The 69,814-nt window shown below is 36.3% G+C and overlaps 8 protein-coding genes, 1 long non-coding RNA gene and 1 pseudogene across 17 annotated transcripts; 2 read left to right on the plus strand and 8 right to left on the minus strand.

The window, feature by feature from the left end:
- Nucleotides 1-3,971: 3,971 nt before the first annotated feature.
- LOC106352287 (U-box domain-containing protein 33-like) lies at nt 3,972-6,035 on the minus strand. Of its 3 annotated transcripts, none has more exons than XM_022701014.2 (7): nt 5,875-6,004; nt 5,617-5,810; nt 5,070-5,191; nt 4,867-4,988; nt 4,683-4,787; nt 4,356-4,575; nt 3,972-4,239 (listed from the first exon to the last, which is right to left on the minus strand). In XM_022701014.2, the coding sequence occupies exons 2-7, from the start codon at nt 5,804-5,806 to the stop codon at nt 4,144-4,146; spliced, it is 855 nt and encodes a 284-aa protein (XP_022556735.2). In that variant the 5' UTR covers nt 5,807-5,810; nt 5,875-6,004; the 3' UTR covers nt 3,972-4,143. The 3 variants fall into 3 exon arrangements, with proteins under 3 accessions (XP_022556735.2, XP_048609857.1, XP_013647403.2); XM_048753900.1 differs by having other exon boundaries at nt 5,617-5,807; nt 5,875-5,990; XM_013791949.3 differs by having other exon boundaries at nt 5,617-6,035.
- A 173-nt stretch (nt 6,036-6,208) lies between these two features.
- LOC106350800 (U-box domain-containing protein 36-like) lies at nt 6,209-8,442 on the minus strand. The gene is made up of 8 exons (XM_048755734.1): nt 8,435-8,442; nt 8,232-8,294; nt 7,590-8,112; nt 7,387-7,508; nt 7,202-7,306; nt 6,955-7,105; nt 6,609-6,866; nt 6,209-6,518 (listed from the first exon to the last, which is right to left on the minus strand). Exons 1-8 carry the CDS (start codon nt 8,440-8,442, stop codon nt 6,330-6,332), a joined length of 1,419 nt encoding a protein of 472 aa, XP_048611691.1. The 3' UTR covers nt 6,209-6,329.
- Nucleotides 8,443-13,092: 4,650 nt separating this feature from the next.
- LOC106349027 lies at nt 13,093-16,606 on the plus strand. 3 transcript variants are annotated; one of them, XM_048753902.1, is made up of 5 exons: nt 13,093-13,602; nt 13,820-13,944; nt 14,045-14,986; nt 15,397-15,539; nt 15,618-16,606. In XM_048753902.1, the coding sequence occupies exons 2-5, from the start codon at nt 13,833-13,835 to the stop codon at nt 16,422-16,424; spliced, it is 2,004 nt and encodes a 667-aa protein (XP_048609859.1). In that variant the 5' UTR covers nt 13,093-13,602; nt 13,820-13,832; the 3' UTR covers nt 16,425-16,606. The 3 variants fall into 3 exon arrangements, with proteins under 3 accessions (XP_048609859.1, XP_013644355.2, XP_048609858.1); XM_013788901.3 differs by having other exon boundaries at nt 13,103-13,602; nt 13,820-13,962; XM_048753901.1 differs by lacking the exon at nt 13,093-13,602 and adding an exon at nt 13,649-13,738 and having other exon boundaries at nt 13,820-13,962.
- LOC106349030 lies at nt 16,551-17,991 on the minus strand. 3 transcript variants are annotated; one of them, XM_048753903.1, is made up of 4 exons: nt 17,659-17,991; nt 17,204-17,323; nt 16,982-17,052; nt 16,551-16,897 (listed from the first exon to the last, which is right to left on the minus strand). In XM_048753903.1, the coding sequence occupies exons 1-4, from the start codon at nt 17,908-17,910 to the stop codon at nt 16,660-16,662; spliced, it is 681 nt and encodes a 226-aa protein (XP_048609860.1). In that variant the 5' UTR covers nt 17,911-17,991; the 3' UTR covers nt 16,551-16,659. The 3 variants fall into 3 exon arrangements, with proteins under 3 accessions (XP_048609860.1, XP_048609861.1, XP_013644359.2); XM_048753904.1 differs by having other exon boundaries at nt 17,204-17,315; nt 17,659-17,885; XM_013788905.3 differs by lacking the exon at nt 17,659-17,991 and adding an exon at nt 17,392-17,639 and having other exon boundaries at nt 17,204-17,315.
- A 990-nt stretch (nt 17,992-18,981) lies between these two features.
- LOC106349028 (UPF0187 protein At3g61320, chloroplastic) lies at nt 18,982-21,087 on the minus strand. 2 transcript variants are annotated; one of them, XM_013788902.3, is made up of 4 exons: nt 20,316-21,087; nt 19,705-19,884; nt 19,417-19,623; nt 18,982-19,349 (listed from the first exon to the last, which is right to left on the minus strand). In XM_013788902.3, exons 1-4 carry the CDS (start codon nt 20,961-20,963, stop codon nt 19,179-19,181), a joined length of 1,206 nt encoding a protein of 401 aa, XP_013644356.2. In that variant the 5' UTR covers nt 20,964-21,087; the 3' UTR covers nt 18,982-19,178. The 2 variants fall into 2 exon arrangements, with proteins under 2 accessions (XP_013644356.2, XP_013644357.2); XM_013788903.3 differs by having other exon boundaries at nt 19,705-19,872; nt 20,316-21,082.
- Nucleotides 21,088-21,895: 808 nt separating this feature from the next.
- On the minus strand, nt 21,896-27,531 carry LOC111207141. Its single transcript, XR_007322163.1, has 2 exons — nt 26,648-27,531; nt 21,896-26,507 (listed from the first exon to the last, which is right to left on the minus strand). It is a non-coding gene; the product is annotated as an uncharacterized LOC111207141 (long non-coding RNA).
- Nucleotides 27,532-33,978: 6,447 nt separating this feature from the next.
- On the plus strand, nt 33,979-36,354 carry LOC106349025 (AT-hook motif nuclear-localized protein 11). 2 transcript variants are annotated; one of them, XM_048753905.1, is made up of 6 exons: nt 34,190-34,333; nt 34,571-34,956; nt 35,314-35,384; nt 35,477-35,608; nt 35,700-35,861; nt 35,941-36,354. In XM_048753905.1, the coding sequence occupies exons 2-6, from the start codon at nt 34,593-34,595 to the stop codon at nt 36,181-36,183; spliced, it is 972 nt and encodes a 323-aa protein (XP_048609862.1). In that variant the 5' UTR covers nt 34,190-34,333; nt 34,571-34,592; the 3' UTR covers nt 36,184-36,354. The 2 variants fall into 2 exon arrangements, with proteins under 2 accessions (XP_013644352.2, XP_048609862.1); XM_013788898.3 differs by having other exon boundaries at nt 33,979-34,956.
- Nucleotides 36,347-39,469, minus strand: LOC106349026 (annotated as a pseudogene).
- Nucleotides 39,470-39,759: 290 nt separating this feature from the next.
- LOC106350799 (O-glucosyltransferase rumi homolog) lies at nt 39,760-42,898 on the minus strand. Its single transcript, XM_013790640.3, has 6 exons — nt 42,233-42,898; nt 41,251-41,798; nt 40,990-41,182; nt 40,625-40,689; nt 40,321-40,531; nt 39,760-40,162 (listed from the first exon to the last, which is right to left on the minus strand). Exons 1-6 carry the CDS (start codon nt 42,335-42,337, stop codon nt 39,776-39,778), a joined length of 1,509 nt encoding a protein of 502 aa, XP_013646094.2. The 5' UTR covers nt 42,338-42,898; the 3' UTR covers nt 39,760-39,775.
- A 305-nt stretch (nt 42,899-43,203) lies between these two features.
- LOC106352286 (transcription factor MYB17-like) lies at nt 43,204-43,704 on the minus strand. The gene has a single exon (XM_048755735.1). It carries the CDS (start codon nt 43,702-43,704, stop codon nt 43,204-43,206), a length of 501 nt encoding a protein of 166 aa, XP_048611692.1.
- Nucleotides 43,705-69,814: the final 26,110 nt, after the last annotated feature.

A 69,814-nucleotide genomic window follows, 5' to 3' on the forward strand; every position in this document is an offset into this window, starting at 1 on the left:
CATATGATGAATTTTTTTTGTATAAAAATATTATATAATTTACGAATTTTAATCCTTTAAAAAGTGAATGATATTTTATTTATTTATTTAAATGAAAGTGATTTTTAAAATATGTTAATTTATAAATTTAATATAATTTTTATTAATAAATTCATATATTATTTCTAACATAATATAATATAGACAACAACTATTTTTTTAATAAAAAATAGTATATATTTTTTTTTAAAGATAAAATTTATTTCATTTATTTATAATAATATTATATTACTAATTAAAAATGAATAAATGCACTTATTAAAAAAAATTAACACTTATTGTAAGTTTTGTTAGATTTTTTCTTAACTGATTTTGCTATAGTTAAAAGTGAAATTTGCTATAGTTAAAAGTGAAATTTAAATTTACATTTAAAATTAAATTATTATTAATATATTTATAATTATGAATAATATTAAATTTTTGTATATAATTATTTTAGATAATATATTGTTTTGATTTTCAAATAAATAAATAAATAGATAATATATAGTTGTAGATGCAACACTTTAACATGTGTTGAGTTTTTTTGAATAAAAATATTATATAATTTATGAATTTTAATCCTTTGAAAAAGTGAATGATATTTTATTTATTTATTTAAATGAAAATGATTTTTAAAATAAGTTAATTTACTAATTTATTATAATATAAATAACCATAATACTACAAACCTCAACATAAATAAATTAACTCCATAGTAACCATTTTGAAAAATTTATCAACATATCCCGCGTGAAGCGCGGGTTTTTCCTAGTAAAAATTAAAATAGATCAATGTCGATTATTTAAAAAATTCCTCATGATTGTCACTAATTTATTTGCCTAATTACTAACTGCTACGAGCCTACGAACAAAACTCCAGTTGAGATGATCTTGCACTTGCCAGGATAAGATGCACATACGTACATTATGCATCATTCCCAACTCAGATGGTAATAATTCTGTAATCTTTATTCATAAAAAGGGTTTATATGTGTGTTATTATCATTTCAATATCGTCTAATAATTGTCATCAAAACTGAAAATTTTTATCGAACAAGTGAATAAAAAACACTTATACCATCACAACAATTAAAAAAAGGGTTGGTTCTCTCCTACGACTGTATTTTATTCTTGGGTTTTTAGTGATTTAAACCCCAACTATTTTTAGATCTGATGAAAACCTCTAATGTTTTTAAACCCTTAACTATTAAACCGTTAATGTCGTTGGTTTACCGTCTGTCAATAAAATCGTCCTTTCAAAACGAAAACCCGTTAAATTTAAACGCATCATTTCATATAAAAACATAAACAACATGAGATTCTTACAATCAACAGATATTTAAGTGATTTAAATCCCCAACTATTTTTAAACCGGATGAAAAATCCTGAACTCAAATTTTATGTTTATAAACCCTCAACTATTAAATCTTTAATGTCTTTAACCCTCTATAAATAAAGTCGTCTTTTCTAAATAATGACCCGTTAAATTGAAACGCATCATTTAATTTAATCACTGAAACGACATGAAATGCTTAAACACCCCCCCCCTCCCCCCTCCCCCCTTTATCAATGGGTAGGGACGATTATAATTCATACACAAATCAAAAAATTAGGGTTCTTCTTCCTTTTCAAGAACCATCGAAGGTGAGATAAATCAAAAGGTTGTGTTGTTTCTAAGGGCATCTACATCTTTACTCCATATTTTACTCTAGAATGGAGTGAAAAATTGAGCAATGAACAAAAAATAAAAGATGATTCCATTAATAGAGTAAGACTTTTATTTTTTGTTCATTACTCCATTTTGGAGCAAAATATGGAGTGGGGATGAAGATGATCTAATCATAATTCTTTCTCTCCTGTTCATTTACTTAACATTCCAAAATTCACCTTTTTATACTCAAGTCTATCTGGCTGTCCACCTCCTATAGAAACACCAAAGCTTTTTGACTTATCTCACTTTCGATGGTTCTTGAAAAGGAAAAACAACCCGATTTTTTTTTTGGGATGAATCGTGATTATCCCTGCCCATTGATAAAGGTGGTTTAAAGCATCTCGTGTCGTTTATGTGATTAAATAAATGTTGCGTTTCAATTTAACGGGTCCCTGTTCAGAAAAGACGCATTTGTTTACGGAGGGTTAAAGGTACTAACAGTTTAATAGTTGAGGGTTAAAAAATATAAATTTTTAGTTGGAGATTTTCTATCCGATTAAAAAATAGATGGAGGTTTAAATCACTAAAATATCCATTAATTGTACGCATCTAGTGTCGTTTAAGTGATTATATGAAACACTGCATTTCAATTTAACGGGTTTCCATTTAGAAAAGACGATTTTATTGAGGGATGGTTAACGACATTAACGGTTTAATAGTTGAAAACTTAAAAACATAAAATTTTAGTTGGAGATTTTCCATCCGATTTAAAAACAGTTGGGAGTTTAAATCATTAAAAATCCTTTATTCTTCTCCAAAACATAATCCTCATTTATAATTCATACTCTACTTCTACCATTCTGCATATATTAATATGTGAGAATATAAAATATTATTTGTTTAAAAAAAAATAGAGTTGTAGTGTTCTGTATTTGCCAAATAGGAAAGACAAGGTTGAAGAAAACAAAAAGCTCAGTGGTTGCTAATTGCTATATTATCTTTAAAGTGGGCCAGACACTCTTGTACCGCATCCTCTGGATCATTCTTGATCACCATATTATTTCTTCAACTTATCACCATGACATGTTTAAAGTGTTAGCAACCATACTTAGAAAGTTCATGAGTTAAAATCATATAAACTTTTTTCCAAACTAGAATGTTTTTATTAGGTGGGGATTACTTACAAAGTGTGTTTTCAAAAAAATAATTGAATTGTATTTTTAAAAAGGCCAGCCTGGAGTTAAAATTCACAATAGTATAGTAGAGCCAACTCTAAACCAAAAATGTTGAAACATTACGTAAAATCTCTGACCACCAAAAGAAGACCGACCATGAAGCCCCATGGTGCATAGAGAAAAAAAAGTATGTGTAAAATAGTTTTGGACTTTCTCTTGGAAAATATAAATTAAGTATTCATAACCGTCCAGTCCATCCTCGACGTGACACATTGCAAAACATATCTAAAGCCTCCATTCACCTAATGCCATTTGTCCCTTCAGTCAGTATATATAATTTAGAGAAATGGTTTTTCTATTGTTCTGGTTGATATTCATGATTGCATTGTAGCCGCCACCCCCTCCTTTGCGCCATCGTCCCATTTTCTTAAAGTGAAAATCACTCATTAACCAATGTTTTTTTCTTCGAGAGAAAACTTACTAGCCAATGTTCAGCTTGTTTTCTATTACTGCAGATTTCATCAAGTGTCTGGACATTCAAATAAAGTTTACATGAGGTGTTTCCATTGGAAACAAATAGTGACAAGGCCGAGCTTATACCAGAAGACTTGCTCTTTCTAATCAATGTATGAAAGTAATATGGACATCATTAAACAAGATGTAAGCTTAACTGGATTGGACTTTGTTGTCTGATCATTTACTACGCACTTGGATGTTTGGTTAACTTGCTAGTTATCTCATGGCTAAACTAGTATTTAGTGAGGGCAGCGAGAATGACCGTTAGAGAGTCTATTATGTATGGATATTTTCTCAAGTCCATATAGTTTGCACTCCAAGCAACGAAGTGCTCAAATTGTTGATGAGACTGCCTCCAACTTGGGAGGAACACCTAACTTACTTAGTATGGAAGATGATATTTTTTTCACCTAAGACTGAGTTTGAAGATATTTATATTTAGATGATGAAATTTAACCAGCTTTGAAGGAAATGCTTGATAGGTAAGTATCACTTGTTATTTTAAACTATTCATTGTTTGGTCAACACTCCTCCAAATATAACTTCTAACATATATATCTAGCTAGAGACCTTCATCAAGTTGCGCAGAAGCCACTTAGTAAAATTAAATAAAATAAAGGTGAACTGCATGTTATAAATATGAAGAAACGTCTTTAGCATCACAAGTCTCCCATAACATGATCATCAGCTTCATCTAACGCGAATGGGCTGTACAAATACTACATACGTCGTATTTACACATATGATCAAGATCTTTGCACCTTTTCAGGTAAGGGTGGGGTCACTCAGGCTGCTTTTGGTTTTGGATGGCAAGCCTGTGCAAGAGTTTGGTGGAGTTGATCAGGAAGGTTATCATGCCTAGTCCCATCCCGCTGCACTGGTGGATTACAGCAGCATAAGCAACTCATGAGTCACGGCGAAATGCAAAGGAAAGAAAGAAAAGTAACAAACAAACTAAAAGGATTATCTCTTGTTCAAAGTCACTGGGCTTACAGGTAAAGAGGGAGGAGGTGAGTGGTTTGATAATGTCTCTTCCGTTATAATTGATGAAACTTCATCTATATCTATACTTGATGAAGCTTCAGATCCTCCGTAGTATGACGATGTACTAGCTGACCGACATGAGCTGGTTCTTGATATTCTCTCCTCTTCTTCTTCTCCTTCCTCCACCTCGCTAGATAAGAGGGCTTGGACTTCATTTATTATAGGTTCCCTACATTGGTTGCACACATGTCTAAGTTATAAAACATCAACTGCTGTCTCTATGTATATATATATATATATATATCTGTATGGAAAAAGAGTGACACTGGCTTGAACCTTGTATGGATGAGATGTCCTTTGCAGACAAACCGAATGTGACAAGTCACGGATGCTTGTTGGCAGACAAAGATGGCTTTCCTCGATCTCAAATTCACCATTTTCCTGCAAATTGATAAACCACCAATGTCAAAACTCAAGAGATGTGTAAAAAGAAAGAGGCTGGAGCCTAAGACAACAATACGTTGAATAGTGTTTGTCTGCAGCTGCTCCCATTACAAACTTCTTGACTCTGTTCCGAGAAATCATCTGCACTATTCCCTTCTCTATCGAGTCCATTTCAACGCACAGCTTCTCTGCGTGGACCTGCAAAACCGATCCCCTTTAGGAATGGCAGAAACTTCATATCTCATATTCGTATTTGCATGCATACATACACATACATACCCTTTTCTGCAGGCAAATTCTAAGGTACTCATCAAGAATCTTGTCTGTGTTGGCCTTTTCTTTTTCTCTGTATGCTCTCACTAACTCTTCATCTACCGTTGCAGCATGAAATTTGGTACCCACTGGAAGAGAAAAAAGAGCAGTTAAAAGTCAAAATCTTTAAGCTCTTTTTAATATCACAGATTGTTTATGTTTTTAGTGAGAAAAATATGCAGTTTTGGCGGAAAATCTCGATTTTGATATTTTGAGACAAAAATTCGATTTTGCGGTTTCGGCGGAAAACTTCTGATGAGAAAATTAATTTTGTGGTTTATATTTAAATTTTGTATAAATGATGTGAAGCAAAATAAATTGGCTAAAACTTAGCCTTGTAAAAAAACAAGGGCTAATTATATGTTTTACCCCTTTTTAGCTCTGTTTCAAAAGTCATATAGTTTATAATTAAAGATTTTGATACATGACTAAAGTAACCTTGACATCCCTAATCACAGCCATTGAATCTCTGGAACTTAGGAGTTGTTGAGCAAGGGGGAGAGAAAGAACTTACAAACAGGAATCATTTGAGCAGGTTGGTGAATAAGAACGATACAGATCTTGCTTCCTTCAGAGTTATCTATAGCCCATGTGAGATTTGACCTGTTCTTGGCAGTTTCGTTCCCTACAGCAACATATATTCTCTCCTCTGCTGCTTCCTCCTCCTCCTCCATGTTGTTCTCTCTTGCTCCCTGAAACTCCATACTTCTGGGGAAAAGTGTTGTAAAATCTTGAGACTGGTTCGTTTAAGACAAGAGACTTATTTTTTTACCTTCTTCCCAAATGTTCAGATATATTTGGGAATCAAGAAAGAAAAGATCCGATGGAAGCATGTGTCTACCCTTTCTTGTGTTGCTCCGTTCTTTCGGATATTCCATCTGGAGTTTGTATATCTATTATTATTTCTTGTGACTTATCAAACTCAAGGAGATTAGTCAATGTCGTTTATACATATAAAATATAAACATATTTGAGTTGAACTTTGAAAAATTGCACCATATGATAATAATATTATATAGAAATCAATCAGATTTTTCATCAATGAATATGCCAGAGGTCATATTTTATCTGGTAGTATATTTTATGTTTAAATAAAATTCATAGTATTAATGAAAAAATAATGATTTACAAAATAATATCATAAATAGATAAAGATTATTACAAAAGACTTGGACTCATACCAGCCAACACCGGCTAGTGTTAGGACAAGGAGTTAATGCTAATGTTTCAGGAGCTTGATGCTTGAAGCCATTCTTGGATTGCAGATCGAGGAGCAAGATTTGGAACCAAGCTGGTGTGAGGAAGGCTCTTGTTAGTCATTGGAGAAGTCTCATGTTCTCTCTCAAACCAACTACTTATGGCTTCCCCTTCATATGTAAAACCATCTGCTGCTACATGTGGATCCTCCATCACATCCTACAAACAAATTTCTGGTTATGACTTATCTTATGATTATAACAGTTTGATTATGCCATTTTCATTGATCTTTGCATTAATGGCTCTTACTTGTGTAATGGGGCATATGAAGTACTGAGGTGGTCCATGGTTCTTGCGGTTACTACTCAGTTTTGATACTTCTTTAAGCTCTATCTTCAACTCTTCTTGTTCTTGTCTAAGTCTTCTCACTGCTTCCATTGATAAGGTGTATTTGTATTGAAGCTTTCTTATCATCTTCTCAAGTTCTTCTTTTGTTGTTCTCAGTGCATTCTCTGTTTCTTTCTTACATTTCAGCTCACTGATATACACATTTTCTGACTGTTTAGCCTACATTTTGTTAAGAGATATAGTTAGAAAAAGTTTGATGCTTCCAGTCCAAGCAAAAAAAACATGTTGGAGGAACTTATATATGTACCCTTTTGATTGCATCAGATACTTGAATCCTATCATCATCTTTGACCATACTTGAGCTTGGAAAACTTTCAGTTCCTTTAGTTATCTTAGATTGGCTCAAAGAATTTGAAGATGCACATTCTAAATACAAGTCATCTCTTCTCCTACCTTCCCTGTATTGATATCAATCAAAAATAACTTGTGAGACAAGTTATTCACAAGAAAAACTCAATGAGACAAAGACCATTCCTGCTCCAATTTGGCCAAACCTTGAACATATTAAGTATCCCTTGCATGTAAACCATATATGACAAGTAGCAGGGGCTTCTCTGCGAATGTAAATAGCTTTCTTGGACTGCAAGTCTCTCATTCTCCTGCAAACAGTCTTTACTTGATCAATACATCCAAACTTAAGATAGTAAAAAGTTGAGTACATGCTAGTTAAACCATTTACATTGAATAGTGTCTATCAGCTGCTGCTCCCATGACAAGTTTCTTAACTCCGCGGTTAGAAATCAATTGGAGGATACCTTCCTCTACTGAATCCATTTCGATGTATATCGTCTCTGCACTGACCTAATTCACAAGTTAACTTGAACTTTAGGAATCAAACATCTCTTGTACAATCAAAAACATATGGATAATTAGTAATAGTACCTGCATTTGCCTGCATATATTAAGGTACTTGTCTACAATCTTATGTGCTCTCTCCTTCTCTTTTCTACAAAGCCGCAGTTTCTGGACATAGACGATGCAAAACCCTCTGCCTCCACTGTTCTGTATCGCCCAAACGAGGCTAGACTTGTTTTCCAGGTCTCTCCCTGTCACCGCTACATAGATCTTATCATCCATCACCATATCTCTCTTGCTAGTCTCCACTGATTCACTGCCACAGAATCTTAAAGAGCCGACCGTTTTCACCGTTTCCTGGAGCGCAATCTTTAATGTTATCTCACTCCAGTCCAAATAAAGAAACAGAGTATTTTGCAGAAACAAGATTTGATCTATCAGTAGTAATTTATTTATAGCCTTATCACATAAAGATATATATATATATAGGAAACTTAAAATAATGGATAAGGTTCTGATTTTCAATGAGCCGACCAAAGAATTTGAAGTGATGGTTCGTGTCTTCGTCAAGATAAATGTCTGAACGTTAAGGAAAGTGAGATCGTAATTTCTGGTATACGTGAAAAATAAAACTTAGACATTCTTCAGGTTTGATGTCGTCAAAACTCAGAAGCTAACGTATGGTTTGCTTACTTCACCGCCAATTTTCACATGTTTTGACTGTTATACCCCTGATAGTCAACCGGTTTTAACGACCTGGTCTCATTAGCCGCGTAGTGATTAAGCTTTGCGCTTTAAATGTTTTAATTCAAGATCATTAAGCAAACAAGCTCCGTCCACAGTTCTTAAATACTCAAAGGAAATAATTGTTCGATTGCATGTGAAAAGGATAGTTTCAATTGTTCAAACAAATACATCATAAGTGAGATCACCAATTCATAGTTGAATGGGTTACACCACCAATGTGCAGAACAGGTTTTTCATATTAGGATAGAATCAATAGAAAGTTTTAAACACCAATAATACACTTCTGACGTATCCATACGGGTTGGGATACATAAAATTATTTTTTGGTACTCGTTACCTGATTCGAACAAAAAAATCTGAATATCCGTAACTAGCAAAACAAATACTAATATATGATATACAAAAAACAATCAAATCAAAAATACTAAAATTTTAAGAACGAATATTTGATCTAATCCGTTATATGCATATATACATACATTAAATAATTATATTATTATATCTTTTTGTCATATATATTATTATATCTTATGTTAAGTTTTATAATAATTTATTTATTAAATTGATTATTTTAGTTTTAGGGCTTTTAAAATTAAATTTTATTTTATTTTTGTAACAAATATTATTATTTTATATTAGTTTTAGTTTTTTACTTTTTATTTAGTTTTTAAAAAAAAATATTTTATTTAAATGAATCAAACCGGATATCTAGTTTTAAATAAAAAATCGGATATCCAAACACCAAATATATATCTTGCTAGTTTTGGAGCGGATCAGATCGAATAAAGATGTGCTATAGAGTTTTAGTAGCATTAACCTTCACGAGTGATGTAATTGCTAAAGAGAAAAACATCAAGATGTGCAGTCATTACCTTATATTTTATATATTTCTTTTGGTTACCCAATAAGAAGGTTTAAGGATAAATGATAAAGTTTAAAGTTATACAGTTGGATCATTTAGTGGTTAACTGGTAATTATTTCGAATTCTATGAATTTTAGGACTAGCTATCAGTTTCATAAGTATGTTTTTATCATAAATAATTTCTAATATGTACAATCAATTTTCCATTGTTCTTTTTGAGAAATTGTTGGAATTCTATGAAAGAGTCTCGAATTTTACCATACCTCAATTGTGATAATTTCGTGCCAAGCAAAAATATAATACAAAAGGGTACACACATATTTTCTTCTTCTTTTTTAATGTTAACCAAGGAAAAGACTAAGGATAAAGTTTAACGTTATACAGTTGGAACATGCTCCCCTCTCTTCTTGAAAGTTTGAAACTAGTATTTTCTAGATTTATTTTTTGTTCCAAAATGATAAATTTTCTAAAATTTTAAGGTAATTTTGGTAGTTAATGTTGAAAAGTTGTATATTTTTAAAAAACATTAATTGAAAATATTTGAATTGATTGAATACTATTGGTTAATATTTATTGGAAAATGTATAGTAAAATAAATAATAAATTCAATTGTAAAAAATTAATTGTTTTCTTAATATGCGTGAATACTCTAGAAAATCCTTATTTTGGGAACAGAGGAAGTAGTCGGTAAAAGTATAATGACCATCTTCGTCCAATCCAATTCTTAATTCTTTTTTTTGTCTTGTTTGTGGTTTTAAAGAACAAAACTTAGGTTCACCCCTCCTCTTATTTCCTATCAAAATGTCACATACATTAATAATAAAATACATTATTTTTTAAAAAAAAATCTAAAATAATTCAAAAAAAATAATGACGCTCATTTTAATGACGCTAACGCCACTAACTAAACCCTAAATCTTAAATTCTTAACCCTAAACCTTAAATCTAAACCCTAAATTCTAAACCTAAACTCTAAACCCTAAACTCAAACCCTATATCTTAAACCCAAATCCTAAACCCTAAACCCAAACCATAAACTCTAAACCCAAACCCTACACCTTAAACTCAAACCCTAAATCCTAAAACCAAACCTAAACTCTAAACCCAAATCTTAAACCCTAAAGAAACAACATCAACATTAACCCAAACCTTTATGATATAGGATTTGGGTTCAGGGTCTACAATTTGAGTTTAGGGTGTAGGGATTAATAGGTTTGGATATATGGTTTGAGTTTAGAATCTATGATTTGGGTTTAGGATATAGGGTTTGAGTTTAGGGTTTAAGGTTTAGGATTTGGGTTTGGGTTTAGGGTTTACGGTTTGGGTTTAGGATTTAGGATTTGGGTTTAGGGTATAGATTTAAATTTTAAGGTTTAATTAGTGGCGTTAGTATCATTAAAATTGGTGTTATTATTTTTTTTCAATTTTTTTTAAATAAAATTAATTTATTTTATTATTAATCTAGGTAGTATTTTGATTGGTAATAAGATGAGAGGTGAATTTGAAGGTTCACCTTAGGGTGAACCTAAGTCTTGTTCGGTTTTAAAATATCATAAATCCTTTAAATTAGTTCCACACATATATGCATATATTATATTATATTGTATTGTTTTTTTTTTTTTTTTTTTTTTTTGATTAACCAGGTGTTGACCTTGCGGTCCACCACCTAGGCCCGGCGCCAGCCTTTGCCTGTACCCACATGAGGCCCTGGGCACGCCTCCCCCTCCCCGCGAGTCGAACAGCCGACCTCCCCTCCCCAAGGAGGTAGTACCACTGGACTACGAGGTCCTGGGTTATTATATTGTATTGTTAATTGAATATGAATCCATCTATCTTAATTTATTCATGCACTATAACTAACAATGTTTTGCGGTACATGTACAGTATAATATACATCGCAATAGACATTTAATATACGTGTTTTAGCAAGAGACATATACATCGCACAAACCTAACTCAATCATTCACAGACTTTTCAAAATCTTTGAAGCTTGTTATGTACAAAAGAGAATATAGTATAAAACTATATTACCAATACAATATTGAAAATAAGCAAATATTATTTATTAGTTTGTAGATGGGTTGAGTTAGTTGTTAAGTGCATATTTCAAACAATACATAACTAGATGGCGTTAACTTATTGGTGTGTATGCTTGGCAAACAGCCAAGGATGTTTATAAACAAAATTATATAATTTGATAGTTGATTACTGCAAATCATATGAAACCATCCACTAGTGATGTTTTAGTTTCAACAGAATAATATTCACGCATTTCATCATTTTCAGGAAATTTACTCAAACACGTCGGTTGGATCAATTGCATGCTGGTGACTAGTTTTTTTTTTGTAATGAGATTACAATTGCTTAACGAAAGTGTTAGTCAAATATGACGATTATCTTCACCCTATTTTATTCTTTTTTTTGGTAAAGATTCAAAATGATATGCTAAGAAGCTAAATTATTTTAAAGTAAATCCACTTAACATTTTATTAAAGTTATAAATCTTCAATAGATATAACGTTATAATGCAACTTTTAGACTTATTTAAAAGATGTCTAAAAGACAAATTTAAAAGGTATTGTAGTTGGGGGGAATCCAATGGAATAAATGATTGGTATGTCCATTTTCACAGCTTTGTTTTCTAATATGTTGGGTACGTACTGTAAACAGATAACGTCGTCGTTTATGAATCGCAACACATTCCCTAATCTTCAGAATCCCTTTTTGGTTAATACAAAATATAAACATTCACATTTGAAACTGTCGGCATATATTAATTTCAAACTTTTAATTGATTACAAATGATACAAGGGTTCTTTCGTTTGATGGGATGGTCATTACATTGCATAATGGACACTATAACTACTATTGTGTATAAGTACGAAATAAAACTATACATAAAATATTTGTATACATTTTAGAATAAATATATAATAACTTAAACTATGTGAGTAGGTGATTATCAACCTCAGCTTCCTAACCCATAATTTTCATCTCCTGCGTGAGAACTATGATCTAGATAAACTAGGTTTGCTGACATAGGAGAACTGGTCATTTGAACTAGCTATCAACTTCAGCTAATTAATTTATTTCACAGCAGTGACAACAAATTTCATATTATGTCACAGACTTATTAGCAAAATGTGTATAATGCAAGTCATTTTAGACTTTTCCTTCATTTAATATCTCCCTCGACTATTTTTTCCTATTTTTATCAACTATTTTGACTTTGTAATTTCCATCTTAATGAAAATTACCACTGTACCCCTCCCGACACATTCGTCATGTACTAGGGCTGGGTTCCGGGTCAAACCCGCCCCGCTGACCCGCCAACCCGCGGGTTACAAAGTTTTTTTTTCTCAAAAAATCCGATCCGCACAACCCGCGAACAAATAAATTTGTACCCGCACCCGCCCCGCTTAATTTTGCGGATAACCCGCGGGACCCGCGGGTTATATTTTTATTTTAAAAAATATTTATTTAATTTAATTTTTTTAAAATATAATATAAATAATATATTTATAATTAAAATTTTAAAAATTTTAAAATATTTTGATTATTATTTTTTAAAATTCCCATATTTTCTTTACAAAATATACATTTTTACAAAAAAAAATATTTTTTAAAAAAAAAATGTAAAAAAAAAAAAATTGCGGGTTGGCGGGTACCCGCGTTTCAAAATCCACCAACCCGCACCCGCCCCGCATAAAATGCTCATAACCCGCACCCGCACCCGCGAATCGATTTTTCTAAATTGTTCGACCCGCACCCGCCCCGCGGCGGGTCAAACGGGCCGAGCCCCGCAAGTAAAAACTCATATTCCCAGGCCTAATGTACACGGTATTGGTTGCAACTCCTAGAGGAGGACCATTACCATACCTGCTTCAGCTTCACCAAACCTTCTCTCTGTATAAGTATACATATACGCATATAAACACATTCATTACAGTCTCGTGAAGGCACTAAACACACAAAACACATAAAATGTCAAAAATATATCAATATTGGTGAGATTTTCAATGGCTACTAGCTGCACATTGAAGTGAACAAAAGCAATACTACTAGCAGTTTCTACACTTTCTGAAAACCTAGTTTTATGTCCTTTTTCTACTATATATATATATATATATATATATATTACTACTCGTGTAACTTTATGCCTAATCCTCCAATTTTTATAATAATAGTTATATATTTTTTCTATGAATTTTTGATGAGTGGTTCCATTTTTTTTCTGGTGAGAGAAAGCAGCAGGGTCTTCTGCTAATTTTGAGAACACTGTGTTCAACATCTCCCCTCGTGTTTCGAGCTTTAGTTACTTAGAATTTTTTTTTTCTATTTGTGGAAAACAGCTACAAAGTTGTAAAATGAATTTTTACTAACCTTCTTGCAAGTATCGGATCAGATTCTAAAAGTTATAATCTTCAATCTTTGTGCCTTCTTTTCTTGCTTTCTTTAAAAAGAAAGTTCACTTGCATCCAAAGGAAAGGTATATAGTTCTTTTCAAGATCACTCAAAACAGTAATAATGACATTGCATTTGTGCGACTGATGATAGAAAATCATGAAAAGTTGAAAACACAGTTTTAACAGATCACTGCATGATCATGAATCAATATAAAACAAGTATTATTATTTATTATTATTATTCAGAAAGGATTTTATTCTTTGCTTGTATTAACAGTTTCTTTACTTTTTGTATTTTAGTGTGAACTGTTTTATGGAGAAGAACTGTGGGAGAAGAGAAAGTATAAATCAAATAGGATGTATGTGGGTGTTCATCAGCATCTTTGGATCTAACCAGAAGCGTTTCTTGATGGATATGAAACATGGTAGCAAAAGACTTGCAGGTTCTTTTATTTTCTCATAGAAACTAGTCTTAAAGATTCTTACCCACTAATAATGTAGGGTTTATTTAACTAACTGATCCAGGTAATGATGAGAAGATGCAGCTTACCTGTTCTTCTGAGAGCTCTGAGGATGTTTCTATTGTTGGTGATGAACATGTAGAGACTAAGGTTTGTGAAGAAAAGTTCAGTGAGATGATCAAGCGGTTGATAGCTCAGAAAGAAGGAGAGATCCAAACCTGCAAGGACTTGTTGGAGGCTTTTCAAGTTTTGAGTTCTGAAGAAGAATCGCTCCTCAAGAAGGTATCACATGAAGATGCTCAAAGCATGGGAGGAGATTCCAAAAGAGTTGTAATAGAAGAAGAAAGACCTGAAGCAGTCTCAAAACAAGAGGCTGTGGTGGTGGTACCAAAGAGGAAATATACATTCTTCAGAAGGAAATGGAGATCAGAAGAGAGGAGAAACAGAACATCTCAAATTGTTGTATTGAAACCTGCTCCAAATAGTTTGGATGTTGATTCTAGAGACAACAAGTCCAAAACAGGAAGAACCTTTTCTCGGTTTCTTATCGGTTTAATCAAAAGAAGACTACACTCTGCCGTCGGTAAGAAGTCATGTGATGTTCTTGTTGATAGGAGCCAAAACCGATGCGTGGAAGAAGAGATACAGAGTAATGAAGAAGAGGTTACTGTCCAGACAAGCGAAGATTCAAAGAAGACTATGTCCGGCTTGTATGTTGCAGCGAGGAAACACTTGTCTGAAATGCTTGCAAATGGAGATATAGATGTGAGTTTACCAGATAAGGAAGTGCCAATAATCCTGGGAAAGATTCTATCTCTCCCTGAGTTTTCATCACCAGTAGATAGCCCTAGGTTGATCCCTGGGCATGATTTGGTTAGCCCTCTAAGCCAAACAACCGAGAAGTCAAAGATTCTGCAATGCGGTTCATGTACAGATGGTCTGACTGGTGAAGATTCAGACAAAGATGATGAAACACTATTTACCATCAATGTCTCTGTTCCCAAAGGTGATTTTCTTGTTTCTTCTTCTCGTTTTAATATGTTTCTTTGTTCTGATTTCTGAACAATGTTCTAAAAATTAGCTTAGACGGCATCTATAAGCAGCAAATCGGTCATTACTCGATCATTTTTCTAAATATCCGATTTATGCAGTTTTAAATCGGTTAAAATCTATCTAAATTAGTCTAGATTTGTTAAATTAAACAATAATATTAGTATAAATCCACAAATTTGTCTAATTTCTTTCTTTTCGTATATATAACTTTTATAATTTATCAAAAAAATTATAACTAAATTCAAAAACTAAAATATATAATATAAATATATAATACATATAAAATAAATCAATAGTTGTTAATGTCTAGATCCACTTAAACTTGAACATTTGTTCTGAAAAAGTGAGATTCAATGCTTGCAGACCAAGCAAAGGAAACTGAGAAGACAGAGACAGAACCGTTATCGGAAACTACCAGCTCTTCCATTTCACGACATGTCGAAGATGTTGATGAAGATGTGTATGAATGCCGTGAAGAAGACGGCGATAAACAATCATCAAATAGGGTTAGACAGCTCCTGTATGTGATAAATGAACACATTCTCCATTTTCTTGAATGAGGTTTTATATTTTTTGTTCTCCAGGAAATGTTCAACCAAATGCACTCTTCTCCTCCAGAGTCCCCACCAAGTTCTTCAGTTAGGATGACTGAATGCAAAGAACCGGCCACTGATGTTCAAGGAAAGTTAAGCCCCGTCTCTGTGCTCGAACCTCTGCTTACAGATGATGAGAGTAGCCCAACAACAACAAGCACAAGGTTCAATTCAGGTGAAGTGAGGATACAACCACTCTGTATAAGATTCGATGAAGCTGATGATTCTCCAAAACCAGACGAATCCAACAATCTCAAAACAAGCGTGGATGACAAGAACTTGATACTTGCATACATTGAAGCCGTTGTGAAATCCTCAGGCTTGAACTGGGAAGAGCTTTTAACGAGGCCCTTTTACTCAGAACAGCTTCTTCTTGAGCCAGAGTTGGCAGATGGCATAGCTTTCTCTCCTACACAGCTCTGCGACGATAAGAGTCTCCTTCAAGACTGTATCAATGAAGTTCTTATAGACTTCTGTGGCAATGAACTGAATCCAGGTCCTTGGGTTTCGTTCCTGAAACCTGAACTCCAGCTAATCTCAGACATGGAGATCGCAGCTAAAGTTGCACAAGAAGGGGTTTACTGGCATCTCCTACCTTTGCCTTCACCTCACACTTTGGACCAGATGGTGAAGAAAGACATGGATAGAACAGGAAGCTGGATGGATCTCAGGTTTGATGTTGGTTGGATTGTTTCCGGCACAAGTGAAATGATCCTTGATGATCTAGTAGAAGAGATCATCAGAGACATGGTTCAAGCTGAACCAATGCAGGAGCAGGACAGCAACAACAACCTATGATGAGTCTCTTTTGTTTAGTTAGACTTTCGTGTACAGTTTCACTTTCAATATTTTGTTTTTGCTTTCTAGTGGCTTATGTAGTTTACTCAGCCAAGAGAGTTTTGTATGAGTATGAACTATAGAGTGTGGTAATAACATGAGGCTTGAACTTTAAATAAGATAAAGATTATGTTTGTTAGCAATCATGTTCGAACAATGAACCAAATAAACAAGCCCATGATTCTAAACTATAGTACTAACAACGCGTACTTCTGTTTTGCCTTTTCTTTCCGAACGCTTGGCTTTTGCTTTCTGATTCGTCATCATCATCCTCAGTGTCATCACCGGCGTTCTTACTGGCACTAGCAGACTGTGCGTCAGTTCTTGCATGTTTTCTTCTCCCTGCATCAAACTTGGCTTGTAGTTTTTGATCAAGAGGGTCGTCTGAAGGTCTACGCTTCATTTGCCGTGACACTTTAGCACCAAGTCCAAGCCTAAGCAGAGGGGTTAAATGATACTTATATTCAGCTTTACATATGCAAATTAACATGTACAAAAAAAAGGAAACATTCCTTTACCCGTGGGTTCGAACTTCTTGTTCAGGCTCATCCTCTGCAGGCGTTGTCATATTGGCAACCCACTTCTCAGCCTGGAAAATGAGCAAACACAAAGCAATGAGATGAAACACAAACCAAAGGATATCAATGCAAGTAAGGAACTTAAGGATGGCTACTCCAAAAAGGCAAACATGGTTATCAAGAAAGATCCAAAGTATGATGCTTCAAGGAGGAGAATCTTACAAGTTTTAGTGCCGTATGGCTCGTATCTGTCTTAAGAATCTGTGGAGTTCTCTTCTTCCTTCCCGTTTCCGTTGTCATTGCAACTAGAGTACCACGACCACCACCAAACTTCCTGCAGTCCTATAAGTGATATGCTTACATTACTCGCACAGCAACAAGAAAGAAGTTCAAAGTGCAGCTAGTTCTACCTCTTTCACTAAACCCTTCAATGCTCCCTAAATCTATCCCTCATGAGAGAATAGTAACAAAGGGAAGATCTTTCTAAGTTAAATCCACTAAGACTCTCCCCACACAAAAAAAAAAAAAAAAAAAAAGACTCTCCCCACACAAACTATATTCAAAAACTTTCAATCAGAGAAGAATCTATAAACTCTCACAGGCATATCGTCAAACACCTTCCGTGCATACGCTAAATAACAGAACTTTAAACAGAGACAGCGACTAAAAATTCATACACGATCAAGACTCGCGGTAATAAGATATTCTGAGCCTCCGTCAAAGGAACTTCCTTTTCCCGCTGATACCGACGGCGACGGACGGCGCAGCTCCTGGTTATCTATGATAGTAGCTGATTCGAGCCGTCGCACAAGGTTACTAATAAGTAATAACCAACCAATAAAAACCGAATTTAGAATAACGTTATTTCCCGATTTGATTTTGTTTCGGTTCGAATTGGTTAAACTGTACCAGACATTATCAATTCCCATTTAAGTTTCGTTCGATTTTTTCTTCCGATTTGATTTTTCTGAAGAAGACTTCCTCCGATTCGTAACGTCTCCTTACTCCAATCTTATCATCATCAAGAAACATAACAGAGATCGAGCGTATCACCACCACTATCATCAATGATCATCCCTTCCCAAAACATCATTATTTTTTGCTAGCCCTCAAGTCCATGAGCATCCTTCTCTGTAAAGTCGCGAGATTTGGATATTCAAGAAGAAGTTCGGTGTCAACGAGACTGATAGATACCTACTGACGTGGACAAAGAAATCGAGTGAAGGAAACACTCTAACTGGTTCAGAAGCTTTGCCTTTTCTGGTGATGTTTACAGCTACAGAGCTTTTCTACCATGAGATGGTGAAGAGAGGATTTAGACCAAACTCTGTTACTTATGGGATTAGAATCGATGGGTTTGATAGATACTCACTACGTTGATCCATGGAGCAGGTGTAGCGAGGAACAAGATCAAAGCACACTAACTGTTCGTTGAAATTCCCAATAGAGGGTTTGTGCCTGATTGATGAGTGCTCTCATGAGATGCGGAGGAAGATGGAAGAGAAAGGGATCGAGGCCTATAGTGTGACTTTCCACTCTATGTTTATCGGAATGATGAAATGCAAGAGTTTGGGTTTGATAGGGTGTGTGAGCTTTACTACAAAACGAAGGGAAGGTGTTTGGTTCCCAAAACACCAACTGTGGTTATGCTGATGAAGCTGTTCTGTCAGAAGTGTGAAGTTAATTTTAGGACTAGACCTGTGGCCACGTGCTGGAACTTCTTACCACTGCACTGTAAGCTGGAAGAAGAGCCAATGATGCGTTTGAGTGCTCAGAGGCAGACAGTGGAGAGAGGAAGGTGTGTGAACGAAACAGTCTTAACCTTCTTATCAAGCAAAGGCGACTTGGAGAAACTAGAGAAACTTAAAAGGAAGACACAGAAACTGCGTAGCTTTTTGCCGCCTCATGGAACAGAGCTTAGTTAGAAGGTAACTTCAATAGTTCAATGTAATTGGTTCTTGTATACAAAATATTCAACAATGTAAATTGCTCCTATCAAGAACCAAACTATTGACTTGTGTAAATGTAGAATCCGCATGCATATATACAAACCTCAAGGCAAATAGTTTCCCTAGCAACTCGTATGAAGTGTTTCTATACAATATGTATATATCGAACCTAACCTAACCCATTACATACTTCAAACCCCTCTTAAGGAAGACAAAATGCATCACTTACAACAGTGGGAAATCAAGATCTAATGCCGACCATTTGGTGAGTGCTTGAACTCATGGAGCTTTATCTTTGCAAGGATCCGGTTACGTATGATAGTCTCAGATTTAACAGCCTCTTGGATGTTACTATGCACAAGATCACAAAGCTCGTCTAATGCCAACATAGGAAATGGCTCTTCTATAAGAACACCCACCTGCACAGTTTTGATTTGGTTAGCTAAAAAAATTTCAAGCAAAAGAGGATGAAATAGAGAAACCTACTTCTTCTATGCAAAAGAGAGAAGCAGCACTGATGAAAGTAGCAGGAACAACAATCCAGTGGCATTCATCCCAGAGAATGATTGGGAGAGTCAGATGCCAAAAGACTAAAAACCTCGAGGTCAACCGTGTGTAAGACAAAGGAATCGGAATGCCCATTAGCTGTTCACAAACTCCAATACCTTCGTGTAAATGCAACATCTTTGATTCCTGCAGTTACCCAAATAAACATTGTTTTTGGTGCCAAAATGGTTTCAAGAATCATAGTAAAATTGGTTTCAAGAAAGCTACCAACAAATCTCTCTTTGTATCGTCTAGTTTCAGCAGCTGAAGGCTCTGAGAAATGAACTCTATTACGCAACGCGGACGATGCTTTGACTCAAGAATCAGAGACAAGTCATCAGCTTCAATCAAGTTCCGGAGATCTCTTGCAATATCTGAACCATAAATCACATGACACTGCAGCAGAAACTTTTATTACACAAGCACACAAACCAAAGCCAATATTAAGACCATGGTTTTAAAAATCAACCTAGGCTATAAATCGGCCGATTTTCTTAAAATCTGATTTATAGGATTCAATTCGGTTTAAGTTTAAAATGTTATTAATTGGTTAAAATCAATCTAGATTAATCTGAATCTATTAAATTAAGTAATAATGTTAGTAAAAATTCATAAATTTGTTCAATATATTTGTTGATCTAATTTTCATAATTCTTCAAAACAATTTTATAATTAAACCTACAAACTATCAATATATAGATGTAATATATATATACACATAATTAACCAATATAATTCGTTAAAGCCCGAATAATCTGCCTATTGGCTAATCTTCTAAAAAACGTATATTTATGGCCTAGCAACTTTTGAATATTGATTAAGACACAACTGATAATCACCTTAAGAGCCACAGGGAAAGCTGCAAAGTAACGAAGAAGCAAGTCTTTAAGGACCAACTCATCACCAGAGCCATCAACAGAACAAATCACTTGCCTAGCTAAATCATCAGTTCCAGCAATGATCCTAACCCAAGCTTTCCTCCCTTCCTCATACCTAGAATACGAAGCTTCCGTGCGGAACACGAGAAGCAGAGCTAACGCAGGAGCCGTGAGCTGATACGGCAGAGAGGAGGATCTGAGAATGGGGAAGATACCAGGGAGCCACTCCAAAGCCACGGCGGAGTTGTAGCTTGCGATGAGGACGGCCACCGATGTGAAGAAGAAGACGGGAGGGATGAGAGAGAGTATAACGCGCGAAGAGAAGGAGGAGACTAAGTGACGCACGTGGCGGAGAGAGCTTCTGTGTTCGACCCATTTCTCGTGTGTGTAGAGAGTGCGTTTCTGCTGCATCCCACGCTCTTTGATCTCGTCTGCCCAGTCCGGGACCGCTCTGAGGAGCGAGATGAGATTCTCGGTTAGGGTTTTGGTGCCTGGCTCAGGGCCTGATGAGACGCGTGGAGGCTTGAGATGGAAGGTTTTGCGGGGACCGGTGGAGAATATAGGGAACCGTGATTCGCAAGAAAGGGATAGATTCATGGCCTGATGCATTAGGGGTTTAGGGTTTGGTGGAGATTGAGGGGATGATTACAGAGGAACAGTGATGAAAAGGAGACGTGAGGTGCGTGAGGAGAGAGAGAGGGTGAACAAGTGATGGATTAAAAAGGTGGTTGAAATGGTTGATCAAGGATTGTTTACGCTCCGTGCTAAAACGACTCCGTTTTGATATTCTATTGGGCCTTAGTGTCATATAACCTAGGTCTGTTTTGGTCCATGAAAGTTTCTACGAGACGGCGTCGTTGAGAGAGAATAAATAGCTGACTATAATTAATCCAAGAGTATATGAAGACTGAATAGTTCTTGATACTACAGGGTCTACACATCAGCAAAATTAGATGCCATATCAGCTGATGTTGCGATCGGTGTATAATTTCGCCAAAAAGATAAACAACGTGTTATTTGAAATTTTCGAAAGTTTATGTATGTTTTTGCACAGTGGTATAAATCGGGTATGAATTGAACATATTGTGATATGTTGGGTATGAAATGACCGTTTTTCCGGTTATGTACCTAGGCAAGTGAAACATTTTCATATGAACTCTAAATTTATATTAACACAAGTCTACAAAGCTAAGTTGTAGTAATTAGAGTAAAAGTAAATGTTAACTTTCAGCAGCTCCAGCTGCTCAAACAATGGAGCTTGACAAATGATAAAGCGTATCTTTGTCACACATGAAACACATAATTTCTCAAAAACCACACTAAATCATTAATTTTTTGTTCCATTAACGTTGGAATCAATGTGGCTCTTCTACCTTAATCTTTATAGGTCTAAGCTTATGGAATCTGTTTGGTTTGATATTCACATGAGCCATCAAGTTCAGATTCTGTATTGTCTGATAGATTCTTGGTTCTTGAAGAATTTTTTAAAATTTACATGGGAATAGAATAGGGACAAGAACAGTAACGACTTGATATATCACACAAAGGCAGTTTTAATTCATTTTATTCACAGTTGTCTTAATGAATGTACAATAGTAACAGTTTCAAGTATTTATGGTCAACTATATAGTTCAAATCTAATGGTTTGATAAATTTGAAAGCTTTGCCAGTTTTGATCATCATCAGTACTCAGTAGATATGAAGTGGACGCCATAGAGGAACAAGAATTGACTACATCACATCACTTACTCTCACTCTCCATCTCTTGAGTGTGAGCTTCAGTCTCTCATGCTTAGAGCATCCACAATGGGAGCTCTTAAGGGAATCCTTAGAGGATGTGGAACCCATTTTTTTAGAGTTTGTGCAAAAAAGAATCCTTAAAATCCTTTGATAAGGATTGATCCTTACACTGTTCACGGGTCTCATTGACTACGTGGCGGCCCGTGAATGGTCATCTTTTTTTTTTTTTTTTTTTTTTTAAGAAAAATCCAAAATATCCAAGATTAATCTGAAATGCCCTTGTGCTAAGGACTTCAATGAGTCTCACCATTGCGGATGGTCTTAGAGCATAGCACTTTATTTTTTAAAGGTTTTTCGTTCCTTCAAATTTTAAAGGGTGAACAGTGCACCCTCAAATTTGAAGGGGCATTGTACCGACTTTTAAAACACTGTTTACTTTTTACTTTACTCCTTCTATTTATCTATATTCTATTAAAACACATGTTTGACCCATTGATAAAAGTTGGATCCAACAACTATTTTTAACGATACATACCTTTTTAATGTGATAACTACTATGCCTTTTTAATTTTCAAAACTAACCACCACATCATTTTCTTTTTCGAAAATAACCACCACTCCTTAATAGTAGGAAACCTCTATTTATATGCAACTTCCGCTTTTACAAGCTGTTTTCTATTTGATCAGGACCATTTAAAATATATTTCTGGACTTTAGCACCATTTAAATTTCCTACTAATATATTTTCTGGACTTTACCACTATATTTACGATAGCTAATAATATTTAACACTTCTTTAAAGCTTAATTGACAATCCAAATCTAATTCAGAAAGTACCTTTAAGCATGGAACTCACGGCTTTGGCTGACATCAAACCATTCAAGTCAGAATGGCGTATTCAAGTTAAGGTGCTCCACACCTGGAAGCATTACACAAAACTTTCAGGAGAAACATTGGAAATCATTATGTCTGATGCACATGTAAGTCTCATAACTTAGTTTACCTTTTGTCTCCAATTCTACTTTCTAAATCGCTGCAATTTGTTATTTTTAAGGGAACAAAAATTCTTGCGTCCTGTAAGAAGACATACTTTGAGAAGTTTGCAAAAAAAGTACTTGTTGGAACGTGGAGAAACATTGAAAATTTCTCCATCAATGGCCCCAGTGTTTCCTACAGGCCTACCAATCATCAATACAAGATCAATTTCATCTATGGAACTGATATCACTCCGTCAACCCTGCAAAACGACAACATGTTTCTCAGTTTGGTTGATTTCCAGACTATTCAACAGGGAGTAGAAGATGAAAACATCTTAATTGGTAACTATTGATATTTTAAGTTTGATAAATACATTTTGTTAATTAATTTTGATCTATTTCAGATGTTATTGGAGAAGTGACGGATTTGGGACCTCTTGACACAGTTCTGTGTTATGGTAAAAAAATAAAGAAAATTGAGTTCAGTTTGACAGACCTTCAGTAAGTCATCCCATTTGTTTTTTCCTTATATCATATTACTAAAACTAATAGTTTGACTTTTTTATTTTGACAGAGGCCGTAGGATTGCTTGCTGTCTATGGGGAAAATTTGCTGAAAGCATTCAAGCTAATTGCAAAGCAGTTGGTGGAGATATTGTTATCTGTCTCTTATGTTTTGTGAAAGTCGGCACCTATAGAGGCAATCCTCTATTATCACTTATCATTTATCATATCATAGTACCTTTAAGATTGGAACTCACAAAATCGTTTGTTTATTTATGTCAGATGAGGTTCAAATTTCAAATTCATATGATGCTTCTCAAATCTTTTTCAACCTGCCAATAATGGAGACTGAGGCCTTTTTGAAAAGGTATTTAAATTGTTTATAAAATGAAAAGCTATACCTATGTTTATTAAAATAAATTTATTGGGGCTGACTTTAATAGGGATGTTGCATCCAATGCTTTGACATTGGTTGAATCCGAACAAGACAAACTTGAAAGAGAGATTAGACGCGATAAATGGATGCAATACCCAATCAGAGACATTGCAGAGCTACTATCTTCAACTCAGGTAATAGTTTTGATGCAAATTATATTCTAACAGTATCAATGCTTAAAGGACTACCTTTACTTTTGTAAATGTAGATTGAGCAATGCAGAATCATTGCCACAATTTATGCAATTGACAAGGATTGGGGATGGTACTATTTTGGATGCAAAGCTTGCAACAAAAAGGTCAACAAGATTTCAACAAAAGTTCAAAACGTCAAGGGGAATGAGATAACAACTCATTTGTGGTGGTGTGAAAAGTGTGATGATAAAGTCACTAAAGTCTTGCCAAAATAATACATTTGTTAAGCGAGTTTTGTAGTCTATATTTCAATTTCATAAGTTGCTAATTTAAAATATGTGATGCAGGTTCAGGATTCATGTATGGGTGAAAGATGGTACTGGAGAAGCTTACCTAATGTTACTTGACTAGATTGCAATCAGAGTTATTCCTGAAAATGCTGCTGCCTTGCTCAACGGTTCATTTGAGGAGGTTATAACCTGTATTTCACAACTCTATTATACACTTTCAGAATATATAACTTCTAACATATACTGAATATTACAGCTACAAGATATTGAATCTTTTCCTGAGGCCATTACTGATTTGGTTGGAAAGACTTTCATGTTTGGTATTTACATTGAGAGTAACAATGTTGCTAGCAAAGGTGGGATGTATAAAGTTGGTAAAGTATGGAAAGATCTAAGTATGCTACTGACTGGTGGTAGCACCACTGAGTCATGGACTCAGTCTGATGTGGGAACTACTAATTTAAGTGGTTCACAGGTATGGTTTTGTATTTTAGATTTTTAGAATTTTAACTGAATGTATACGACTGCACCAGATTCATATGTAAATTGTTTGTACAGGGTTCACTTTTAGTTATCGAAAGTCAGGCAAACGAAGACACTGTGGTAACCCCATCATCTAAACGCAAACAACAATCCAATGAAGGTGAACCTGACATAAGTTCTACAACAAAGAAGCAGTGCGCTAGAGTTTTTGTGAAGAAAGAAAAGACCACTAAAGAGGACTCAAGCTCCAAGAAAAGTGGCTAATGAAGAAACCAAAGTGGTTCTTTGTTTATTTTCTGTTTTTGTTTTCTGTTTATGTTTTCACAATAAGTGCTTATTTGCAGATTTGTTTCAGTTATTTCAAGTTTAATTTGTAATAAAGATTTCCAATATTTGCGTTCCTTTGCTAGATTATTTTTCAATTTGCAGTACTTACAATTGAGACTTACATTCTATTATAAGAAAATACTTGATTACTATTTTTGATATACTGATTCAAAGGAATCTGCTCACATTACATACATCATACTTTGTTTTTATCTACTCTAACTAATGTTTTAAAATAGAGATTTTTAAATTTATAAAAAATTATTTGAATTAAAACAATAGGAATGATATATTGACAATCAGCTACATGTTATTGTACTCTGCCATATCATATATGAATTTAAACAAGTGGTTTCATGTTAAATGTTTATATCTCCTTATATAAAGGAAACTAAAAAGTATTAAAATAATTTAGTTATCCAATAATAAGGGAGTTCATTAGCTAACCCACGTTGTGTCTAAACATAACCCTAACACCCATCATTACAGAACACCATAGATTACGATAAAACACCAATGGAAAACTAACTTCTCGAAATGCAGTTACCATTACAACAAACATGAAGAACAAAGAAGACAATACAAGGAAGAGAAGAACAAATCATCAACCTACATGTCAAAGTCTAGCAGATTCTAAATTGACTGATGGAACCAAATCCGACTCTGCCTTTAGACAAGTGTTGGGAGATGTTTCTAATTTAAAGCCGAATTTACAAAGTTCCGAGGGTTCTCAGCATTTCACTCAACCATCAACCTACTTCGGTTCAGGAAATCCATACTATGGTGCTTTTTCTTTACCAATGACATTGTTATCTGTTACTGTTTTTCTGTTTTCTACTCAGTGAATCAATATATGCAATTCATGCGTCTATCATGTTGTTGATGCACCTACAGACAAAGCTAGAAAATGTTTTTAGATTCACTGAGTTTATCTGTTACTGTTTTTCTGTTTTCTACTCAGCTAGAACATTACCTAATTAGAAAATGTTGATGCACCTACAAACAAAGCTAGAAAATGTAGACTAACATCATCTTACTTCTTTTATAATAATGAGCGCCTGCAAAAGAAAACATTCATTCCCCATAAGAAAACAAAAGAGTTTATATATGGCTTATAAAAACGATTTGTTAAAAAGTAACATAGATTTATTATTTGGTCAATAGATTACCTGGGATCTTCATAGGAGCCATGTATATTTTTACTGCTCTGGTTTCAAACGAATAGAGCCACTCATGTCAGCTTCCACAGTCTTCCACGCGTTTCTGAGAAGAAAGTGACAGTCTTTCACTTTGAACAAATATTTATGAAATACTTAAGGATGCTTCAGATTCAACATCATATAGCTTTTAAGAATCATAGTATATACTGATATACAAAATCAAAGCTTTAAAATATTTCTTACAGGCCATAGTAGAGTAGAGGCTTTTCAGATGTAGGAGTTAAATTGTTTGGTGATGCTATAGACACAAAAACGAGTTTCTTTTCAGACATCTTCTTTTTCAATGGAGACAAGATCAACGCTTTGGTTTTGTTGACCTTTCCTTCCCTCCAGTACACTTCAGACACATATATTAGCTCGATTAAGATCAGCTTCACTCAGATCTCTCGTCGCAAGAAACAGAGGATCCGTCACATCTGAAATTTCATTCAAAATAAAATTCTCAGATTCCACCTCAAAATAAGATTACATGCAACAAAATATATTTAATCTAACAACAAAACGAGTGATATTACATGTACCTGGGCTGATCTGAGCAATTTTTTTTACAAATCGATTAAGTTTGAGCTGAGACAAGATCCGGTCGGTTGTAATAGAAAGAGGGAGAGAGAAACTCTATTTTCGAGCTGGTCTTTTTTCTTTTTTTTTTTTGATCAAAAGAGCTGATCTTTCTAAAAAGATTTTTTTTCTCTATAATAAGTTTGTGGTCGGAATTTATTTATTTATATGGGCCTTGGGCCTCAAATTTGATACATTGTTTTGCATTGTGTATTTGTATGGGTTTTTAAAATTCCTATTGTTTTAAAATTCTTTTGTCTAATTGATCTTAATTAGATATTACTAATCTATATTATTATCAAACAATTTTTAGGGTCATCTGTTATAGGTATTCTGTTAAAACACCTACTTAAGTTTAAAAATAAAATGTGGGAAATTAAAAATGTTATCATATATGAAAGTACAAAAAAATATTACAAATTGCAAATTTGGTGAATAAAGATTAAAAATAATTTCCCAAACATATATGACACAAGTACACAATTATGAAACTTGATAAATTATTTATTTAATATAGAGAAAATTATATATATTCTATTAAATTCATATCATACAAAAATATAATTATACAAACACAAACATAAATTATATTAGGCAAAAATTAAAAAAACAAAAAATATACCCGCCCTTAGAGGGCGGGTCAATATCTAGTATATGTTTAATGATTGTGTACTTATTATTTCTTATTTGGCATTCAACTATTATAACTATATTGGGCCTATTGGAACTTAAATATTATAATTGTGGTCTTATAAAATTATTTTTAAATAATAATAATTAATTAATAAATATTATATACTAATATTAATAAAAATATAATATAAACATATTATTTCACATAATATATTTCGAATTTTTTTTACACAAATACAAAATTATAATACAATCATAATATTTTACATCAAAATAAAAGATACATAAACTGAAATATTACACATTAAAATATATCTTACAATACTAATATTCAGGTAAATCCATATATAAGCTGAAATATTACACATTGAAATATATATTACAATACTAATATTAAGGTAAATTTGGTCTTGAACCTCCAAAATCACCAAAGTATTCTCGAATAAAAAATAAGGAAGCTCATTTATCACTTAAAAATGCTTTGATTGAGCATATTTGGGAGCATTATAGAAATAATCGTATTGATTAGTTTTGTATTATATATATATATATATATATATATTGTAATTTGAATTGTTTATGTTTTATTATTATATGTAATTTTATGTGTTAATGTTTTTTATCTTTTATTATAAGCAATTTGATGTTATAATTAAATATGTTTACTAATTATATCAATACCATATATTAACATGTGTTTATTGTTAATTTATAAAATTTTAATGATTATAATGAACTATTACTGAAATTGAGGACTAAAGTGTAAAATATAAGTTTTTAAGAGAAAAAATTTGAAGGTCACCATTGGAGAATCACCACATAAAAATGAAGGGGCTTTTAGGAGATGCTCTTACAGCATCTCCAACGGTCCTTTATCCCTTTAATTTTTAAAACCTTTATTTTTAAAAGGTTTTGCATTCCAACAGCCTTTTATCCCTTCAAATTTTAAAGGAGTGAACAGACCCTCAAATTTGAAGGGGCACTGTAGCGGCTTTTAAAACACTGTTTACTTTTCACTTTAATCTCTGATTTATATATGTTTAATGATTTTGTACTTATTATTTCTTATTTGGCATTCTACTATTATAATTATATTGGCACTTAAATATTATAATCGTGGTCTTCTAAAATTATTTTTAAATAATAATAATATATTAATAAATATTATATACCAATATATACTAATATTAATAAAAATATAATATAAACATATTATTTCACATAATATATTTCGAAAAATTTACACAAATACAAAATTATAATACAATCATAATATTTTACATAAAAAAAGATACATAAAAATGCTTTGATTGAGCATATTTGAAAGCATTATGGAAATAATCGTATTGATTAGTTTTGTATTATATATATTGTAATTTGAATTGTTTATGTTTTATTATTATATGTAGTTTTATGTGTTAATGTTTTTTATCTTTTATTATAAGTAATTTGTTATTATAATTAAATATGTTTACTAATTATGTCAATACCATATATTAATATGAGTTTGCTGTTAATTTATAAAATTTTAATGACTATAATGAATTATTACTGAAATTGAGGATTAAAGTGTAAAATATAAGTTTTTAAGAGAAAAAAATTGAAGGTCACCATTGGAGAATCACCCCTTCAACCCTTTATTTTAAGGGTGGACCCCATAAAAAATGAATGGAATTGTTGGAGATGCTCTAAGAGCATCTCTAACCCACCTCTATATTTACCTCGATAAGACCATCTCCAATAGTTTACTCTATTTTAGATTAGTTTTCACTCTAAAATAGTGTTACTCTAAAATAGAGTAGAGTTTCTCTCCAATAGTTTACTCTATATTTGACTCTAAAAAGGAATATTCTTAAATATTTTTTTTTCAATTTTATAACTAATTTATTTTACTTACAAAATTTACAAATCGACTCTTTATATTTTATTTTTTCACAAAATTTTCATAAATCATATATTTATATGAAACATTTATTATATTAAAACTTACATTACATTTTACTAGTAACATAATACATTTTAACTTAAACATCTCTATTAGTATATCTTTCCCACAAGTGATCAATTAACGAATTTCAAAGTGTGAAATGAATTTTTTTTATCTTTGATTTTTTTCTAAATCGACCAAAAAATTCTTCAAATTGAATATTATCATTCTTTCGTGTCTGAATCTGTGGAAGTGGAACTTCTCTTCCCACTTTAGTTGGTTCGCTAAAATCACATTCATCCTCATATCATGTTATAGAGAATTATACATGTAGTCCATATGCATTGATCACCAATAAATTTTTTATATATTTTAGTTACATACATGCATCAAAAAGTATTTAGTTTGTGACTTGAGTTTAGTGCAAGGTCCAGATGTTCGTGAATATTTTCAAGAGGAACAAATACAAATTTTACAAACAAAAAAAAGACGTGGTCAACAACATGAACAAGAAGCTACTCCTTCGTTTACCTCATTTGGATAATATTTTAACAATCTTGCTCGATATGGAAGCAATTTACCAAAAAATTAAGTCATTATTTATCTATGGTTTTAATTTTATTTTGAGTTACTTATTTTTAATTTTAGTATTTGTTTTTTTTTCTAATCTTAAAGAAAATATTTTTAATTTTAGTGATTTTTTCTTTGGCTAATAATAATAAATTTTAAATGTTTATATATATTGTGTTAAACATAATTATGTGTTGTTTGCATAATTAAATTAAATAAATAGTTACAAAACAAAAAGATTGAAAAATAAAAGGACTAAAGTATAAATAAAAAAGTTTCACTCTATAATATAGTAAGAAATAGAGTTACTCCAAATATAGAGAAGAAATAGAGTTGCACTATTTTAGAGTGGGATATAGAGTGGGGTTGGAGAATGTATTATTTTATAATAGAGTTTAGTGTAGAAAATAGAGTGGAGTTGGAGATGCCCTACTAGCATTTAGAGGTAAAATCACTCTAATCCTACTCTATTTCTTTCTCTAAAATATAGATTGTTATTTTCTTTCAACACTCCTGGAACGAGGTCAAAGAAGCCCTGTTTATGATGCATCCAGAAAAGGCACCAGGACCAGATGGTATGACAGTTCTTTTCTTTCAACACTCCTAACATATTATTAAGAAGGATTTGGTGGACATGGTGAATAATTTTTTGGTAACTGGAAATTTGGATCCGAAATTAAATATTACTAATATTTGTATGATTCCAAAAACGGAGAGGCCTACAAGAATGACCGAATTGAGGCCGATTAGTTTGTGTAATGTTGGGTACAAAATTATTTCGAAGGTTCTGTGTCAGAGATTGAAGATATGTTTACCTTCCCTCATCTCAGAAACCCAATCGGCTTTTGTGCCAGGAAGGTTAATATCTGATAATATTCTTATTGCTCAGGAAATGTTTCATGGATTACGGACGAATAAGGCGTGCAAGGGAAAATATATGACAATTAAAACGGATATGAGTAAAGCTTATGATAGAGTGGAATGGAATTTTATAAAGGCTCTCCTACAGAAGATGGGTAGATCTTCATTGGATTACATTAATGATGGAATGTATATCATCGGTTCAATATCGGGTCCTCCTTAATGGACAACCCCAGGGTCTTATCGTCCCACAGAGGGGTTTGCGACAAGGGGATCCTTTATCACCTTATTTATTTATTCTGTGTACTGAGGCTTTAATTGCAAACATTAAAAAAGCGGAAAGAGGAAAACTTTTAACGGGAATGAAGGTAGCTCGAGTATGTCCATCGATATCTCATTTTCTTTTTGCGGATGATAGTCTTTTTTTTCTGTAAAGCTATAAAAGAGGAATGCCATACTATCCTTAGGATCTTAAAGGAATATGAGATTGTATCTGGTCAGCTTATAAATTTTGACAAGTCCTCTATCCAGTTTGGGCACAATATTGAGGACTCAGCTAGACAGGACTTACGAGATATATTGGGAATCCAGAATCTTGGAGGTATGGGATCTTATCTAGGCCTTCCAGAAAATTTGGGAGGATCCAAGATACAAGTTTTTAGCTTTGTGCAGGACCGGCTAAATAATAGAGTTAATGGATGGACTTTTAAGTTTTTCACAAAGGGGGGAAATGAGGTGATTATTAAATCCGTGGTGACGGCATTACCAAACCATGTGATGTCCTGCTACCGGCTACCTAAGGCAACAACTAAAAAACTGACGACCGCGGTCACACAATTTTGGTGGAGTCCAGGGGGAAGGACAAGGGGTATGCACTGGAAATCATGGGATAAAGTGTGTCTTGATAAGGAAGATGGGGGTCTAGGTTTTAAGGATATTACGGATTTTAACACAGCAATGCTTGGTAAACAGCTGTGGCGTCTGATCGAGAAGCCAAATACTTTATTTTCCCGGGTTTTCAAGGGACGGTATTACAGGAATGCATCACCCCTGGAACCGATTCGCTCTTATTCTCCGTCATATGGCTGGCGGAGTATCGTTTCTGCTAGATCTCTGGTAAGCAAAGGACTAATCAAAAGGGTGGGATCAGGATCATCTATATCTGTATGGACTGATCCATGGCTCCCAACCACTCGCCCGAGACCAGCAAAAAAAAATCAACATATTTTCGACCCAAATCTTACAGTGGATTCTCTTATTGACTCTACTTCGCGGACATGGAACTCGCATGCACTCAGGGCTTTGATGGATCCCCAAGATGTGAAGATTATAGAAAGTATACCACTGAGTAAATCTCAGATGGTGGACAGGGATGGATGGCATTTCACAAACAATGGGAGGTATACAGTTAAATCAGGATATCAGGTTGAACGGATTTATCCAGATAGGGAGAGACCACCTTTACTGTTTGGACCCACAGTTGATGCTTTGAAGGCTTTCTGCTGGAAAATACGGTGCCCTCCCAAGTTAAAACATTTTCTATGGCAATTGGTTACATGTTGTATAGCAGTCAAAAAGAATCTGAAAGCGAGAGGAATACAAGGAGATATATGTTGTGCCCGTTGCGGAGCGGATGAGGAATCGATCAACCATGTGTTTTTTGAATGTCCTCCAGCACTTCAGGTTTGGGCTCTCTCCAAGATACCATCAAATCCAACCATGTTCCCAATGACCTATTTGTTCACAAATATGGATCACCTCTTCTGGAGAGTCTCCCCACCGATGGAGGATCATCAATTTGCATGGATTCTTTGGTATATTTGGAAAGGAAGAAACAATAAAGTTTTTAGCAATTTGGACATGGAACCAATGGACACCCTCAAATTAGCAGAAACAGAGTCAAGACTTTGGGCTGATGCACATGTAATGATCGAGACCAGGACAGCGTCCCAAGTTGAGGTTACGACTCCCCCATCAATTCCAGGGAGATGGTGTTTTACAGATGGATCCTGGAAAGAGAATGATGCTTTCTCTGGGCAAGGTTGGCTGAGTACTCTAGAAGGTTTTAATGGGTTGTTAGGAGCAAGGAATGTTCGAGCTTGTCTATCCCCTTTACATGCAGAGATGGAAGCACTAATTTGGGCAATATAATGCATGAAAAACTTACGGTAATTTCAGGTTACATTTGCAACGGATTGTTCTCAGTTGGTGAAGATGGTTTCGGAACCAGAAGAATGACCAGCATTTGCAAGCTATTTGGAAGATATTAAATCCCTGAAAGAAGTTTTCACACGTTCGGAGATTATCTATGTACCAAGGACGCAAAATTCAAAAGCGGATAGCCTAGCACGCAGTGCCAGGAAGCAACCGTCGTTTGTCGTTCACATGGATCAAGATCTATCGGAGTGGTTCACAGAGTCAATATGAGTCTGTAGTTGATGACAAAAAAAAAAAAAATTGTTATGTTCACTTCCAAATAGAAAAAATAGCATTTATCTATAATATATGCATATTTTTTTATTCACAAAATGATCTTTTAACTTTTTACTTTAACAATTATAACCAAAATAAATATTTTTTAGTGAAAATGTACTGTTTATATAAATATATAATCATACTTTTTATTTACATAATAGTTTCTATAAAAATATTGAGTGTAAATAATATTATAAATTTGTGAATATTACACTAGATTGGATTGGTTTTTAACTTTCACAAATAAAAGAGATTATTTATAAAATTAGAAAAGAATATATCAAAATATTCTTTTTTAGATGAAGAAATAGAAGAATATGTTGGAAACAAATTTATCTCTATTATATAATTTTTTTATTTTAAAAGAAAAAATAAAAAAATACATCGGAGATGTTATTGATTTTGACACACGCGCCCCTATCAATAGCTTCGCAATAAGCCACACATGCGCCTATGAAATGCTAGATGCTAGAAAGAAGTCTATAGAGAGAGGGAGAGAGAGCCTTACAGTCAAAGTGTGACATCAAAATCTTTGAAATTTCGAATTTGAATTTACGAAGAAAATAATCTCATTGTGTGTGTTATGTACAGTAAATGCTTTCAATTTAGCAGGAAGGGAAGGGATCTGATTGATAGTTTTTTGTTTTCTTCTGTTTCCTCCTCTGTCACTCCACTAAAGCAAAAAAAAAAAAAAAAAAAAAAGCAACATCACATTACGAATTAAAAAAAAAAAACTTAAAGAGAGAAAAAAAAAGAAAACCCTTTCTTCACCATTGTTGATGGAGTGAGAAAACTCCTTCCCATCTCATTTCTTGTTTCTGTTCAAAGAATGGAAATTTTTCTTTCTCTTCTTGATACTAAAGCTACACAAGCCAATTAGGTCAAATGAATTTGTAGGTTGCATGTTAACTTACCCTTCAAGGTCTACATCTTTTATCGACCCTTTAGATTCTCTCTTTGTTCTTATCCTTTTTCATATAAAGAATTGAAAAAAAGTTCAGATCTTTCCTTCTCCTTTTGCATCCCCCTTAGCCACAAAGTTCGAACCTTTCAGAAGCTATGGATCGAAGAGAAGCAATGGGCTCTTACTACATCCAGAGAGGCATGCCTGGTTCTGGACCTCCTCCTCCTCCTCAGACTCAACAGCCATTTCACGGGTCTCAAGGGTTTCACCATTTCTCCAATCCCAATTACCAGAACCAAGGAGGCGGCTCCACTGGGTTCGTGTCTCCTCCTTTGCAAATGGAGTCTTCTCCGGTTGATTCTTCAGCGGTGGCTGCTCCTCCTCCTACTTCCGGTGAGACGTCTCTGAAGAGGAAGAGAGGACGGCCTAGGAAATACGGACAAGACGGTTCTGTTTCCTTGGCATTGTCTCCTTCAGTGGGCTCCTCCATGTCCCCAAACTCTAACAAACGTGGTCGTGGTAGACCTCCTGGCTCCGGCAAGAAGCAAAGACTTGCTTCCATCGGTAATAACCCCCCTCTCTCTCTCTCTCCCTGAAAGGTGTAAAGTTATGAGCTTTCCTGTTTCCACTGCTTCTAGTGATTGTATTTAGTCTTCAGATATGGAGATTGGCTCTGAATTTATGAGCTTTGTTGACTTATATATAGTTTACGAGAACATTGGTTTTGGAAATTGGTGGGAAGTTATGATTTTTAGTGACTAATTATTAATTTAAAGCTTTGGAATTTTTAATGCCAAGTGTGATTTTTTTTTTTAATTCAATATTATAACCTTTTATTACAGGACCCTTCTCTCAAGTTACGTTAACTAAAGTTTGTGTCCTGATGCAAAAAACCTGTGATTTTTTTTTTGGTTCTGCAAGGTGACTTGATGATGCCTTCGTCATCGGGGATGAGCTTTACACCGCACGTAATTGTAGTTTCAGTTGGTGAAGTATGTCTTCTTCCTCTAGTCTCAATCTTTCAACACTACTCATCTTCTTTTATGTTTCTTGAGGTGGTCTGTCTTCTTTTGTTGTTTCTCAGGACATAGCATCAAAAGTACTGTCTTTTTCTCAGCAAGGTCCAAGAGCGATTTGTGTCTTATCCGTTATTGGTGCAGTCTCTACTGCAACTCTTATTCAACCAGCACCGTCCCATGGAGCTATAATCTACGAGGTTTGTTATTATTATTATTATGATTATCCTCAACGCTCTAAACAAAGGCACTACTCATGTTGATGTTGTATAACCACCTATTGATCTATAGGGCCGTTTCGAGCTCGTATCTCTATCACTTTCTTATCTGAACTCAACTGACAATGACTACTCAAACCGCACTGGAAACCTAGCTGTTTCACTCGCTAGCCCTGATGGTCGTGTCATTGGTGGTGGAATTGGAGGGCCTCTAATAGCAGCAAGCCATGTTCAGGTAAAAGCTGCTTTGTAAAGCTTCTTTAGAGATTCATTTTTTTAAAAAATAAAACTTGTGTGTTGTGTCTCTTTAATAGGTTATCGTTGGGAGCTTCCTTTGGGCGGTTCCGAAACGGAAGGTTAAAAAAAGAGATGAAACAACATCTGAGGATGTCCAAGACACTGATGCTTTGGAGAACAATGACAGCACAGCAGCGCCAGTGTCGCCTCCTGTTCCTCAGAACCTTGTTCAGACTCCTGTAGGCATGTGGTCAACCGGTTCGAGATCATCGATGGATATGCATCACGCTCATATGGACATTGATCTAATGCGCGGATGATGATTCATGTGTGTATATAACCCATTGAAAATCTAGGAGAAGAAGACTTTAAGCTAACCTCTCTGGGAGAATTGTCTTTTGGTTTATGCCTAGGAAACAAAAGACTTGTAGTGATTTTTCACAACTCATGTGTGTTTGGTTTCATATTATATGTTATTGCATTCTACAACATACAATCTGTTTTAGCAGGAAGTCTTTTAAAGAAGTTAACCAAACCAGGAGGTGTCTTTCGCCTGAGTCTTGGATGTCTCATGATGTATAACCCACAGAGGAGAACAAAAACCTTAAACGGCACAACATACAAAACCACAGAAGAAACCAAACATACCACCATGAAGATGGATGTAGCTCTTGGATCTCTCCAACTTAACAGAGCTTGAACTCTCTCTCCTTGACCAGCTATGTCTCCCACAAGCGTCTGAGCTCTACCAGCTATACTCCTTAACCGCTCGTACCGCATTTTAACAACCCCCGGGTCTTGAGAAGAGAATGGAAACGTGTCGAACTCTTCGGTAAGCTCTTCCGGGTGAACATTGTCTGCAAATGAGAGGCTTGTGTCCATGTGTTGAGGCTGTCTCGGACGCAGTCTGTAGTTCCATACACCGAGCATGAATAGCCAAAGAGATATTATCGGAAGAATCATCTCTGGCAAACACACAAACGCTAAGTAGAGTACATGAACCGCTGTAGACGCTACCGGTTTCTTCCATGTGCAGATATCTTGAAACCATTCTCCGGTACCAAGTAAACCGGAGAAAACCGATCTCAACCGGTAGAGATTCGCTCTGCTTTTCCGAATGCTCCAGAAATGAGAGTTCGAATCGGTTATGTACTCTATCACTTCTTTCCTAAGTGGCGGCTCAGCTCTGCTTAGCCGAGCTGCCATTAGGTTAACCGCATGCCGCCTGAGAATCTCCTGCTGCACGACTTTCAACGGTCTTACGTAATGCATTTTGGGAAGAAGTGGTTTCCAGTAATGGAGAAGCATCTGAAACATAGAAGTACATGTAAACCGAATCGCCAAATGCAGTTCACCCATGTTCTTGACCCCCGAAGGTCGAAGAACGAGAAGCGGGTACGAGTTAGTGTAGAGTCTTCCTGATTCGAGAGTCGAGATTCTAACTCTGACTTTCCCTATCTTCCCATCTTTGTTGTTACCACCATTGGTCCCATTGTTATCAAAGACACCAATTGTTATCACAGTTGCTGGCTCGTAAACCTCCCATGTGTACTGCTCATTGAACCGCGGGTTTAAAGAGTTCATAACGGTCCGTGTCCTGACCCATTTGGTCCCATACTTGGCAACACAATAAGCATCGACCGTCTCTTTCTTCCCGTCTCGGCTCAGACTCAAACCTTCAGCTCCTAAGATCCCTAACTCAAGAACACCAACCGACTGCCCATGTCGGTTTCGTACCTTCTTCATTGATGGTCTGAAGTCGCTGCTGTTGTAAGTAGACTCATCAAGAACGTGATAGCCTCCTTCTAAACAAACATTCAGAAGAATCCTAGTCGTTGCAAATCTAACTCTCGTCTGTCTCGCTAACGCAAGACTAAACCAACGGTTTGGTACTATCCGGTTATCATCAACCCGTCTTTCTATTTCATCAAACCGTATCTTAGTTGTTCCCAGCGTTTCCTCTCGGTCTTGGATTGAGATTTCAAGATCTTCAAACGGTTCAGCCGCCACAAATGTAAACTCTTCGTTCCACTTCGGGTTAAGCGATTGACCCGGTTTGGTACGAACCATCTGGCTACCTAACTTGATATTCACGTACGGATTTGGTGGAAAACCGAGTCCGGTCTGGTACGATAACTAAGTCTTGTGCCTCAATAACGTTAACGCGAAGGTACCATAGCCTTGGAGAATGATAGACTTTAGAACGCACACTTGATTTGTTTACAACGTTTAAAGCGTCCGAGTACGTCGCGTCTGAAAATGCTTCGTCGGCTTGTGTACCGAACCAAACAGATAACATAATCTCGCCTCCTCTCTCGTGGTTGACTATGTACCATTCCGGAGCTATAGGACTGTCTGTTGCAACACGTGTCGGGATCTCGTTGAGATCGAACCGGATGGAACCGACAAAATTGTCTTTCATGACGCCTTTGTCCATGACGATGACGTCGACGAAGTTTGCTTGTTGGTCTGATTTGGTGAAAGCGAAGACTTCGTTCCAAACCGGGTTCTTGTTCTTCTCGAATTGGGTGGTTGTCGCCGTGAAATTTCCTTGTTTGACTTCGATGTAAGGATCTAGACTTCCGGTTGGATCCATTGTCGGAAGATTACATGCTTTAACGATCTTGACGAAGAGATACTCCATTGGCTCGACAAGATCATGAGCGGTGGTGGTGGTTCGTGCTCGTACGCCTCCTCCAAGAACCGGTGAACCATATCTGACCGGTTGAAATGGAGCAGCTTCCATAACCGGTGGGTGTTGAGGAAAAAGCGTTTGCGGTTGAGAAGATAGCGTCTGCGGTTGAGGCGGTTGAGGAGATAGCATTTGCTTTTGAGTAGATAGTGTATGCCGTTGAGGCGGTTGAGGAGTTATCATTTGCTGTTGAGGAGATAGCGTATGCGGTTGAGACGGTTGAGGAGATGACATTTGTTGTTGAGGAGATAGCGTATGCGGTTGATGCGGTTGAGGAGATAGTGTTTGCGGTTGAGAAAATAGCGTTTGTGGTTGAGGCGGTTGAGGAGATAGTGTTTGCAGTTGAGGCGGTTGTTGAGTTTTTCGAAGCCTAGGTTTAGTCTTCTCTGACGCGGGGATGTTGTGCAAATTGTGACTTGTGTTAGAAGCAAGCTTCTTTATAGGGTTTGGAGTCGGTATCTTGACCGAGGGGTTATCAGTTACAAACACCTTGAGAGTGAGCTCGCCTCTAACGGTGGATCCGAAAGAGAAGACGCTCCATTTCTCTTTCTCAAGAGGGTAATGCAACCCGACAGCTTCAGAGTAGGGCACAAACGCAGTTCCAAGGATTCGTATCTTACCAAGACAAGATCTCGTTCCGTTGCTGGTTTTGTTGTAAACATAAGCCTCAAGAACCAGGTTCGATAGATCCTCTGTGTCGGAGATGTTGAAGGAGAACCTCTCGTTCCAAACAGGACTCGTATCGTCGAGCTTTGTGGAGGTTTTGACTTTCTGATCGTCGAATCGTAGCTCCACAAAGGAGTTAACACCATCTCCGAGCCTTGCGCTTATGACCTCAACACCAAGTTTTAAGTTACTCATTTGATTTTACACAATAGAAAGAGATTTAGTTTTGTTCTCATGAGAGACAGATCAGAGAAGTTGAAAGCTTCTTCAAGACTTTTTGAGGTCGTGGGGACTTGTATATCAAGGCAACTAGGCAAATGTTTTTCTTTCTGGTGGAAACTATTGGTGTTAATTAAACGTTGACCATGTTTAATTAAAGACTAAGCAACGCGCTTATCTGTTATTACTGATTAATCATGACTCCAATCATGATGACCTTTGGTCTTAAATAAAAACATTAGTTGCAAAACATTAGTTGCCTCTGACATTCCGAAATTTTAAAGAAATCAATTTTAAGTATTCCCTAATATATCAATTAAATCAATCCTGATAAATTATACAATCTTTCCTTTTTGAAGAATCTTGTTTTGGACCTCCCAATAGTCATTGGTCAACTTCTCAACATGTCTCTCCGCACTTTCTTGACTTTTAAGAAACCTTTTGATCTCATCATCTCCATAAGGCTGCGGCAAGTCACAAGCCGCCTTGACGCTTGGATACGTAACCAACGAGTCGTCCATGCATTGCCTAATCAGTCCACCATCAGTGATCGGACAAGCCATCGTCTCGGAACACACTTCGGTCGCATTTTCAGGCACGGTCACGTTTAACCTCATCAGCTTCCCGTATCCTTGCAACACATACAACATGTAATCATATACATACTTCATCTCTAGGCGCTTCATCATGTACTCACTTCCTCGTCTACCTATTTCTTGCGCCTGTTTATATTTATAAGAACATGATTATGATGTGTTTAATAGATAATATTACATAATTAACAAGATAATGGTTGCTTATAATTGCTCATTGTTATTTTAACCGGTAATCAAAAATCAAATCAAAAATCAATCTCAGTAAACTAGAAATAGTAGCCAACCTTCTCAGTGTTGTTGTTACCCCATTCAACGGCGAATTCGAGATCACGACAAGACTCTTGAGGTCTAATGGGCCAGTAATGTTCCATTGGAACCATACTTCTTCCAAAGAAATCGAAGAACTCTGGTTTAACTAGAAGAGCCATACTGTCACATGCTAATATATATTTTTTGCTCACTGACCATGCACGACCTTCTATGTAAATCTTGTACCTAAATGTCCAATCGAAACCCCAAAATGTGAATAATTACAGGCAAGAAAATTTAACAAAATCCAAAAAAGTAACATCATGTAATATCAGGTACCTATGGGTACACTGGTCTTCTAAGTTTGAACTTTTGAAACCATTCTCCCTCTCCTTCTCCCAGTCCTGAATTCACAATTACTAGTACTTATGAAATTTATATTCTACAGAAATGGTGAGCTGCTATCACCATAACCGGTCATGAGATTCTGGAAGTTGCATAAAATTTAGTAAGATTTTTAATAAATAAAAAAATCTTTAAACAATTTTGTAAGCTTATGTTTATATAAATTATTTCTAACAATTTAGAGATCATATGCTAGTATTTCACTTTCCTATGCGTAGGACTGGCTATGAGTATAGAACTTGTCAAACTTTTCTTCGAAACAAACTTAAACCGGATACTGTAAATAGATGGATATATACCTGTTCATAGAGATGAACCATGGGATCATACTTATCGGAGAAGTTACATTGCATGAGGTTTCTTCTTTCCGGAGAAACGTAAGAGTTCCCTTTCCAGTGAGCGTAGGGAACTCTATCTTTCCATCTAACCCTTTCGTTGGCTTCTCTAATCGCCACTTGTAATGTTGTCCACTCCTTAACATTCACCTCCGGCCTATATAACAATAATTAATTTAAAAGTTTATGTTACGCTACGGTCCATTAATATTGCGACGTACGTACCAACCCCAAAAGCTCCAATCAGGGAAGACGATGTCGTATGCATCACGGTGACTACAGTAATGAAACAACGGCGGAGGAGGCCATGTAGAATTTGGTCCTTCTCGCCTAAAGTCTTTTTTCCAAATGCCGGGTTGATCATGACAGAGGAAGAGAAGCTCAAGATCAGGGACTTGACCAGGATACATTTTTAGAAGTTGAAGTATTCCCCAAATTGTGAACACATCTCTTGTCTGGTAACATTTATCATACTGATGAAGATACAATCTCCCTGACTTTATCACAAGCCTGAAATGAGCATTAGGTTTTGCTCTCTCGAGTGTTTCCCTTGTGATACCTGTCTCTTGCCATACCTTTAGGTCTTGATGGATCCACTTGAAGTAGTCAGGACAAGTTTCTGAGGAAGAGATGGCTGGTTTGAATCTGCTTGGATAGTTTAAAGGACATTTTTGTGTTGTGTCCTTGCAGTTTAATGGAATCTTGATGGTTTTCTTTGTACTTGCCACTACTGATGTCGCCACCATTTGGATTTTATTCTTACCTATTACAAACTATAAGAACACTCAGATTTAATTTTATGCACTCACACATGTATATATGGTCGAATCTTATATTTAGGGAGACATGAATATTTATGAGTTAATCTTAATAAATAAAGTTCAACAATTTAGAGGTTTGACGAGTATAATAACTTTTTAATTAGGAGACCAATTCATATGAATGTTTCATCCGGCTATGTCCAGAGCAGTGACTGGAGACAGCTAGTTATGAGGGTGGTCAAATGACCCACATGAAAAAAATTAATTAAAAAATGTTTACATGTACTTTTACTAAAAATAAGGAAAATTTTACAAATTTTGGGGTATGTTGACCCATCTAATATATACAAATTATGAATTTGAGCACAAAAGATTAGTCTGGCTACTGGTCCAGAGGCCATGTAAATATATGATTAAAATGATTCGAAGAGAAAGAGTTTTAGTACCATATGCATCCAAGCACCGAGGATGAGAATGAAAAAAACGGTGAAGAAAGAGATGACTACTTTAGAACGTGGTTTCTGTTTAAATCCTTTGCTGTTCATCTTCATAGTTGCAGGTCTTGGATCTTATCTCATGAACAAAACCCAAAATAAAGTTGAGATTTTCGTTCTTTTTGGTATTATGAAAAATGAATTGCCAAGATAGACAATATGTAACTAGTCAATTGCATATTAGAGTAATATGTAAAAACAAATTTATGGGCATAAATACTGAAAATATATAGAGGATCTGATATAATTTATTGCCCAAATAACTTTGTTTACATCTTTTCAATTATTAATTACCATACATGTATGTTATGTGTGTATATTTTTAGTAAACATAGATTTTCAACATATTTAGTAGGAATTAATTTGTTTCCAACACATTAATTAGGATTTTCCACCATATATGCAAATTATACCATTTTTTTTGTAACCAATTATTGATTTGATATAACGCACACTAGTTAAAATGAAATTACAGTCACATATACATCTATCTTGCTCTTTTGCCACGGTTGAATCATATTCTGAATTCATCCCGTGTATAATGACCAATAAAAAGTAATGTAAAATACAAACTAAACCAGACTAACGAAACTACTGCTAAGTACAGAGCCACTGGAATTGTCCTAAAGGCAACTTGTGGATGTTTCTGATCTTTAATTTGCATATCAATCATTTTAAAGAGTTTCAACTGTAAAGTGCAAACAATCTCTCCTCTTATTCTGTTTAATGCTTGTAATCTTGGTTTGTGTATCTTGCTTTGTGTGTAAAAAACATGAGATTGGAAAATGTGTTCATTGTTCTTTCTCTTGGTAGCATCATCAAAACATAAATAGAGGATTGCTAACTGTTAAGAAGAATCAAACATGGACACTGTTCAAGTTCCAAAACTAACTAATGCGGATTTACATAGATAATCTATTCTACTATGTGTAGCTACCAATGTTCTCTTCCAAGAAACTCATATCATCATCACTTATTGGGAAATCAAGCAGAAGTTGAAGATAAGAGTCTGATGAAACATTTTCAAGATTGTTCGACCATGGAGAAGAATCAGAGCCATGATGAACCCCCATAACATTCTCTTTCCCAACACAAGAACTTGTTGAGCTCTTTACAAGTGCAGATGAGGAGGATGTTTTCCTCGAGCAAGGGCTTTGACTAGTAGTAGTTGATTCATCACATGAAGCAATGTTTCTGAAAGATTCACCAATCTTAGAGTGCCAAATGCGTAAGAAGTGATCACATTCATATTTCACTACTCCACCAGAAGGATTAAAAAACATTGACTCTCTAGAAAGCCTTGCCTCAGCTTGAACTCTAGCACTTTCCCACTGAACCATGTGGCGAGTTGTTGGTGAAGCTGGAGCTTGCTTGGCTAACCCATATGAAGGTAATGCCTCATGGGTTTTGGGATCAAGACCCATACTCAGAAGATGCTTCTTCAAGTGAGTGTTCCATAAGTTCTTGATCTCGTTGTCTGTTCTCCCTGGCAGCTGTGCTGCAATAGCAGCCCATCTGACCAAAAAACAGAGGATTTAAACAAAAAATATAATATTTTTTTTTGCCAAAACAAAAAAATATATATATATATATATATATATATATATATATATATATATATATATATATATATATATATATATCTAGACAATGTAGAAGCAACCTGTTGCGAAGAATGGCGTGAAGCTGGACAACGAGTTTCTCCTCCTCGGGAGTGAAAGGACCCCTCTTTATGTCGGTTAGAATGAGAAAATTATTGAGAGTTTATTTATGGAGAATGAAGAACATAGAGAGAGAGAAAGTAGATCTCAAGATGTAAGAGAAAGAATGAGAAAATAGTTTCTTTAATTTAATTGTGGATCTGGGTACAAGTATTTAAAGACAAGTGACCTCAGTACACAATATAATAAAATATCTTTTTCTCTCTTCTTCTTTTCTTCAATAAAATCGAGCTTATAAAACCCTTATAAAGCCTTATAAAACCTTATAAAGCCTGGCAGCTTAATTCTCAAGTCTGGCTGCTTAATTCTCAAGTCTAGCTGCTTAATTCTGCTTCATGTCAACACTCCCCCTCAAGCTTGACCATGTGGAACAAGTCAAGCTTGGAAGCCATGAAGTATTCCCTCATTAAAACCTCAACTAGGTAAAACCCTTTGGGAGAAAACCCAAGTCAAGGAAAAAGAGTAGAACACTTCATGAAGGAGAGATCATTGACATGATAGGTCTATGAGTCCCAATTTTGGATGAATGGACTCACATACCTTAGTGATTACTGCCTTGGTGAAGATATCAGCTAGCTGATCTTCACTCCTTGTGTAGCACGGCAATATGATCTTCTGCTCCACGGCTTGTCTCACTTTGTGGCAATCTACCTCTATATGTTTGGTCCTTTCATGGAAGACTGAGTTGCTAGCAATGTGTATAGCAGCCTGGTTATCACAATGCATCGTGATTGGCGTTGTAACTTCAATTCCCAAGTCCTTAAGAAGTCTCTTGATCCAAATCAACTCGCTTGTGAGCTTCCTCATAGCTCTATATTCTGCCTCAGCACTTGAACAAGACACCACCTTCTGCTTCTTGCTCTTCCATGTTACCAAATTGCCTCCAATGAAGGTACAATAAACAGTAGTTGATCTCCTATTAACTCGATCTCCTGCCCAATCCGCATCACAGTACCCAACAATCTCAGTGCTTCTATTGCATCCCATCCATACTCCTTGGCCTGGTGCCTCTCTTAGGTACCTGAGAATCCTCTCAACCATGTTCCAGTGGTGTACCTTGGGAGCTTGCATGTGTTGGCTTACTTGGTTTACTGCAAAACATACATCTGGTCGGGTAATGGTAAGATAAATGAGTTTTCCCACCATTCTCCTATAATGCTTTACATCTTCATATGACTTGTTTTCAATCTCCCCCTCACGCATCACTTTGTATCCTTCCTCTAGAGGTGTTTTGGCAGCTCTTCCACCAAGATCTCCAGCCTCATTTAGTAAGTCAAGGGTGTATTTCCTTTGAGATAGAAACAACCCTTCCTTAGACCTACACATCTCGATCCCTAGGAAGTATTTGAGCTCTCCCAAGTCCTTGATATCAAATGAAGCCTTAAGGAACGCTTTGGTCGAGATGATCCCTTCTTTGTCACTGCCTGTGATGATAATGTCATCAACATAGATGAGAATGACAATGATTCCTTGCTGGCTAGTGAGGGTGAATAGGGTATGATCAGCTTCAGACTTGACAAAGCCTCTTCCATTGAGGGTGGTGCTCAACTTATGGTACCAAGCCCTTGGAGATTGCTTCAAGCCATAAATTGCCTTCTTTAATCTGAGAACATTTCCTGACTTCACCATGTTCTCAAGACCAGGAGGTGGTCTCATGTAGACTTCATCCTCCAATTCTCCTTGAAGAAAGACATTTTTCACATCCATCTGCCATAAATCCCACTCAAGATTGACAGCAAGAGATAAGAGAATCCTTATAGTGTGAAGCTTGGCCACTGGTGCAAAAGTGTCTAGATAATCTTCACCATACACTTGAGTATATCCCCTTGCAACCAGTCTTGTCTTCTTTCTTTCTGGTTTTCCATTGGCTCCATACTTGATAGTGTAGAGAAGTCGGCTTGTCACTGCCTTCTTTCCTTTTGGAAGTTCAGTCTCAAACCATGTATCATTCTTGTTCATGGCTCTCATCTCATCTCCAACAGATTCTCTCCACTCCTTGTGTTGCATAGCTTCTTCATATGTTCTTGGAATGTATTCCTGATCCAATTCACTGATGAAGACTTGATGATCTTCTGGATATTGAGCAAGGGAGCATACTGCACTTATTGGGTGAGCTACAGCTTCAGCATTGAAGTAAACTTCTGTGTTGATCCACTGTGAGGGTTTCCTGATCCTTGTACTCCTTCTCAAAAGTTGTATCTGCTCAGGTTCTGCTTCATTTCCTTCACTTGGCGCCTCTACTTGAGTCTCAACATCTGATTCTGATGGCATCTCATCTTGATCATGAGCTACAGAGCTCTCTTCAGGTTGAGCTTGTGTAGACTGCTCAACATTTCTACTGCCCCCCTCATGATTAGGATGAGTGCTCTCAACACTATCAGCTGCAGTAGATGATAAATTTTCAGGGACAGGTTCCACACTTGGTAAAGAGGGCATACTGATTCCCAGGCTCTCCATTACTCCCCTAAGGTTATTTGCTCTATCTGAGGCTGATTGAGAAAGATCTTTGAGCTCATCCCAACTCTTTCCATCATAATAGCCTCTAGATTCTGCAAACTTCACATCCCTCGAGACAAGAACCCTTCTTGACTCTGGATCATAGCACTTATACCCCTTCTGAGTTGGAGAGTAACCAATGAACATAGCTTTTGAGCTTTTAGCATCAAGCTTGTTCCTCAGCTTCTCAGGTATCATCACAAAACAGAGGCATCCAAACACACGCAAATGGTCCAAAGATGGTTTGGTCTTATTTAGAACCTCAAAAGGAGACATGTCGTTGAGGACTTTAGTTGGAGTTCTATTGATCAGATAAGTAGCAGACATCACAGCATCACTCCAGAATCTTTTTGGAACATTGGTGTGGAACATCATTGATCTTGCTACTTCCATCAAATGTCTGTTCTTTCTCTCAGCAACTCCATTCTGTTGAGAAGTGTAAGGACAGCTTGTCTGATGAGTAATCCCATGTTGAGCAAGATATTGCTTAAATGCATGACTTGTATACTCTCCACCATTATCTGACCTTAGAATTTTCATCTTGGCATTGAAATGGTTGCAGATATAGGTCTGGAAATTCTTGAAAGCATCCAACACCCTGTCCTTAGACGGAATCAGTGTCACCCAAGTGTATTTGGATTTCTCATCAATGAAGGTGACAAAGTATTTGTGGTTCTCTCTGGACACACATGGAGCAGTCCATACATCAGAGTGAACTAGGTCAAAACATCTTTCATAGATGGTGCTAGACTGTGAGAAGACTGTTCTACAATGCTTCCCCAATATGCAAGCTTCACAATCATCATTCTTGAAGACCACACCTGGAAGCATCAAGTTTAGGGCTCTTGTATGAGGATGTCCCAACCTAGCATGCCATAGTGTGCTATCAACCCCGCTGGATGTACTAGCCAAACACTGAGAAGTGGATGGTCTAGACATCTCTGTCTTCTGAAGATGATATAGTTCATTGTGAACGTGCCCCTTTCCAATCACTTGGCCTGTCTTTAAGTCTTGAAATTCAACCTCATCTGGTCTGAAGACAACCTGACAACTCAGATCAACAGTAGCCTTTCTCACAGATAGCAAGTTTGATGTAAACTGAGGCATATACAAGGCAGTAGATTCCCTATCAAACAACCTCAGGTTCCCTATCCCTTCTATCTTAATCTTATCACCATTTGCTATTTGAACATACCCTGAGGCAGGCTGGACATCACTCATCAAGTTTCTATCACTAATCATGTGATGGCTTGCTCCTGAATCTATAATGATAGGTTTAGGGTCAAGAGAGTGTGTACCAGCCTTCTTGAATGAGATAAAGGCTTGGATAAGGGAATGTAGGTCACTCATGGTTGCTGGACCATCAGTGTTGGCTGCACTATCAGTACTTCTCCATGTTCCTTCTTCATTTGAACCACCAATGACAGATGAATACATGGTTCGACCTTGAATCGATGGATGCTCAAACTCTTTGATTACATTCCTGGCTTGATTCAAGTCACTTCTTCTTGGCATATTGTGGTTCTTATGTTGTTCCTTAGCCTTCTTGTACTCTGGAAACAACACCATGTTGGAGTTCTCCCTCATGGAGAGATATGGACCAGTGGACAATAGATTGTTCCTACTGATTTTGAGATAAACTGGACTTTGAAGAAGCTTTTCCTGATATGGTTTAAGCTTTCTTGAGTTCCAGAGAATAGGGTACTCCTCTATCTTGAGTTCTGGTGAGGTTCTTCCCTTTTGAAAGACCTTTGGGCCAGTGGATAAAAGGATGTATCCAACAGATTTTGAAGATAATCTGAGAAGGAAAGAAAGAAATTTGCGGAAGCTTTTGTGAGTTTCAAGAGCTTAATGCTCTGATACCATGTTAGAATGAGAGAATTATTGAGAGTTTATTTATGGAGAATGAAGAACATGAAGAACATAGAGAGAGAGAAAGTAGATCTCAAGATGTAAGAGAAAGAAGGAGAGAATAGTTTCCTTAATTTAATTGTGGATCTGGGTACAAGTATTTAAAGACAAGTGACCTCAGTACACAATATAATAAAATATCTTTTTCTCTCTTCTTCTTCTCTTCAATAAAATCGAGCTTATAAAACCCTTATAAAGCCTTATAAAACCTTATAAAGTCTGGCAGCTTAATTCTCAAGTCTGGCTGCTTAATTCTCAAGTCTAGCTGCTTAATTCTGCTTCATGTCAACATTAGATAGTTAATCCATCTCAGTCTACAACTCTTTCCACACCGAAGTAAACCTAATAAATATGAAAACTCTTGTCCATGAAAACTATCAAGAATCAAACCAAAATCCAAAAGAGGAAAGAATATGATTTTCACCAGCTTTCTTTGGAAGTGTTCTCCATCTTCCATGACCGTTTTGTTTGATATATTCAACCAGAATTTCATCTTCTTCAGGAGTCCATGGACCTTTCTTCAAACCTTCCTTATCACAGCAAGGCTTTCTACCCATTTTGATCACCTTAATAGCAAAAGGGATAAACCTTTTTAAGTTCTTAAGCTTGGAACAAGAAACACATAGAAGAGACAAATAATTAAACCTCAAAGTGAAGATAGGATCAACAAAATTTTTGAAAAATGGGTAAAACTATTAATGTCTTTGGTCTGGTTTTAATGTTGTAAACATCAAAAAAAAAAGAAGCTAAAGGAAAGTATCAGGGAATTATGATTGATGATTCTGTATATATAAAGATATAAAAAAAAGAAGAGGAATAAGGAAAATGAAATAAAGATGACTGTCTGTGGAATAGAGTGAAACGAGACGATCAGCGAGCTTGGAGCCAGCTCTGGCCATTTATTACACGCAAAGTTTGTACAACATTTATGATATATTGATATATTGTATTTAATGTTTGTGACAGCAACAACAGGTCGTTTAAGAACAAAAGATCATGATTGCATATCTTAGAGCTTTGAGGATTTGATTGATCGCAATGGGAAAAACTCTGTGTGTTGTGAAATGGGTTTATGATACGATATTGAAGGTGTGTGAATGTGAGCGATATTAGCATCATTAGGGTTGTTGAAAAATAGCCAAGGCAAAAGTAAAGAAGTGGGGGACTGGGATTATCAGGCAGGGACTTGTGTAGTAGAGCCGAAGGAAATGAAGTTTGATGCGACGAACACGTTACTATAGCGTAAAAACGAAAAGACGTTCATTATAACAGAGTTTTTTGTCAAAAAAAAACAGAGTTATAAATGAACAGTGGTTATTTATACATACTTTTCTTAGTAATACGTGACATCTTCTTTTTAGCCGGGAAACAAAGATCAGAGAGGAACGTTTATTGGCATCTATCTTAGAAATTGAAGAAGTTAATGGATACTACATGGACTTGTAGACTAGCAGAGCCGAAGGAAATTCATTTATACATAACTTTTCTTTCGTAGTTTGTGAGTTATTTTTTGTCCAAGTTTTTAACTCGAATCTTTACTACTTTTAGTTCTCTTACAAGAATTTACAGAGTCAAAGAATAAGCCCATAGGTGGTCGACATGTCATGCGCCCAGGCTTAGGGATCATAAAGAGTCAAAGAAAGAGAAGATACTGTTCGGTCATGACCTTGCAGACAAGTTGGCGTGGTCCATTCAATATCTCAATACATGTGGTCAGCTACAAGTCAAAACATTAGTTTAATAATACCATTCTATTTTAATAAATAAATTATTATTTCATATTTAAGATAGTATAAAACTCTGTTATAAAAATCGGCCGCCTAGACGCTACGCGTCACTCTTCCGTCCTGATTTATGCCAAATTGGTTAAAAAAATCGGATATCCGATTTTTTCCGCCTAAATGACCGTCTAACCGACTAGCCGCCTAGGTGGCCGCCAAATCTATTTTTTTAATTATTTTTTTATTTTTTATTTTATTTTTAATAATATTTTTATTTATTTATTTGATCTAAATTTTTTTAAATATCGTTTATATTCATAATTTTGATGAAAATTACACTATATTAAGTTTATATATTCTATTTGTGTGTTTTATACAATCTTAAACATGAAAATATATTAATGTTATACACAATTAAAGATTAACATGTTTTATAACATAGTAAACAATCTAAAAATTCTGCCCCGCATAATTTTTGATTAATCTCTGATTTTTTTTTAGGCGCTAGGTCCAACCCGACCGCCCGACTAGTGCCTAGCGCGTTCCCGAACAGGGGTATAAAGTATATGCTTCTTTCTTTGCTATACATGTTTACTTTCATGAAATAATTAAATGCGACATATCTCATTCATTCATTCATCAAATACCGAGAGAGAGATCCACATGATTATATACATCAAATGAGGTTATATTTAAATCCCCTTTATATTATTTTGGAGAGCATTTTTATTAACAAACCTTATTCTCATGTATGATTAACAAGATTGTCATATTGTTTAGGTATCATCACGAGAGTTTTTCTTACATCCTTTATTAAAATGCTCTTCCTTGCTTAGGTAAGTACTACATGTAATACTATTGCACCTTAAAATTAGAAAATGATTATACTATACGTTCCTTATTCTTATATGCAATTTACGTGATTAATATTACAGTTTTGTTGGAGATTCTCGTCTGCGTTTTTTAATAGTCGCTTGAACAAATAAAAAACCTCACCTTTGTAGTGCTTTTTGATCCTATCGAATGTGCTTTCATCTTTTTATTTTCTTTGCTCTATTAAAAACACATATATATATATATTTATTATTTTATAATATGCAAAAAACATAGCATAAATAATAATATGTACAATTTTGATCAAAAAAAATAATAATAATATGTACAATATTATGTTCCTAAAGCCATAATATATTTGTTCATATTTATGTTATTTTTTAAATTTTTGATATTTGACATTGTCTTTTTCGCCGGTACATTATCTTATTGCATATATATAATCCATTATTATTTTTATTCAAGTTATTTGTTCGTATTCAAAACAAACAATGTAAGTCTTACGCGGGACCAATGGAATCGGTTTTGCTAACATTCCTTTTCTCATTCACATTTAACTTCTTTTTGAAAAAATTCAAAATCAATGCACGTTTTCTATTTAAAATTCTAATCAGCATTCAAATTTTAGTCCAAGATTTGCATTACATAACACGAAATCAGGCATGTAATCATTCAATCTATATGTGGTCAAGATATGTATGATATTATGGAAACATATATTTGGAAAGTGTCCAGCGTTTTGGGTTTCCTGATAGCATACGAAATAAGCATATACTAGATCTCGATCCGTGCAACCGCGCGGGTTTTTATTTTCATTTATTTTTATATAAATATTTTGTTTTCAATTCTAAATTGGTATATATTAATATATATATGTGTCTATCAATTTTTAATTTTTTTTATGGAATAGATTGTTTCAAATTTTCACATGTATTTGTATCTTCTTCTATATATATATATTCGGATTATTAAAATCGTAACTATATATATAAAGATTACTAAAATATTGATTTATTGTCATATTCAAAGACATTGTAACATTTCACAAATTTAGAAAGTTTTTAAAAAATTAAAATTTTCGCTTCATAGATTTATATTATCGAGTAAATAATTAAACATTTAGTTTTTGTTTAATTTTAAAAATAAACTATATAGTTTAAAATTTGTTTTCATTGGTTTAAGGTAGTAAAGATTAATCATTGTTAGATAATATGATTTTTGTTATTTTAAAAAAATCTTTATAATTTTAAAAGTTAACATCGACAAATATTTAAATATTTAACATATTGAAGTATAGTATTACAACATTAAATTATATCTATTTAATTTATACTATCTATAAATCCAATTGATCATCTATTGTTTAAATCCAATTATTGATAGCCCAATAAAAATTTCTGGTATGCCCAAAATTTAAATGATAAGATTAGAGATTAAATGTAACATTACTTTTTATGAATATGTCTATTAAGTCCATTTTTTTAAAAATCACACATGAATCAAAATTGTGACTTCTGTTTTAATATATAAGATTTATATTCAGTTCAGTTCAGTTCAGTGAACTAAAACAAAATCGAATATTTGGTTAGCTGCAATTTTATTTTCATTAGGATTATGATACATCACGAAAAATATAAATAATTATAATATATTATTTTGTTGACTAAGGTCGTATTGGATCACATAATACAAACCGTAATGTAAGATATGAAATAGAAACATTTTCCTTATATATATGTCGATGATAAAGAAAACAACTTTAATTCCCGCGAGGACCTAGTTTTATAGAGTATAGTTTAATGCGAATTGAATGTTCACATAACATTTTGAGGCATAATGGATTAAGTATTCAACGAAGAAAAAAATTAATACATGTTATAATTTGTGAATGGTTCATAACCAAAAGATTATGATTTGTAATATTTTCATGTTTCTATAACGGTGTAATCTCCTATATAAGGAACCTATATGTTATGAACACTACAAGAAAACATCAAGGATTCTGAGGAAAAAAATCGTCGGAATTTCGTCGGAATATCGTTATTCCGACGAAATTCCGACAAAACACGTCGTCGGAAATAATTCCTCGGAATTTCATTTTTCCTCTGAAATCCCTCGGAATTTTCCGACGGAATTCCGAGGAAATAAATTTCCGAGGAAATTCCGAGGATCCCTTGTTTGTCGGAAAAGTCCTCGGAATATACCGAGGTAGAACTTCGTCGGGATAACTCCTCGGAAGTTCATCGATCGATGCGTGTTTGGACATATATACATCGATCGATAGGAGTATACCGAAGGACTTTTTCCTCGGTTTATTCCGAGGAACTGTTCCGTCGGTATATTCCGAGGGATCCGTTCCTCGGAATTTTCCGAGGGAGTTGTCCCTCGAAAAATTCCGAGGGAAATGTCCCTCGCTATATTTAAAAAAAAAACGGATCGATCGATGCGTTTTTGTTCAAAAACGCATCGATCGATCTAGTGAAAAATATAATTAATTTCCTCGGAATGTAAAAAATATTAATTTTTTTGAAAAAATAAAATTTCTGAAATTTAAATTCGAAAATATGAAATTAAAAGTAAAATTGAAATCATACTAATTAATATTCAAAGTTTCACAAATAAAAATAAAACATTCCGAGATTGGGGAAAAAAAAAACTACGGGTCTGGCACGTCCGGGAACACCTCGTTCGGGTACATCCTCTGCATCATCTCCATCATTTGCTGGTTCAGCCTCCTCTGTGCCTCATAGCCCGCCTGTTGAGCCGCCATCTGGGTCTCCAACAAAGATATTCGATCATCTTTGTCCTTCAACTGAGCCGTAAGTACTTCTGGATCAACAAAGGGCGGTGGTGCAGAAGAAGGAGGAACCGACCGGGTGCGACGACCCAAACCGAACAAACGTCCCTTCTTCTTTGGAACCGACTGAATAGAAAAAAGCCAAATTTAGAAATTTAAACCAAGAAATAAATGAATTGAACTTTAAAAAAAAAGAACTTACGGATTCAACGATTTCGTTGATTCGAAACCGGGACAAGTTGGTCGAAGCCGTCGAAGCGTCATCCTCGGTTTGAAGCTGAGACACTTCGTCTACCACCTGAGTTTGGACCAGGTCGACCACGTCCCTCACAAGACCGTCATCAATCTGGCCGGTCTTCTTGTTGGTATACGCCCTCCTCATTAGGGCGAGATCATCGACCGGCTCGCCATCATTTTCTTCCGCCTTGAAAAAAACATAAAATTAAAGAAACATTAGAAATTAGAAGAAATGCACAATAAATTTAAATTCTGAAACTCAAATAATTGAAGAAAAAGCGGTTGAACTTACCATGCGATCTCCGAGAGTGGCAATAGATTGAGCACCCAAGTTATGCTTGTAGATGCCCTTCCCTTTACGGTCGCTCCTGCGGTTGGTGGAGTTGGTGGAAGAAGTTTCTTTCGTCTCCTCCTTATCCCAATGCGCACACAACTCCTTCCAGACCGTGTCGTTCATCGACTTTGGGACCTTTTAATTAAAAAAAAAAGAAAAAGTTTAATAAATTAAAAAATAGTTTAATAAATTAAAAAATTGTTTAATAAATTAAATCGAACCTTATTGATTTCCCACTTCTTCTTCCACTCGTGGATCTGCTTCCCATAGTTGTCCATTACTTTATGGACGAAGTGGTGATAGATAAAGAGCGTCTCATCGGAATTCCAGTTGAACTCTTGCTGAAAAAAAAACACAATTAGTAGAAAATTTATATTAAAGATTAAAAATATAAGTAAAAAATTAGAATACTTACCGCAAACTGACGAAACCACAGAACCTGCTTGTCGGTTGGGAAGTGAGTGAAAGTCGGATGTCCACTGTCGAGGGCCGAGTACATCATACGGTTGATCCATGCGCTGATCCCGTTCCCGGATCGGTTGAACCTTATTAAAAGAACAAACGGTTAATAATGAATCCAAATTTAAAGAAAAAAAAATGTTTAATTACCATGTTTGACCCCGTCCATGTGGATACGGAGTGAGATACGGAAGATGGTCACGACCGGGCTGTTGAACCAACTCCGCAACCCTCATCACTCCCGGAGGACCCGGAGGAACAGGAGCGGATGCAGCAGCGGGAGCGAGAGGAGCATGAGCGGGTGCAGCAGAGGGAGATGTATGGTTGGAGCTGTGGGGCGAAGGGGAATCCTGAAAATGGCTGGAATCCCGAGACTGGCTCCCCGTACCACCACGACCACGACGCTGTCGAGGCCGGGTCTGATCATCATGAGACCTGTAAATTAAAAAAATATATTTAATAAATACAAAAATATATAAATTAATTTTTTTTATTAAAAAAAATCCCAAATAATTTAATCACAGAAAAAGATTTATATATATTAAAATTTTTTAATAAATATATAAAAATAGTTCTAATAAACAAAAAATAGTTTTAATAAATAAAAATTGTTTAATAATTAAAATGTTTTGTAAAATCCAAAAAAACAAATTTATATAGAAATTTTTTTTTGTAAAATCCAAAAAATCGAATTTATATAGAAAAATCGTTTTGTAAAATACAAAAATCGATTTTATATACAAAAATCGATTTTATAAATACAAAAAATAAAAAAATTATAAAAAAATTCTAAATCAATTCAACAAAACAAATTATTCAACCAAATCACAATTCTAAACCTATTATACAACCAAATCACAATCCTAACCAATCACCCTAACAAAAATCTATCAAAACTACACAAAAACCTAACAAATAGAACCTAAGAGAGTGGGATAGGGTCCTTACATGATTTGTGTAAGAGAAGAGGGAGATCGCCGGAGATATCGTCGGATTTCAGGGGGAAATCGCCGGAGAGAAAGAGAGGAGTCGCGCAGAGGAAGAAGAGAGAAATGGGGAAGAAGAAGGGGCTCGTGGTTATAAAACCTAGGGTCCGACGGACATTATCCGTCGGAATTCCGTCGGAATTCTAATTTCAATTTTCGCGAAATATTTGCCCGGTAAAATGAAAATATTCCGAGGAAATTCCGACAGATAGTAAAATATCCGTCGGAATTTCCTCGGAATATTCCGAGGAAATACCGAGGAACTAGTGTTTGGGGTTTCAAAACATCAATTTTTTTTGCCGTATTTCATTTCTTATACAATTGTAATGCATACCATTGAGGATTCTTTGTATACATGAGCATAAACCATGAAATAACAAATTTCAAAACTAATTGAAAGTATTCCCTTTACCGTTCGTTAAAAGGTATAAGTGTTTCTCTTATGTTGCGAGATTTCGTTCATACAATCGGAAAAGTGTTAATTATACGGTAAGGAACAAATTTTTGACTTCATAATGAACGTAAGACACTTAATAAGGGTTATATAGGTGTTATTCAAACGGCAAAACGTTGTTTTCGGTTTAAAAACCCTATTTCCTCGGAATTTCCTCGGATTATTCCGAGGGAACTCCGAGGAAACCCTCTTCTTCCTCGAAATTTCCTCGGAATATTCCGAGGAAATTCCGACGAACTAGTGTTTGGGGTTTCAAAACGTAATTTTTTTTTAAAAAACGCATCGATCGATGCGTTTTTGAACAAAAACAAATCGATCGATTACTAAGATGGCCCGGGCCGTAAGATTGTGATCGATCGATGAGAGTATCCCATCGATCTATCGACAATCTGAATTGTTCCTCGGAATTTCCTCGGAAAATCTTGTATGTTTTTTTAAAAATGCATCGATCGATGCGTTATAGAACAAAAACGCATCGATCGATTACTAGGATGGCCCGGGCCGTAAGATTGTGATCGATCGATGAGAGTATCCCATCGATCTATCGACAATCTGAATTGTTCCTCGGAATTTCCTCGGAAAATCTTGTATGTTTTTTAAAAATGCATCGATCGATGCGTTATAGAACAAAAACGCATCGATCGATTACTAGGATGGACCGGGCCGTAAGATTGTGATCGATCGATGAGATTAACCCATCGATCTATCGACAATCTGAATTGTTCCTCGGAATTTCATCGAAAATCTTGTATGTTTTTTTAAAAATGCATCGATCGATGCGTTATAGAACAAAAACGCATCGATCGATTACTAGGATGGACGGGGCCGTAAGATTGTGATCGATCGATGAGAGTAACCCATCGATCTATCGACAATCTGAATTGTTCCTCGGAATTTCCTCGGAAAATCTTGTATGTTTTTTTAAAAATGCATCGATCGATGCGTTATAGAACAAAAACGCATCGATCGATTACTAGGATGGACCGGGCCGTAAGATTGTGATCGATCGATGAGAGTATCCCATCGATCGATCGACAATCTGAATTGTTCCTCGGAATTTCCTCGGAAAATCTTGTATGTTTTTTTAAAAACGCATCGATCGATGCGTTATAGAACAAAAACGCATCGATCGATTACCAAGATGGCCCGGGCCGTAAGAATGTGATCGATCGATGCGTTATAGAAACAAAACGCATCGATCGATGCGTGTTCGGAAAACAGAATTATAAGGCAAAACCCGACCTTTTTTGGATCTAAACCTTAGAACTCTCATCCCCTCCGATTTCCCCTATAATTCGCCCCCCCCCTTTCTCTCTCTATAATCATCCGATTTGAACAATTTTGGGCTCTATTCCACTTGATTTTTCGAGCTCTACCTGATTCCTACACTCGTCTTCACCCTAAGACAGGTATACTCCGCGAATCTCCACATTCTGAAATCGTGTTCTTGAGCAATTTTTTGGGTTTTGTGAATTTCTTATTTCCGTGTTGATTCCTTGATCAAATATGCATGAAACAGATGTTTAAACATGGAATAGAACACAATTGTCTGTGATCAACGAGTTTGGAACATGATTTGAGATGATTTAGGGATAGAGAATTTTTTTCAATTTCGTTTTTTTTTATCACAACTCGATTTCGCTTTTCATTTTCATGTTCAGCTTTGCCTTCTTAATTGATTATAACCATGTTGAGAGCAATGATTCTATTTTGTAGAGAATGAAGCGCACGAAAACATCAGCAAAGAAAAACACACAAGAAGCGGGTTCGTCACAGCTGGAGAAGCAAAGGCCAAAGAAGTGGGATAAGTCTGATACCACCCACTACAACAACATGAAGAAGGTAGCCGTTCCGGCTACACAACTAGCATGTCCTGAGACGATGACAATATTGGGAATCAAAGCAGACATTGAAGGACTGTTCCAGAACATGGGTCTAGGCCAACTATGCAACCTCAAGGAACCCACTTATCCGGAGTTGGTACGCCAGTTCATAGCATCCGCATACGTCACCCGTCCCGATGATAGCCATCAGGAAGGTTTTCTGGCATTCGTAGTGCAGAAAGTATACTATGAGGTATCTTTCACAGACCTCTGCGGACTATTTGGATTGAGTGCGGGGGAGAGGACATATGGTCTTTATTGGACTTCAGAGCTGTTGAACTTCTGGGAAACGATTGGCACAGGGGTTTATAGATCTTCTCAGGCAAAGGAGTCACTTATCCGGAGCCCAGTACTGAGATATGCGACACGCCTCATTGGCTCATTGCTATACGGGACAACCACAGCCGCATCAGTCACGCAATGGGAGTTGTGCCTCCTGTACCAAGGTGTGAGGCATTTGCTACCGGCATTTGGAAACTCTACATTCCCACCTGCTACTGCCTTCAACATGGGAGCGGTGCTGGCCGCAAACTTAGCAGGATACAAGGGGAAAGTAACCAAATCCAAGAGCAATGCATGTGGATTTGGTGCAGTGATTACTCGGATCCTTAGACATGTGGGTGTAGACTGTGAGAACCACCAGGTAGCACTGGACAGATCGAACAACATTGCTTGGAACTACCTGGATGTCATTTCTCTAGTAAGTAAGGAGTTCATAGCTGGTCCCCACTCGAGGATCGATCGGGATGGTCCTTACGTCTACGTATTCCAGGACCGAGCGAAGAAAACACTCTACTGCCACCTGCCTCAGATCGGCCTGACTGCTCTACTTTCAGAGGCTGCAGTTGAGTTCCTACCCCCTGCTACCGCACTAGTAGACAAGCCATCCTTCTTCACGCCAAAATATCAGACCAAAGGCAAGGGCGTGGTTGATGAAGAAGGACAAGATGAGGCTGCACAAGCCATTCCAGATGATTCACAACCCCATCAGCTACTCCCATCAGACTCCAGCCAGTACAAGCTGCAAGAGCTTCCACCGAACGCCACTTCGCGCCAGCAACAACATTGGAGAGATCAGAGCATAAAGACAAACAACGACATGCTACACAAGATCTGGGCTGCCATTTCACGTATCAGGCCGTGTCGTTGCCAAAAGGATGATGTAGTTCATCGGGACAACTCTCCATCCAGCTCTGGTTCGGGTTCGAGTGGTACACACAGGGTAAGAAAGAGGTCCAAGAGACCCAACGATGCAGGAACATCTGGAGGAGTAGGAGCTATCACCGGCTATTTTATTTTCTTTTCTATTCTAACGTTTTATGGTCTTATTTTCTGTTAATTTTGAACTGAGTTTTTTTTTAGGTTTCTTAATTATGAGTTCGTATTTCTTTTACATGGTTTCTTTGTTTTATTTGGTTGTGTTTTGTGTAGCTTTTAATTCGTATTCAGCTTTGCCTTGCTAGATAAACCAAATAACTATTATCCGAGGAAAGAGGTTATATCAAGTGTTCCTCGGAATTTCCTCGGTATTTCTTAAAAAAAAAAAAAAAAAGTTCAATGGTAGTCTGTTTCCGAGTCATCATCACCAGATGAATCTGAATCTGGATCTTGGTGAAACTCTCCAATTACTGGTTCATCCTCTACGTGAACGACGGCTTCCTCTCCAAAGTCGGTTAAATCGACTACAAGGCCAACTCCAGCTAAATCTTCTGCTGCACTACAGTTGCCGGATGTGCTTGGTTGTAGTGGGTCTTCCAGCTCAGAACTTCCCTGAACTCGGCCTCTCGGGTTGAGTCTTGTAACAGTAACCCATGGATCATCTCTGTTCCTTACCCGGGGGTACTTGATATAACAAACCTGTAACATTTAGAAAAATTATAAATTAATACACATGATGATGAATCATTCTGAATAATTAACATTTAATTACCTGATCGGCCTGGGAAGCAAGAATGAAAGGATCATAATATTGCAGCTTTCGCCTCGAATTTACTGATGTAACACCAAATGCATCTGTTCTCACACCTCGATCTGGGGTGTTGTCGTGCCAATCACAATAGAAAACAGTACAGCGCAATCCAACCATGCCCAAATACTTGATTTCCAAAATCTCATGTATGTGTCCGTAGTATACATCATCTCCTGATGCAGAACAAACGCCAGCATCATAAGTCGTACTCGAACGTCTCCTCTTCTGAGTTGTGAATGCATATCCTCGAGTACAAAATCTCGGATATGACTTCACAACAAAGTTTGGTCCAACGACCATCTCACGTATCCAATCGTCAAATGTTTCACCTCTGGCCAAACCAGCAGACACCTATTAATAGCACATATATATATTATATCAATAAATGTGAATTAGTATAAATATGTGATAAAATATATTTTAATTTGTTTAAAGCACTCACATAAGTAAACATCCATCCAGTAAATTCTCTCTGCTTCATTTCTTCTAGTTCGTCCTCTGTGGCGTATCTATACTCGAACCGCTTTTCTGCCATGAAAATCCTGTATATGATGACAATAATGTAATTAATTAAGATTTAAATTTCAACTTGTTAAAATAAAAATTTGTAAGCTCATTTATTTACCTCTCATATTGAAGAACGTCTTCGCAGTTGGTGAGCAAATATGTTTGCAAATGACTGCGCTCCTGCTCAGTAAGTCGACGGTCCTTTGGTTTTCCGCTAAGTCGTCCAACGTCTGTGAAAATGTCTGGAACCGTAACATGATATGTTGCCCGTTCGCCTCTATCATCATGCCGAGCAGGTCTTCTGTTTTTGGTCTGAACTTCTGCTGGAAAGTAGTACTCGGCAAAGTTTGAAGTTTCTTCATTGATCATCTGTGCGACTATAGAACCTTCCACCCTACTTAAATTTTTCACCATCTTCTTCAAATGGAACATATACCGCTCATACAGATACATCCATCTATACTGCACAGGACCACCAAGTTCCAATTCTCTTGCCAGGTGAATAACAAGATGCTCCATAACATCAAAAAATGAGGGAGGAAATATCTTCTCAAGGTTGCACTGAATCACGGCTATGTTAGTCTTCAAATTTTCAATACCTTCAAGAGTCACTGATCTCGTGCATAAATCGCGGAAGAAACCACTTATCCCTGCAATTGCTTCATGAACATTTCGTGGTAATATTTCCTTGAAGGCGAACGGAAGGAGGCGCTGCATCATTACATGGCAATCGTGGCTTTTCAAGCCAGTAAACTTTCCTTCCTTTCTGTCGATACAGTTACGCAAATTTGATGCGTAACCGTCTGGAAATTCCACATCGTTTGAAATCCAATCAAAGAACGCATCTTTTCCCGCTGCATCAAGTCGGTATATGGGAAAAGGAGCCCTACCATTCTCATCAACATGAAGTTCTGAACGAGCACATATATCGACTAAATCCAGTCTTGACTTCAAATTATCCTTTGTTTTACCTTGAACATTAAGGATCGTGTTCATGAGATTGTCAAAAAAGTTCTTCTCAATATGCATGACATCTAAATTATGCCTTAGCAGATGATCCTCCCAGTATGGCAGATCCCAGAAAATACTTTTTTTGTGCCAGTTATGTAGTTCTCCAACAGCATCTACCGGAAAACGCTCATGTCCACCGACTTCTGGCGTCCTTTCTGCACCAAAATCTCTTAGTTGTATCTTCAAATCTTTCCCACAAATTTCCGGAGGTGGACTGTCAAACACCCTCTTGTTCTTCGTAAACAAATTCCTACTCCTACGATATGGATGATCAGGTGGTAGGAATCTCCTGTGACAGTCAAACCAACACGTTTTCCTTCCGTGCTTTAGTTGGAAAGCATCAGTGTTATCTTGACAATATGGACATGATAGCCTTCCATGCGTTGTCCATCCAGACAACATACCATATGCTGGAAAATCACTTATTGTCCACATTAGTACTGCCCGCATTTGAAAGTTTTCTTTACACGAAACATCGTATGTTTCAGCACCTTGAGCCCATAGTTGTTGCAACTCATATATTAGTGGCTGAAGAAACACATCAAGTGATCTCTTAGGATGCTCTGGTCCGGGAACGAGAATCGAGAGAAACAAAAACTCTCGTCGCAAGCACAAGTTTGGGGGGAGGTTGTATGGTGTAAGAATGACGGGCCATAGAGAATACTGTCTTCCACTCTTGCCAAACGGACTGAAACCATCAGTACATAATCCAAGGTAGACATTTCTTCTCTCATACGCAAAGTCGGGATACTTTGATTGGAAATGCTTCCACGCTTTTGCATCTGAAGGATGTCTGATCTCACCATCTGTTGAGTGCTCCGCATGCCATCTCATTGGTTGCGCTGTGCGTTCAGACAGATACAACCTCTGCAACCTTTCCGTCAAAGGTAAATACCACATCCTTTTATATGGCACTGGAACTCTTCCAATTGTATCTTTATAACGAGGCTTTCCACAAAATTTGCATGTAACCCGCTGTTCATCCACCCTCCAATAAATCATGCAGTTGTCGCTGCATACATCTATTACCTGATACGATAAACCAAGACCAGCTACGAGTTTCTGAACCTCGTAGTATGAACCAGGAGCTACATTATCCTCGGGTAGAATACCTTTTACAAAATCAGCAATCGCATCCACACAGTCTTCAGCCAAATTATAATCTGTTTTAATGCCCATCAATCTTGTAGCAGATGATAAAGCTGAATGACCATCTCTGCAACCTTCGTACAATGGTTGCTTTCCAGCATCCAACATATCATAAAATCTCCTAGCTTCTGCATTGGGTAAATCTTCCCCTCTAAAATGATCATTTACCATCTGCTCAGTACCTACACCATAATCTACATCCGTTCTAATTGGTTCTTCTAATCTAACCGCTGGCTGAGGTTCACTAGTACTACCATGTTCATAATCAGTTTCCCCATGATGATACCAAATTTTGTAACTTCGTGTAAACCCACTCAAATATAGATGAGTCCAAACATCCCACTCTTTAATAACCTTTCTATTTTTACAATTAGAGCAAGGACATCTTAACATACCTGTTTTTGCTTCCGGTTGTCGGTGAACTAACCCCATGAATTCAGTTATACCTCGTTGGTATTCTTCCGTAAGCAATCTCGTGTTCGGATCCAAATGAGGTCGATCGATCCAAGAACGAAAATAATTTGAAGAAGACATATTTTTTATGAATCAAATTCGTGTGTAAATAGAGTAAGAGGGAGGATGAAGATATGAAGTGAATGAAGAGGAAGAGGAGTGCTTGTATTTATAGTTTAAATCCTGCCGACATACCGAGGAAATTCCGACGGAATTCCAACGGACAAAACTAGTTCGTCGGAATTTCCTCGGAATTTTGTAAAATCCCCCAACGGCTCTCCAACGGCTATAATATTTCCTCGGAATTCATCGGTTTTTTCCGAGGAACAGAGTTTTCCTCGGAATTTCCTCGGAATATTCCGACGGACTGTAGTTTCCTCGGAATTCCGTCGGTATATTCCGAGGAAATTCCGAGGAAACCCAATTTTGTGTTTCCTCAGAATTTCCTCGGAAATTCCTCGGTATATTCCGAGGATTTCATTTTCCGTTGGAATGTCCGTCAGAATATCGCTGTTTTCTTGTAGTGGAATAAATATAGACTTTTTCATTAGTTTCACAACACGTTATCAGCACGATTGATCTCTAAAACCCTAAGCGAAAACATCGACCATAAACCCTAAATCTTTCTCCATTGCTAAAACCCTAATCTCTATCGATCACCTCTCTTTGATCATGACCCTGATATGTATTCGACCACTGATCTCAACAAGATCGATCTGTGGACTGATCTCTGCAAGTTTCAGTACGCCTCAACTATTCTAGATTGTACGATCAGTCTGTTCCAGTCCGTGATCAAACTGTTCCAGATCTACGAGTTCTTTGACTGCAAGTACCAGCTCGCGTACCAACGATCCCGATCATCTCAACCTAAGCTAAGTTTTCGATCTCTATCTGAATCTCCACCGATCTCTCTCTCTCTCTACCGATAAACCCTAATCACTTTCGATCTCAACTTGTACCCGATCTCAGCTCGCGGACTGCAAGGAAACAGTTTGGACCAGTCCGCGTAAGGTTCCAGTTTTTACCAGTCCACATAAGCTTATTCTCTTGGTGGTCCATTCAACCCATCAAAGGTTTAAGGTATACCTAAACTCTAAGAACCCAGAATCGAATGAACTAATGTTCAAAGTGAAACCCTAAATTATGTGTGCATGGATTGTTTTATTTGATTGATTGAATGTTTCTTTGAGGTTTAAATCCGTGTGAGTTAGGATTGATAGTTTTTATAACCTGATTGAATGATTTGAGGTTTAATATTGCATGTTAGAATCTGTTATGATATAAACCCTAATTCGAATTGATAAACCCTAAAATAGAATCCGTGTATTGCATAATCTAAATTGAATGTTTTGAGGTTTCATATTATATAAGATTGATAGTTTCATGATATAATCAACTATTCTGAGGTTTAAGATTATTTGCTAGAAGATGATTGATTGATAAAACCCTAATTTTGAATTGAAACCCTAAACCCTAATTTGCGTATTCCTAAAATCAGATTGCTTGATTCCATCTTGCTAATATCAGCCTTGAAACTGATAAATATCAGCCTTGAAAATGATAAATATCAGCTTTGAAACTGATTAATAAAATTGATAGAAACAGCCTTGAAACTGATTGTTTTGGTTTTACACGATTGAAACCCTATTTTTGGATCGAAACCCTAAATTGTGTAATACTTGAATCCGTTTAATTATTTTGATTATTGATCCAATTGCTAGTCTTGATAAAACCTAATTGAATCTGATTGTTAGTCTAGCTAAATCTCATACCTGAAATTGATTGATTAATTGCTAAACCTTGATTGAATGTTTTAATATTACCCTTGCACATATAGAATCCGATTGCTAAAAATGAGTGCATCATATCTACTTGGCCGTGTGGCCAGTTTGCATCATATATCATCCTGACCAACATGTCTATGTTATGCGCATGATCTGATTATTATCACCTTTGCATGATCTGATTGTTTTAAATTGAGGTTCCATAATTCCACTCCTGTACATATAGAATTAGTATGCTAGGTTTGCATTATAACCATATGGCCGCATGAAAACATATAGAAATTGCTTGTTTGGTCGATAACCTTGCTTGATAAATCTGTGTGACTCATTATGCATCATATATCACTTTGGCCGTGTGGCCTTATTGCATTATATCACCTTTGACTGTGTGGCTTGTTTGCTTATTAGAAATGTATTGACTTGATAGCATGTCTTGTTTATGGCCGTATGTTAAATATTTTATGAGATCTAAAATTGTTTGATATATGATTTGAGATGTCAAAAAAATCAACTTGGATTTTGGTGCCCTAAATCTCTCAGGAGATAATTATTTGAAATGGGCACTGGATGCTGAGTTTATCCTAAAGTCAAAGGACTTGGTGAATGAATCACAAAAGGCGACAATGCCAAATGAGAAAGATTGATACATGGCAATATTAATTATTAGTCATCATCTTATTAAGAGTCTCAAAGATCAGTATCTGACTATAGAGAATCCTCTAGACCTTAATTTGGACAGAGTTAAAAAATCGAGATATGATCACCAAAGAACGGTGTTATTACCAAAGGCTCTATCTGATTGGAGGAATCCCAGAATCCAGGACTATAAGTCCGTGGATGAGTCTATTCCTAGGTGGACAAAATAATGGATTACTGATGAGAAACAGTGAATTGAGACCTCCTGGATTAACTCCATTACCTGATACCAATAAGGGCGCAGAAGAAAAAAAAAAGGTAACTACGTCCAGAATGATAGACCACACGGCCATGGCTGTGGAGGTTGGAAAGGACGTGGCCATGGCCACTATAACATATTTGGCCATGGGAATCACTATTGCGAGGCCGTGGGTATCAACCCAATTTGAGCCATGGTCAAGGCAGTGGCCGTGGTATATCCTTTAAACCACAAAGCTCGACCAAATCAGTGTGCCATACATGTGGAATGGGGAACCATTGGGCTAAGATATGAAGGACTCTCAAAGAGAGTCTGAAAGGGAAGAATCCTGTCTCCTTTGATGTAGTCATCCTTAAGCTGAGCAATGCACGCTGCATTGTCCTCATACATCACGGTTGGTGTGTCCTTGCCTTCTGGTCAGCAAAGAAATCTGGCAATTGATTAGCTAGCTTTTGTAAATGTATAATCTTTTGGACTTCTAAATCACATTCCTGAGTCCGAGGATCTTGCCAAGATAAGGATGTTTGATTCCATGTTATCTCTTTTACCAGCTTACTTTTCTCTCCCCCTAATGTTGGATGTTCCGATTCATTAAATGACAATCCACATACCTGGCCTTAAACAAATCACCCGTGGTTGGCTCAAGGTATTTTATAATCGTGGGGGAATCATATCCAACATATATCCCCATCCTCCTTTGAGGTCCCATCTTTGTTCTCTGTGGTGGTGCAATTGGCACATAGACGGCACAGCCAAATGTCTTAAGATGGGATATGTCTGGCTCATGACCCATAAGTAATTGTAATGGGGAATATCTACGTTCACTAGATGGTCTTATACGAATCAGTTCGGCCGCGTGCAAGACCGCGTGTCCCCAAGCTGTGGCCGGAAGCTTAGACCTCATAAGCAATGGTCTAGCTATTAGTTGAATTCGTTTTATGAATGATTCGGCCAAGCCGTTCTGTGTATGTACATGTTCCGCGGAGTGTTCCACACTTACCCCCATGAACATATAGTAATCATTAAACGCTTGGGACATGAACTCACCAGCATTATCAAGACGTATAGTCTTTAAAGGAAAATCTGGAAAGTGTGCTCTCAACCGAATGATCTGAGCCAACAATCTCGCAAATGCCAAGTTACGAGTTGATAAGAGACAGACGTGCGACCATCTCGTGGACGCATCAATCAGGACCATGTAATACCTAAACGTCCCACAAGGTGGATGTATTGGTCCACAGATGTCTCCTTGTATTCTTTCCAGAAAGTTTATTGTTTCCTTAGTCACTTTGACTGGTGATGGCCTAACAATGAGTTTCCCTTGTGAACATGCCACACATGTTAGATTCTTAGGGACAACTCGTTTTTCTTTCAAAGGATGGCCATTAGTGTTCAATATCAACTTTCGCATCATGGTCGAACAAGGATGACTAAGCCGGTCGTGCCAGAGAGTAAAATTCTCGATGGCCACTCTGTTTAATACGGCATTGGCTTCTATCATACCAACCTTGGCGTAATAAAGGCCAATAGAGAGCGCATGTATAGACTCTAGAACTTTCTTATGTCCTTGGCCGATCTCAATGATCTGAAAGAACTCTTTGTTTCCTTCTGATGTTAGGAGTTTTCAAGGCTCCTAAGACAAATGTTGTAGTATAAATGATTGTCGAACCAATTCTAAGGGATTTCAAGAACTGAGAATGCAAGTACTTACTTAATCTAAGTGCAACCGATGATTTTAAGGGTTTTCTAAACTAATGATTAATACTAATGCAGTTTGAGAATAATAAAAACGGTAAATGAGTTGACTTTCTTAACTAAGGAAAATGAGAACTCATGGGCATAGGAATTAGACCTTGAGTGATCAAGTTTCGAACTAAGGATGGGAGACGAACAATCAAACTATCAACCTTAAGCTTAGACATGATCCTAAACAAACTCTATGTCTAGATGAATGTTCATTTACTAACACATTTCAAACAACAAATGTCTTTGGTTGAATACTATGGAAGCAATCATTACTAACAGGTCTAAGGCTATCTTAGCACTTCTAACAACAAATGTCTTTGGCAAAATATGCTAAAAGCTTAGAAGGGTTGTTTCAGGCATTTCATCGAACACCTTTTGGGTGGGAAATGCCTAAAGATCAACTTTTGAGAAGCTAACTCAGAAGATGCATTATGATTACTCTACTAGCAAGGTTTTGGAATGATCTACTCTAAAACATCCTAGCTCTAACCTAATCACCCTTAATCTTCCTAACCCATGAATTCAAATGGTGATTACTCACTACTCTTCATGATTCCTCTTAAACCCATTTTGGATTTCAGATTAATCATACAGAGGGATACAACAATGAATTGGAAACACAGAATTGTAATAACTAGATGAACAAAGATGATTCAAGAGATGAACTTTCCAAAGGTTTTCCTTAGAACAAAAGATAATCTGTCTGGTGGCTGCTAAAGGTACTTAAAACATAGGTTTTCAGAAATAAAAACGTGCATAATAAAATGACCAAAAGGCCCTTGAGTAGAAATGAATTCGAGCAAACAGAAGGCGCGCAGCGACCTCCAGTAGTCGCTCCGAGAGGTCGCTCCAGGCTTCGGGAGCGACCTGGAGGGGTCGCTGCGAGACGTCGCTCCGGGTCGCTCTTCGCGAGCGACCTCGCTGTGTCGCTCCCAGCTGGAGCGACCTTATGGTGTCGCTCCGGAACGTCGCTGTAAGGTCGCTCTCGTGCCTCCGAGCGATGGAGACGCGAGCGACATCGGGGTGTCGCTCTGGTCAACTCGCTCTGAAAGGGTGTCAAAGCGACTTCACGGTGTCGCTCCGGTGAGGTCGCTCCCATGCACTGCTCGTCCAATGATCACCTTTATCACCTCTTTTGAGCTCCAAATGCACCCAAATGTCTCCAAGAACTCCGTGTGATACTCCAATACCTGATAAGGACACATGTATGCAAAATGCAACCTAAACATGGCTAAATCCTAGTCTATATGATCAAAATGCACATGAGTGAATGGATAAGACAATGGAAATATGCAAGATATCAACTCCCCCAAACTTGTTCTTTTACTTGTCCACAAGTGAACTTTCTAGAACTCATAGGGAGAGAGGTTTGAAGGTGGGAGCTCATAGCCAAAAGAAACACAACTAGCACTCGATTCAACATCTAATCCAACATGAGCACACTCTCTTATTACACTCTAGCTTCTCTAGACCTATCTCAACTCCTTTTGCCTTTATACTCATCATCAAGCATCCGCACATTCAAATCAACCAACTCTCACATTCATTAAGCATAAAACATTAAGTGAATTCTTGCAAATGGTCAATTGGTCCAAATCATTTTGTTGAGTAGGGGAAAGCTTTTATTCAAGTGGGTCAAGAGGTTCACAATCCATGATCTTTTAAAGTGGTTTACTCTCAAAACGAGTAGCCTTGACATTGCACATAATATATCTAAGAAAGGGACCAACTCATGCATACAATGCTCAATCTCCATTGTTCTACCCTTTTCCCAAACATACAAGTTACACAATCACTTCCCAATGTCAAACCCAACTCTCATCTCTCACCAAAAGATCCCAAGAACACTTTGCACATAAAACTCTTTTTTTTTTTTAAATTTATAAAGGATTTTCTCAACTTCTAAACAAATCTTAGCTCTAAACAACTTTGCTAGCCCCCTTTTCTTTCGGTTTTTTTTTGTTTGGGGACAAAAGACTTTTCACAAATTGAGCTAGAAGTTTTTCTACTTATTCCATAAAGACTAGTCAATTAAACACAAGAGTTCACTCTTTTCCTTCAACTTTCTCATACTCCCAAATCAAACTTTACAACACTCACCCCCATATGTGCCTAATTTAGCAAGAATAAAGATCAAGCATTGTCGTTCCCGATACTCTCAACATTATGTGCATGTAAGACTTTCCG

Source organism: Brassica napus, chromosome C4, assembly GCF_020379485.1.
Source record: "Brassica napus cultivar Da-Ae chromosome C4, Da-Ae, whole genome shotgun sequence".
NCBI lineage: Eukaryota > Viridiplantae > Streptophyta > Magnoliopsida > Brassicales > Brassicaceae > Brassica > Brassica napus.

Coding starts and splice junctions, on each gene's coding strand:
- LOC106352287 (XM_013791949.3), bottom strand. CDS start 5,806: ATGGAGTTTCAGGGAGCAAGAGAGAACAACATGGAGGAGGAGGAGGAA. Junction 5,192..5,616: donor TGCTCAAATGATTCCTGTTT/GTAAGTTCTTTC, acceptor TTTCTCTTCCAG/TGGGTACCAAATTTCATGCT. Junction 4,576..4,682: donor GGACATCTCATCCATACAAG/GTTCAAGCCAGT, acceptor CAACCAATGTAG/GGAACCTATAATAAATGAAG.
- LOC106350800 (XM_048755734.1), bottom strand. Junction 8,113..8,231: donor AAACCGGTTGACTATCAGGG/GTATAACAGTCA, acceptor CACGTATACCAG/AAATTACGATCTCACTTTCC. Junction 7,307..7,386: donor GCTGATAGACACTATTCAAT/GTAAATGGTTTA, acceptor GACTGTTTGCAG/GAGAATGAGAGACTTGCAGT.
- LOC106349027 (XM_013788901.3), top strand. CDS start 13,833: ATGGAGAAGAACTGTGGGAGAAGAGAAAGTATAAATCAAATAGGATGT. Junction 13,963..14,044: donor TGGTAGCAAAAGACTTGCAG/GTTCTTTTATTT, acceptor TAACTGATCCAG/GTAATGATGAGAAGATGCAG. Junction 15,540..15,617: donor ATAAACAATCATCAAATAGG/GTTAGACAGCTC, acceptor TTTGTTCTCCAG/GAAATGTTCAACCAAATGCA.
- LOC106349030 (XM_048753903.1), bottom strand. CDS start 17,910: ATGGGAATTGATAATGTCTGGTACAGTTTAACCAATTCGAACCGAAAC. Junction 17,324..17,658: donor TTACCGCGAGTCTTGATCGT/GTATGAATTTTT, acceptor TATCACTTATAG/GACTGCAGGAAGTTTGGTGG. Junction 17,053..17,203: donor GCCATACGGCACTAAAACTT/GTAAGATTCTCC, acceptor CTCATTTTCCAG/GCTGAGAAGTGGGTTGCCAA.
- LOC106349028 (XM_013788902.3), bottom strand. CDS start 20,963: ATGCATCAGGCCATGAATCTATCCCTTTCTTGCGAATCACGGTTCCCT. Junction 19,885..20,315: donor CTTTCCCTGTGGCTCTTAAG/GTGATTATCAGT, acceptor GTGTAATAAAAG/TTTCTGCTGCAGTGTCATGT. Junction 19,350..19,416: donor CTCTCTTTTGCATAGAAGAA/GTAGGTTTCTCT, acceptor AAAACTGTGCAG/GTGGGTGTTCTTATAGAAGA.
- LOC106349025 (XM_013788898.3), top strand. CDS start 34,548: ATGGATCGAAGAGAAGCAATGGGCTCTTACTACATCCAGAGAGGCATG. Junction 34,957..35,313: donor GCAAAGACTTGCTTCCATCG/GTAATAACCCCC, acceptor TGGTTCTGCAAG/GTGACTTGATGATGCCTTCG. Junction 35,862..35,940: donor TAGCAGCAAGCCATGTTCAG/GTAAAAGCTGCT, acceptor TCTCTTTAATAG/GTTATCGTTGGGAGCTTCCT.
- LOC106350799 (XM_013790640.3), bottom strand. CDS start 42,337: ATGAAGATGAACAGCAAAGGATTTAAACAGAAACCACGTTCTAAAGTA. Junction 41,183..41,250: donor GATTGGAGCTTTTGGGGTTG/GTACGTACGTCG, acceptor ATTGTTATATAG/GCCGGAGGTGAATGTTAAGG. Junction 40,532..40,624: donor GAAGACCAGTGTACCCATAG/GTACCTGATATT, acceptor TTGGACATTTAG/GTACAAGATTTACATAGAAG.
- LOC106352286 (XM_048755735.1), bottom strand. CDS start 43,704: ATGGGTCTTGATCCCAAAACCCATGAGGCATTACCTTCATATGGGTTA.